Here is a 72,089-nt window from a genome sequence, read left to right as displayed (position 1 = left end):
AATACCATGAAGGCCTGGAGTTCCAATCATGGATGGGAATCAGACAAAGATATCCCTGAGTTACTAGAAAGCATGCTATGCCTCACTGCACCAGACTCACAATACAGAATACAACATGAAGAACTTCTGGCCAAATCAGATACTCCAACAGAAGAACCTAGCAAAGAAGTTGTTAACTGTTCTTCATCACTAGAAGAAGAAGAAGTTGAGAAGTCCTGGTCATCAGAAACAGAGGCTGCAGGAGGAGAAGGAGTTCTGGAGATAACCAACTCACCAGAAAATAAGACAGAACATGCTGAGAGTCAACAGATTCATGAAGGAGGAATTCATCATGAATTTGATATTCATCAAGAGAAAGAACATGAACACTATGCAGAATCTCATATTGCTGGAGGAACTCATGAAGATGCTGAAGAACAACATTATGAAGAAACTCAGTTTGCTGGGACTGCAAATGAAGCCACTGAAGTTATACATCATGATGAATCTCGGGTTGTTGGTACATCTCTTTTAAACACTGTTTTAGTTGATACTCATTCAAAAGAAGCAAAATTAGATAATTCATTTAATGTTTCTTATAAGTCAGAATATAGAAAAACTGATGTTGATGAAGAGGTTACTAGTTCCATTAATCTCAACTCTGAATCAGAAAATGAGGAAGAGGATGAGATCCCAACAGATAGAGATCAGGAAACTGATCAAGGAAATCTGGCACAAGGTAATCTGTTTACCTCAAAAACTTATGGAGAATCATATATTGATATGATTCAAGGACATAAGGAAATCCAGGATGAAAATGTGTTTTTCACCACTGGTGGAGATGATTCTGATACACTTAAGGTTGCACCAAAATCTGGTAAAGCCAAAAGTGACCCTATCATTTCCAGAACAGCAGCAAATGTGTTTGCAGCTGGAATGTTAGAAGGAACATCTGTTGTTCCAAATATCCTTGAAACACCCATGAACCAAGAAAATTTGGAAACTGTGCTGGAAAATGTTTACAAAGCCTGCAAAAGAAATCCAGTAGAAGAAAAACTTGATATGTTGTTGTCAGAAATACAAGGTCAAAGGGCTAATATAAAGACTTTGTCAGAATCAGTGGAGATAATAAAGACACAAACTGAAAGAAACACTGAAGCACTAAAGTCTCTTCAAAAGATGAAAGAAAAAGCACCAGAATCCAACATCTCTGCATTAGAAATCCAGATGATTCTCACAAAAATAGAAAAGATCAAGACACAAGTTGCAAATGTTGTAGAATCAAGACAATCAAGCAGTGCAAACAGAATTTTGGAGGAAGTCACCATATTAAGGGCAGGCAACAACAGTATCACAGATGCCCTTGAGAAGCTGTCAAAAGAATGGGCTGCAATACAGATGAAAGCTCAAACTGAATTTACCAAAGTTCAGAAAAGCATAGCAACTCACATCAGGTATAGGTGCAATAACTGGTGAAGAAAATGCAATTCTACATTGCAAGATTGGCAAAAGTGGATCCCAAGGAAATCATGAAAGAAATTCCTGCTGAAAGTTCACACCAAGAAGCTCCAAAGTCAACCACACAGCAATCATCAGCTACACCAATCACCAAAGCTGGAACCACTATGATGGGTCCACCTCCAAATGTCTCAAAAGATGAAATGCTGAAAAGGTTAGCAACTTCAAAACCTCAGGTTGTTAAAAAATTGAAAACCATGAGTAAATTGATGAATCTGCAAACAATGAATGAATGGGAACAGGAAGCTGATTCAAGAAAGCCAAATATTGTTAAAAGAAAAATCTCTGAAAATCAGTCAGTCATGGTTCAAGAGATTGACAGGGATATAATGATATTCCCTGAGTACAATCTGGTGAAATACTATTTGACAAAAGAAGATGAACCACCAAGACCACTGACTCCTGTCAGACTGGCTTTAAGGGAAGAGAGGATAAAGAGAGGTTCGAGTAGCATTCACTACAAGAATGAGAATCTAGTAAAGAGAATTTTAAAAGTGGATGAAGTAAAAGTTGCAACTGATGATGTTAGAGGAACTTATGTGTAGAACAGATATACCCTTCTGAGAGAAGATGGGGAAGAACAAAAGGTGACTGATGAAGAAATTGCTGACAAGTTACATCCTTTAGACATTCTGTTTATGAAGGATGTGTATGAAAAGGAAAAGAAAAACACCCAAGAAGTCAGAAGAGCATTAAAGGGCATATCAAAGGCAGGCATATAGCTGTTTGAAAGAATGGCCTTTTCAGACTTTGATTTATGCATCAACTATGAGCATGTTCACAACAAAAAGGTGTATGTCGGATCACCCAAGACAAAAGTCCCCGCAGATATATTGGAAGATGCAAGATCTGGAGACATCATTGAACTACCAAGTAAAACTGACATACATAACTATGGTGTCATCTTCAGAGATTTTGAAAGAAACAGCTATGTTCAGAAGTGTTGATATCTGCAAGTACTCAAATCAGGCTCTGAAGTTTATCATGAAAGGCATGAACAAAAGACAAGAGCAACTTCAGAAGATAGGAAAGAACTTGGAAGGTCATAGAAAAGAAATTGAACAAATGATTGAAGAATGGATTCAAGCAAGAACCTGGTACAAGGACATGTATGACATCTGCAACAAGTATATCTCCTACAAGAAGCAGTTAAAGAAAGGAGATGTGCACAAGAAATTGAAGCTAACTTGAAGAACTTGTTTTTTGAATTTCCATCTTTTATGTAATTTGTTTTTCAGAACTTTAGTAACTAGTTTAAATTTGCAAAATGTTTAAGTTTCCACTGTTTGGAAATTTTTTGTTCATGAGATAGTTCATTTTCTTACAATACTTAAGGGGAAACTGTTAGGAAACTTTATTTGTAAGTATTGAAGAAAATTAGATTCAACTGGATCTATGAAGAAGATAACAGTCCTGAAGATCACAACAAGAAGAAGAAGATCGGATAGGACAAATGAAATGAACAGCATCCACTTCAAAGTATCACAAGTTGATCAAGAGTTGAAGAAGATTATCAGAGAAGGTCATTTCTGGTGGATCTGAAGTTTCTCACGATTCTGATCATCAGATTTTCTGATGATTTATTCACCAGAATTTCTGATGAAGTGGTTTATCAGAAATTCTGATGAATACCCCACTTGTCTAAAAATCAGCTCTATTCTGCCACAATAACCGAAACTACTTGACATTATTGGATATCATGATTACAAAGGCAACTTAACTGTTGGATTCAATTGTGACACTCGAGGTTTTTCCGAACGATCACCTTGTAATATTTTGTGTATATAAATATTATTAAATGAAAACGTGACCTTTGTGCATGATATGTGATGTATGTATGTATTATATATATATATATATAAGAGCCGAAACCACGACCCGAGACCATGACTCGCAACCGGGCGGTTGCGAGTGGGCCACTCGGTCTCGAGTGGGCCGTTGAGCCGTAACCGGCTTGGGCCGAAACCCCAAGCCCAACCCGAAAACCACCCCTTGTATATATCCAACCTTTCCCTCATTCCTTTCATTTGTTACAACACACAAACACATACACTTCTTATTCTCTCTCAACTAAGAAAACCCTCAAACAACAAACCATTCTCTCCTTCTCTTCTCGGTTCAAGCAAAGATCCCGGACAAGAAACTCGGTCAAGACTATCACTCGGACATACCATCTTCTCGGTTCTCTTTTCTTTATTTTCGGCTCCTCCTTTCATAACCGGTTAGTACTACCTTTTGTGTTATCTTTTGTGTATAAGATTTATGTGGGTTGAATGAACTAGAAATGCTTGATTAGTAGTATTTTGCATGATTTTTAGGAGGATTTGTGAAGTTTGGTCATATGTGAAAACCCTCATATAACATGTTTAAAGATGGCTAAAGTATAGTGATTTAGGAATGATTATGCCAACCAAAACTATGTTCAAGATCATAAAATGTATGTTTTCTTGTTGTGCATCATGATCTTGTTGTAAATATGTGATTTCGATTCATTAATGTGTGGTTATGTTGAACATGAAAACCCTAGAAATGTATGAAGATAGGATGAACTTGTTGAATGTGGGTTGAATATTTCAAAAATGGCAAAGTTTGATCTAAGATTTCTAATATTCAGATTAGGCAAAGTGTTAGTGAAATATTATTGGTTGTTTCCTATTATGGGCCTGAATTCTTGGTACAATTTGGACTGTCATATCTGCATCATCACGTGTACATGAAAGTGACAGATTACGACTCGCAACCACAGCGTGACAAGCCGAAACCACCTGGTTGCGACTCGAGACCAGCTGGTTGCGAGTGGGCTGTTCATTTTGGTTACTGGGCCCATACGTGTTTAACTTGGACTATCTGTTGACTGGATTATGTGTTGCTGTTGACTGCTTAATTACTTAGGCCGGCCCAGTAACCCACTGTTTACTTATATGCTTGATACGTGTTAGTTACGTGCCTATATGTGTTTTACGTGAATACTTGTACACCGAACCTGACCTATACCGGTAACCATGTTAGGACGTGGTGACCAACGTGATTGACAAGTAACCTAAACCTACCGAGCAACCCAAGGTGAGTTCACAACTTAAAAGCATGCGTCCCGGTGGTTTGGGACACGAGACTGAAACAACCCTATCCCCTGGTAAAAGGGGATACCATTTACATACCTTCCCTAGTTATTGGGAACAAAACTTACTTTTCCTTCCCGGGTATTGGGAAACCTTTTGGTTAATTACTGTTTATACGGATTGCAACTAACGGCACTAAACGAAACTCTATCACTCAAGTCCCTACTACAAATACCGATTAGTCGCCGGGTTAGGCGAGCGGGTTATTAGTTGATAGCGCTATTTAGGTGTTTACCAGCCTCACACCGTGCCCTGGTTTGGGACGGTCGTGAACTAATGTACTCAGAAATCCGTCAATGATGATAGAACATTGACATCGGGGCATCCTGCGGATACGCAACGGTTACCTAGTGTTCGGTATTGGAAAAACAGTTTAGTCGCTAACTTTTGGGGTAGCTCCCCAGGGCATGTATAAACGGATAAATTAACCGGTGAAACAAGTTTTTGGTAATTAAAACTGGCCAACTAGTGAACTCGCTCAGCATTATTGTTGACCCCCTTACTGCATGCTTTGCAGGTAACCAGTGACGAAGGAGCTTGCAGCTTGGGAACGTGTAGTGTCTGTTCACCCTTGTGTTGGGTGTTACCTCATTTTGAATCATGAACTTGTTTTAAACTACCTTACTTATGCTTCCGCTACTTATTACTGATTTGAACTTAAAACTTTAAACCCTGAACTTAATATTTGCTAAGCTTATGAATAGTAAGTATTACTTTTGTTATCAACTTAAGTATTCGGTATAATTGGTGGCTGGATCCTGGTCAGTCACGCCCCCGAAGCGGGTGTTATCCGCAGGTGGATTTTGGGGGTGTGACAGATTGGTATCAGAGCCATTGGTTATAGTGAACTTGGTTTTAAAAAAAGGGGGAAAATCTTTTTGGAGAAAACCAGACTATAACCCGTGACTCGCGACGACACTACACTCCAAGTGCAAGGCTCGACACATTTGACCTCATAGCTCGGACCAGTGTTTACTTGTTTGCTTTATGTTTCCTGATTTACTATACGTACTAGTATGCCTAAAACGGATAGACACACCTCTCTCTTCTATCTCATTCTCGCTACACTACGACATCACACTCATACTGTGTTTTCTGGTTATGAAGACAATGAGTGGACGCGGAAGAGGAAACATCAACATGACGCAGGCTCAGTTCACTAACCTGCTCAACACAGTGGCTGCAGCTTTCGCAGCTCACCCTATAGGTAAGCTCGTTGTTTTAGGATGTTTAGATCCTACCGCCACATCGACTATTCGCCTCTAAACCTATACGTTTCGCTTCTCACCCTATAGGTCAGCATGCACCCGCGCAACCACCAGTGTGTACTTTCAAAACTTTCATGGATTGCAAGCCTCTCCCTTTCAACGGCACTGAGGGCGCCATAGGTCTTCTGCACTGGATTGGGAAAATCGAAGCTGTTTTTGCTGTTTGCGAGTGTCCCCCTGCGAACTGGGTGAAGTTTGCTACTGCTACGCTTGAAGGAAGCGCGCTTTCTTGGTGGAAGGCGCAGATTCAGATGTTTGGGTTGGAAACTGCAAATGCTACTGCGTGGGAGGATTTCAAGGACATGATAAAGGAGGAATACTGTCACCGGGATGACATCCACAAACTTGAGAATGAGTACTATGAACTCAAGATGGTTGGGTCGGAAATTGAAACTTACACCAAGCTGTCCAATGATTATGCTGCTCTTTGCCCAAACATGTCTCGACCAATGTACCGAAGGATCGAACTGTACATCAAAGGTTTGGCTCCAGAGATTCGAAGCCATGTCACTTCAGCCAACCACACTACCATTCAGCCGATCGTTCGACTTGCTCACAAACTCACTGATCAGGCCGTAGAGGAGGGCAGGTTGCCCAAAAGGATCGGTGCTACTGTCGGAACTTCTAATGACAGCAAGCGTAAGTGGGAAGGAAGTCAAAGCAAGGATGCTAACCCCACTCAGGCCCCAGCACAACAAAGGAAAACCGAAAACAACAAGGGCGCTCAACAACAGGGTGGCTATCGTGGAAACCACCCCAAGTGCAACAAGTGCAATCGACATCACAGCGGGCAGTGTGTGAAGGGCCAGTGTCAGCGATGTAACAAAATGGGGCATGAGGCCAAGGATTGTAGAAGTCAGTTCCCAGCTAGACAGAACCAGCAGCAACCCCAACAGCAACAGCAGCAGGGAAACAACCGGGCATGTTTTAAGTGTGGAGCTGAGGGGCACTTTAAGAAGGATTGCCCTGAACTGAATCAGAATCGCAACAATAATCAGGGAGCTGGGAACAACAATCAGAACAACAATGCTGGGAATGGTGCTAGAGGAAGAGCTTTCGTGATTGGAGCTGGTGAAGCAAGGAATGACCCCAATGTTGTGACGGGTAAGTTCCTACTCGATGATCGTTATGTTTCTGTGTTATTTGATTCCGGTGCCGATGCTAGTTATGTATCCCTACGTATTAGTAAGAAGCTTAAGCATCCGCTTTCGTTACTAAGTTCTCCTCATACCGTCGAGTTAGCTAATGGTAGAAACATCGAGGCCTCACACGTTGTCAAGGGTTGCAAACTAGAGTTGTCTGGTCAGACATTTAGTATCGATCTTTTCCCTGTTACTCTTGGAAGCTTCGACGTCGTTATTGGTATGGATTGGTTATCCAAGCATCGCGCTGAGATCCTCTGTCAGGAGAAGGCAGTTCGTATTCCTCGCCGTTCTGGCAAACCCCTCATTGTACTAGGTGGCAAAAGTGGAGAAATCTCCGGCATTATCTCGTTCTTGAAGGCCCAGAAGTGTTTACGAAAAGGGCACACCGCTATCCTAGCACTTGTTACCAACACGCAGGAAAAGGAAAAGAGGATTGAAGACTTTCCAGTAGTGCGTGACTACCCCGAGGTATTTCCTGAGGAATTACCTGGACTCCCTCCCCATCGTCAGGTCGAATTCCAAATCGAGCTAGCTCCCGGAGCAGCGCCTATAGCTCGTGCACCTTATCGACTAGCCCCCGCAGAATTGAAGGAACTCTCGACGCAACTACAAGAACTTTTGGATAAAGGATTTATCCGTCCTAGTTCATCACCCTGGGGAGCACCGGTACTCTTTGTTAAGAAGAAAGATGGCACGTTCCGAATGTGCATAGACTATCGTGAGTTGAACAAGGTTACCATCAAGAATCGTTACCCTCTCCCGCGAATCGACGATTTGTTTGATCAACTACAAGGATCGAGCTACTATTCTAAGATTGATCTGCGATCAGGCTACCATCAGTTAAGGGTCCGTAATGAAGATATTTCCAAGACTGCATTCAGAACTCGATATGGTCATTATGAATTCCTCGTTATGCCCTTTGGAATGACCAACGCCCCTGCAGTGTTCATGGATCTCATGAACCGAGTATGCAAACCCTACCTCGACAAGTTCGTGATTGTGTTTATAGACGACATCCTGATCTACTCGAAAAGTCAGGAAGAGCATGAACAGCACCTACGACTTATCCTCGAACTCCTTCGCAACGAGCAACTGTATGCCAAGTTCTCGAAATGCGACTTCTGGCTTCGAGAAGTCCATTTCCTTGGGCACGTGGTTAACAAGGATGGAATCCACGTCGACCCAGCTAAGATCGACTCTATAAAGAATTGGCCTACCCCTAAGACTCCGACTGAAGTCCGCCAATTCTTGGGACTAGCGGGATACTATCGAAGATTTATCATGGGATTTTCAAAGATTGCACAACCCCTCACTACGCTCACTCAGAAGGGCGTCACCTACAAGTGGAATGAAGCACAGGAATCTGCTTTTCAGAGGCTTAAGGATAACCTCTGTAGTGCTCCTATTCTCTCGTTACCTGAAGGAACGGACGACTTTGTGGTTTACTGCGATGCGTCTATTCATGGGCTCGGTTGCGTGTTGATGCAACGCGAGAAAGTTATTGCTTACGCCTCTCGACAACTTAAGACACACGAGAGGAACTACACAACGCATGATTTGGAACTGGGAGCAGTGATATTTGCGCTTAAGATATGGAGACATTACCTGTACGGTACCAAGTGCACCATTTACACCGATCACAGGAGTCTCGAGCATATCTTCAAGCAAAAGGAATTAAACATGCGACAACGTCGATGGGTTGAACTTCTGAATGATTACGAATGCGCCATCAAGTATCATCCGGGCAAGGCCAATGTTGTGGCAGACGCCCTCAGCCGGAAAGACACTATACCAAAGCGCGTGCGAGCATTACAACTTACCATCCAGTCTAGTCTCCCTACCCAGATCCGAAATGCTCAGATTGAAGCTTTGAAACCGGAAAACATCAGGGCTGAGCCCCTGCGAGGATCGAGACAGCAACTAGAACAGAAAGAGGATGGCGCCTACTATGTGGCAGGGCGCATTTGGGTCCCACTTTACGGAGATCTACGAGAGCTTGTGATGGACGAAGCCCATAAGTCCCGTTATTCAGTACATCCTGGTGCAGATAAGATGTACCACGACTTAAAAACCACATACTGGTGGCCTGGCATGAAAGCCCACATAGCAGCCTACGTTGGCAAATGTTTGACCTGCGCAAGAGTCAAGATCGAGTATCAGAAACCAGCAGGCCTACTACAGCAACCGGAAATCCCGAAGTGGAAATGGGAGCAGATTTCCATGGATTTTGTTACAGGGCTACCTAGATCCCAACGCGGGAATGACACTATTTGGGTGATAGTAGATCGATTGACTAAGTCTGCACACTTTCTGGCCATTAAGGAAACAGACAAGTTCTCAACCTTGGCAGAAATCTATTTAAAGGAAGTAGTCTCCAGGCACGGGGTGCCAACTTCTATTATTTCCGACCGAGACGCTCGTTTTACTTCCGAATTGTGGCAAGCTATGCACAAATCCTTTGGCTCACGTTTGGACATGAGCACCGCTTATCACCCGCAAACGGATGGGCAGTCTGAACGCACCATCCAAACCCTGGAAGACATGCTTAGAGCATGTGTGATCGATTTTGGCAAGAACTGGGAGAAACATCTACCGCTGGTGGAATTCTCCTACAACAACAGCTACCACACTAGCATTCAGGCGGCACCTTTTGAGGCACTGTACGGTCGTAAATGCCGATCACCTCTCTGCTGGGCGGAAGTAGGTGACAGTCAACTCACAGGCCCAGAACTAGTGGTAGATACAACGGAAAAGATTTCACAGATCAGGCAACGCATGGCGGCAGCTCGTGACCGTCAGAAAAGCTACGCTGACAAGCGTAGGAAACCGTTAGAATTCCAGGTCGGGGACCGGGTTCTACTTAAAGTCTCACCCTGGAAGGGTGTGGCCCGTTTTGGTAAACGGGGCAAGCTGAATCCACGGTATGTTGGACCATTCGAAATTACCGAGAAAATCGGTAAGGTTGCTTATAGATTAAACCTGCCTGCAGAGCTGAGTGCAGTGCACAACGTTTTTCACGTATCTAACCTGAAGAAGTGTTTGTCGGATGAAACACTTGTAATTCCTTTTAAGGAACTGACGATTGATGAACAGCTACACTTTACTGAGGAACCGATTGAGATCACGGATCGAGAGATCAAAACCCTCAAACGTAGCCAGATACCCCTTGTACGAGTTCGTTGGAACTCACGGCGCGGCCCAGAGTTTACCTGGGAGCGGGAGGACCAGATGAAGTCCAAGTATCCCCAGTTATTCCCAAACGAAAACCCCAGCACTGAAGCTACAACCGAATTTCGGGACGAAATTCCAAACTAACGGGGGGATGATGTGACACCCCGTTGAAACACGCTAGCTTGGCAGTGGCTGCTTCAACTTTCGGGACGAAAGTTCTTAAAACTTGGGGATAATGTGACACTCGAGGTTTTTCCGAACGATCACCTTGTAATATTTTGTGTATATAAATATTATTAAATGAAAACGTGACCTTTGTGCATGATATGTGATGTATGTATGTATTATATATATATATATATAAGAGCCGAAACCACGACCCGAGACCATGACTCGCAACCGGGCGGTTGCGAGTGGGCCACTCGGTCTCGAGTGGGCCGTTGAGCCGTAACCGGCTTGGGCCGAAACCCCAAGCCCAACCCGAAAACCACCCCTTGTATATATCCAACCTTTCCCTCATTCCTTTCATTTGTTACAACACACAAACACATACACTTCTTATTCTCTCTCAACTAAGAAAACCCTCAAACAACAAACCATTCTCTCCTTCTCTTCTCGGTTCAAGCAAAGATCCCGGACAAGAAACTCGGTCAAGACTATCACTCGGACATACCATCTTCTCGGTTCTCTTTTCTTTGTTTTCGGCTCCTCCTTTCATAACCGGTTAGTACTACCTTTTGTGTTATCTTTTGTGTATAAGATTTATGTGGGTTGAATGAACTAGAAATGCTTGATTAGTAGTATTTTGCATGATTTTTAGGAGGATTTGTGAAGTTTGGTCATATGTGAAAACCCTCATATAACATGTTTAAAGATGGCTAAAGTATAGTGATTTAGGAATGATTATGCCAACCAAAACTATGTTCAAGATCATAAAATGTATGTTTTCTTGTTGTGCATCATGATCTTGTTGTAAATATGTGATTTCGATTCATTAATGTGTGGTTATGTTGAACATGAAAACCCTAGAAATGTATGAAGATAGGATGAACTTGTTGAATGTGGGTTGAATATTTCAAAAATGGCAAAGTTTGATCTAAGATTTCTAATATTCAGATTAGGCAAAGTGTTAGTGAAATATTATTGGTTGTTTCCTATTATGGGCCTGAATTCTTGGTACAATTTGGACTGTCATATCTGCATCATCACGTGTACATGAAAGTGACAGATTACGACTCGCAACCACAGCGTGACAAGCCGAAACCACCTGGTTGCGACTCGAGACCAGCTGGTTGCGAGTGGGCTGTTCATTTTGGTTACTGGGCCCATATGTGTTTAACTTGGACTATCTGTTGACTGGATTATGTGTTGCTGTTGACTGCTTAATTACTTAGGCCGGCCCAGTAACCCACTGTTTACTTATATGCTTGATACGTGTTAGTTACGTGCCTATATGTGTTTTACGTGAATACTTGTACACCGAACCTGACCTATACCGGTAACCATGTTAGGACGTGGTGACCAACGTGATTGACAAGTAACCTAAACCTACCGAGCAACCCAAGGTGAGTTCACAACTTAAAAGCATGCGTCCCGGTGGTTTGGGACACGAGACTGAAACAACCCTATCCCCTGGTAAAAGGGGATACCATTTACATACCTTCCCTAGTTATTGGGAACAAAACTTACTTTTCCTTCCCGGGTATTGGGAAACCTTTTGGTTAATTACTGTTTATACGGATTGCAACTAACGGCACTAAACGAAACTCTATCACTCAAGTCCCTACTACAAATACCGATTAGTCGCCGGGTTAGGCGAGCGGGTTATTAGTTGATAGCGCTATTTAGGTGTTTACCAGCCTCACACCGTGCCCTGGTTTGGGACGGTCGTGAACTAATGTACTCAGAAATCCGTCAATGATGATAGAACATTGACATCGGGGCATCCTGCGGATACGCAACGGTTACCTAGTGTTCGGTATTGGAAAAACAGTTTAGTCGCTAACTTTTGGGGTAGCTCCCCAGGGCATGTATAAACGGATAAATTAACCGGTGAAACAAGTTTTTGGTAATTAAAACTGGCCAACTAGTGAACTCGCTCAGCATTATTGTTGACCCCCTTACTGCATGCTTTGCAGGTAACCAGTGACGAAGGAGCTTGCAGCTTGGGAACGTGTAGTGTCTGTTCACCCTTGTGTTGGGTGTTACCTCATTTTGAATCATGAACTTGTTTTAAACTACCTTACTTATGCTTCCGCTACTTATTACTGATTTGAACTTAAAACTTTAAACCCTGAACTTAATATTTGCTAAGCTTATGAATAGTAAGTATTACTTTTGTTATCAACTTAAGTATTCGGTATAATTGGTGGCTGGATCCTGGTCAGTCACGCCCCCGAAGCGGGTGTTATCCGCAGGTGGATTTTGGGGGTGTGACATCAATGAATATGTCAAATGGCTACTTTATGCAGGACTTATTGCATGAATAAACAATTGTTTATTCATGTATCCAGCCTTCTATAAATAGAAGGCTCACCCATTAGAAGACAATGAGTTAAGCTTAGCATTCAATACATACTACAAAACTCAATTGCCCTCTCACCCACAGAATTCAAGATTCATTTGTATTAGATAATAATCTTACAATCACCTTGTAAACTATTTTGTTTCAAAGTGATAATAAACTTGATAACTCTGTGAATCTTGTTTCTTGAAAGTCTGATTTCCATTTCCGCACAACTTTTTCACATATACTGAAATCACTTGCTATATTACGTGAAAAGAAGTTTTTAAGTACAAATTGGGACCAACAGCACATAACGGCGAAAAGAGGAATGGGTCAAGAAGAACTTGTAACTAAAACGATTAAAGCGTAAAATACAAACTTTTATCACTTTAATAAAATAAAAACAAATGTTCGTTACCTAAAGAATACAATATAACAAATTCATACAAAAACGTGTCAAAACGATTATTTCTATTTATGTTAAATATAAAAAAAAATATTTGTAACTAACATAAGATAAAAAAAATGTATTAAAATGATCTAAAATGTATTCAAATTCTTTAAAAGTTTCAACATCTTACATTGTTTTATTAAGTTATTGTTTCAATAAGATGTTTTTTTCTAAATATATGTAAATTTTATAAAGACAAAAATATGTTTTATGAATATCTAAGTGTAGAAGGTGTCCAAGGGGAGAGGGCTTTGAAGGTCCATACGCCCACCCATGACATCTTTTTAAGGGGCATATATTTGTTCTTGGAATATTGACACAAAAGGGTGGAATTATTGAGAGAATGTGACCCCACTTGTCACCACTCTTATTTCTTTGAATGGTTGTAATTATTATTATTTTTTTTTTCTACTTTTAAAAGTTTGTAGGGTTTGATTTCGTAACGTAGAATATTTTAATCAATCATTTAATCATTAAACCGCAAAATCAAATTGGTTTTTAAATGATAAGTTTTGATTTACACTTTAATATGAAAAATACAAAAATTAAAGCTCCTATCTATTGTTTTTTCTATGTTTTTGGAGGACAACTCACACACTTTCACCCACCACTTGAAAAGTCAAAGGCCAAAGGCACTTTGTTTATAAATATTGTTTGATTCATCTTCTCATATGTTCGATCAATGGATGCAAAAGATAAAATTTATTTTATCAAAATAGTCAAATTTCAAGATTAAATTTGAATAATGAAAATATCAGTAGTTTTGTTCGACCTAAAAAAGGACTCGGTATCTGGTTAAAATCTGGAGTTGTGAAAAAAAAATCTGTTTTTGTTATAGAAAACGAAGCAGTCCATTTTTCTTATTTTCATTAAATAATGTATTTTTCATCAATTATATTATATTTATATATTTTGATGTATGACCCACCGTTAGTTTGTCAGCAGGGATGTGAATGGAAGACATGATATTTATGTGAATGTGAATGAGTGGATGTAAGCATATCTAGGGTGGATAGAGGGTGGTAGGAGGATTTGAGTTCTTCTTTTAAATACTTAAGTTCAATTCTCATTTTGTGTAAAAAATGAGTGAGGTACTGGTAGGCAGTGATAGGAGACCCATAGAAATCTGGGTAACGGGTTTACTGGTAATTTACCGTCGTACCTACGGGCGGGTTAGTTACCGGGTTTTCCCCGAAATTGGTGGTGGACCACTCGGGTTACTCTCGAAGTACTCCGTTTGTCTAGTGGGTGCCCCAAGAGTGCTCAGTATTGATTTGTTGGCCGTTAAGAAAACATATCTAGGGTGGTTGGTTCTTCAACCTCACCAATATAATATTTTTCTTTAAGCAAATTACATAAATTGTTCTTTATGTTAACACTATATTGCAAAGTGTGTCTTTTGTCTTCAAAAAGTACAAAAAACGTACTCGATGTTTGCAAGCCCTTACAAGTTATGTCCTTTAACCTCAACTCAATTAATTTTTGTGATTAAATCTGACCAAATGAACACCACCTGAGGATATTTTAGTCAATTTACTCTAAATACAAAAATAAATAATCATTAACATAATAAATAATAAAAAAATTGTTTTAAATTATCATATGTATTTATAATTCTATACATACACACATATAAACACCTCTCTTTAACTACCACTGCCTATTCTCTCCACCACTGCATGTTCCCATCACCACCACCACCCACCTGTCACCACCTCCATACACCCCACTGAACCACTGTCACCACCTCCATACACCCAATTAGACAACCACCACCTCCACACACCCCACATCGCCTGTCACCACCACTCAAACCCGCCACCAACATCCGCCCCACCACCACCCGACCACAACTCACCTAACACTACATCTCACATTCAAATTGTAGAAAGAGAGATAGTTGAGGCAGAGAGACATTGAATTTTGAGATGGAGAGAGAGACTAAGTTTTGAGATGGAGAGAAAGGGGATTTATCTTTATTATTTTGGTTTTATGGTAAAATGACCAAAATACCCTCATGTGAGGTCCATTTGGTCAGATTTAATCACAAAAATTTAACTAAGTTAGGGTTAAAGGACATAACTTGCAAGGGTTTGCAAACATTTAGTATGTTTTTTTTTTTGTACTATTTGAAGACAAAATGACACACTTTGCAATGTAGTGTTAACATAAAGGACGATTTTTGTAATTTACTCTTTTTCTTCAAATTATACAATGGCACGTATAGATGAGTAAATTTTAGAGGGTGTTTGGAATTGGTTATTCTTTAAACTACTTTTTATCAAAAGTGCTTATTGATTTGTTATTTAAAATAAACTTTTTAAAAATTTTTGAATTAATTTTTGTGATGGGAAAAATAAAATGATAAAAAAGGACGGGGTAAGTTTTTATGTTTGATTACTATTTTAAAGGATGTGAGTTAGATTGGAAATCTTATGTTCAAAAGGTCAAAAACCATTCTAAAAGTCAGGTTTTATGGTTTTTGAAAAACAACTTTTTACTTATTTTCACAAAGTCAAAATAAAAAGAATTTTTATCAATGTTAGATACTTTTTTAACTTATTGGCTTAAAAAAAACAAATAAGTTAATAAGTCATTTCCAACTTACACTTTATGTAGAGGTGTCTGATATAACCATTTAGTATATTTATCAGTTGTTATACACAAATGTTATATACTATTATATAAATATTGTTGACAAAGTACGATGAATAGTAATTTTATTTTTATAATAATATATAGTTTTTTGTTTATCTTTTATTTAATATATTATAATAGTTTATTATTATATTTACTTTTAATCTCATATTTTTATTTTTTTCCTTTTTTAAAACCATAAATATCCTATACCATTTTTTAGTAATTCTTTTTTTCTTTTTTTAGAACATATATTAATTTATCAATAAATTTGGTATTTCTTTAATAATTTACGTTTATAACGTTTTTCTAAAAACTTAAGTATGTAGTTGTCCTTAATTTTTCTCCGATATTCTATTATAAGTTTTGTTAAAAACGAAGTTGTACTATAAGTAAAGTATTTATTTGGTATCTGACGAAGGACGATGAATAGTAACTTTATTTTTATAACAATATATAGTTTTTGTTTTTCTTTTATTTAATATATTATAATAGTTTATTATTGTATTTACTTTTAGTAACATATTTTTAAGTTTTTCCCTTTTTTAAAACCCATGTATTTCCTATACCATTTTTTTAATAATTCTTTCTTTTCTTTTTTTAGAACATATATTAGTTTATCGATTAATTTGATACTTCTTTAATAATTTAGGTTTATAACTTTTTTTCTAAAAACTTAAATACATAGTTGTGCTTGATTTTTTTCCCCGACATTCTGTTATAAGTTTTGTTAAAAACGAAGTTGTACTCTAATAATATATTTATTTGATATCATAAAACGATGATGATAAACTGAACCGTTCTAATGGTTTAGCTTTTTAAACGACGTGCTTTATTTTACAAATCATGTTTATTTTACATTATCATTTGCTCGGTTTCACCGCAACGCGCGACTTTAAAAAAAACTAGTTCACGTAGTTCTTTATTTACAAATGCCTTGATGTATGCCATATATGAAAGAGAATAATTACAGTATATTTAGTTACGTAATTATCTATTTAAAACTGATTTTGTATCTAACGACTCGTATATATAACTTGGAAATTAGATGCATAAACTTTGTTATGAACGATTGAACGTTTATGTTTCTTCAATTAAGACCGTTTAAGTTTGTTTATATATGTTCATTTACGTTTGTGAATTGTTCGTTTAGGTTTTAAACGAACGAATTGAACATGAACAAACACAAACATTCTTGTTTTCTTAATGAACGAATATGAACAAAAATATTTGTTCAATTACATGTTCGTGTTTGTATTCGGTAAAAGTTAAATTAACAAACACGAACATGCCTTCGCTCGTGTTCTTTTGGTTCATTTACAAGCCTAACACCATGGAGGTGGCGCGAGCGTGGCATGGGGACGCTAGAGAGAGGCAGAGAACTCCAATTGACCATTTCTTTTTTCAATTTTTTTTTATCGCTCACGCCACCACATTACACTTTCCCACAACACACCTTAGTGAAAGTGAAACCATCTATACACACGTTACGTCTATGTAACAACATTTTATTTTTTTCACATTTCATCCTACCCCCTTTTCTTATTTATTTGTTCTCCGTGTTTTTCGATTAATTACACAAATATTATTATCTTTTGAGTTTTGAATAACTGATTAAGTGATCTAGTTATTGAGATATGTTTCTCTCGTCTCGAACTAACATATAGAGGGGGTCCCCTCCTAATTCCATTAACAACTCAAGCAACACAACACTATCAATCTATCATACAACTAATTAGGTGAGGCTTTTAACTCTTTTAATAATGCAACGATATTATTGATATGGCATACTATTTTCGAAATAACTTTGTTTAGGAATTATACATGGAAGAATTAAGAGAAATAGAACGTAGCTGGTGTTAGGGATGAGCTCAGTATTGGTACTGAAATTCACTAAATATGGGTACCGGTACGGGACCAGTATTTGAAGGTAAAATACCGATACCAAATGTATCGATACCGAAAACACTAAAAAATGAGTACCAATTCGGTACTGAAAATACTTTGATATGGAAAATTTGATACCAATATCCGGTACCAAATAATCGTCCGTACCTGATGTAACATTCTTAATTTTAGAACTAAATTATTCCATATATAAATAACCAAACTTTTTGTGCATAACAACTTGTAACTTTTGCTTTAAGAGTTTTTCAAAAAAAAAAAAAAACTTGATTTTTTAATTTTAACCCAAAGGTTTTTACCTTTTGTAATTTTAACCCTACATAATTTGTTTTTTTAACTTTAACCCAAACTTTTCATTACTTTTAACCCAAAGGTTTTTACCAATTGCAATTTTAACCCTACATAATTTGTTTTTTTACTTTAACCCAAATATTTTCATTATTTGCAATTTAACTTCACAACTTTTATCAATTATACTTTTCATCTTTGGCAAATTTTCGGTTTACGTATAGTTCTTAATTTTTCGAGTTAATACGACGCAACGCACAAGTGTGGTTCAACTTTTTTATGTTTTGTTTCAAATTTTGTAAGTTAATACGACACAACGTACATGTGTGGTTCAACGTTTTTACCTCTATTTTTTCATGTTTGATAGGTTCGTCGCAACACGCAGATCCCAAGTGGAGTCAGTGTTGGTGGTCAGTAACGGTTGTGTGACATTAGTACTATTTGACACCGTTTTACGCCCCGCCGCAACGCGGCGTGTGCTTTGGAGGTTTTCCAAAGAAAAAATGGTTATGCATATGGTTGTCCTAACCTTGGCTCTGGGGGTTTCCAAAAAAATTGATTTTTTTTTACTTTTCACCCAAAATTATTTTATAAATTACTTTTAACCCAAAACTATTTGTTTTTTTACTTTTAACCCAAAATTTTTTATCTTTTGCAATCTATTCTCACAATTTTTTTTACTTTCAAACTTTGGTCCTTTATAGTTTTCATTTTCCGCAAATTTTTCACTTTATGCTTGGTTCTAAATTTTGTGACTTAACACATCGCAAGGTGCGTCTTTGGTTTAACTTTTTTACGTTTCGTTCTAAATTTTGCGAGTTAACATGACGCAACGTGCGTGTGTGGGTGAACATTTTTACATCATCTATTTTTTCCTGTTTAACAGGTTTAACATAACGTGCGGGTCCTAGATCGACTTAGTCATGACTAAAGAATCCCCGCCGCATTGCGACGGGTCTCAATTCTAGTTTTATTTAAATAATTCCATTTATGTGGGTGTTTTAAGTGGATCCCACTTTAGTACCGCATCCACTTTCTAGGGTTTACTTGATTTCACATGAAGTTGGCCACCTGTTCCAACAGTTAAGAGTACACATAACCAAAAACAAAACTTATATTAGATTATTCTTTTCGAGTACACGAAGATATACATAATTCATAAGGTAGATAGCAGTCATCGATTCATGTGTGGTAACCACATATTCGTAGAGAGTTTGAAAAGTCATTTTTGGAATATCTTCTTGCTTCACCTTCAACTGGTTGTATCTCGATCCTAAATCACTTTTTAACACCAAACAAGCACCTTTTAGTCGATAGGGTTCTAGGTATTATGTACTTGTATTTTATAGTCATCTTATGCGATTATTAACTAATACACGTTATTATACTATACTTTTGGTTTACCTTTTCTATAAAGAGTATTGACACAACATGATAAGACAAGATGACCTGTGATGTTAGACACGAACATGAAACGATAACTTATTGTGTTATTTTTTTCAAAACATGAACACGACTTGTTTAGAAACAGGTCAACACGAAATGAACAGTTTAGGAACATGATAAATATCACATATTTTGGAACATGTGTAGTGAAACAAAAATTATCGAAAGTTCATAAAAGTCTTAACTAATACATAGATACATAATTTTTAACATAATTATCCTTAACAATTTTTTTTTGAAAAAATCATAAAAGTCAAATCATAACATTATAAGAAGTTTCAAGTTAACAGGTCATTAATAGGTCCCTAAATGGATAATGGCTAACATGTGTTTAACCTGTTTAGACACGAAAATTATGTCGACCTATTTAAGACAAGAAACATGTTAAAGTCAAACACGAAACTTGTTAAGGTCGTGTCGTTTCATGTCGTGTCGTGTTCATATGTCCGTATCCGAAATTGGGTCAGCTCTAATCCAAGAAAGGCATCAAGGGGGTGTTTGGTCGCGTAATAATTTAAAATTGAAATTGCGTAGGAGTTAGAATTTCAATTGGAGTTTAATGGATTCCTTTGAAAATTCATAATGGTTTTGGTTGATCCAATTGTTAATGGAAATGGAATTAAAAAACAAAATTACCCGAATTGTAAATAAACACCGGAGATAGATGATAAAGAAGAAGATATAAACATTTTAACTTCTTTGAATTTCCTTTCATATGATGTGAGATTCTGAATTCCATTATATGTAGGATTGGAAGTTTCGAATTTCAATTCTAATTCCTTTTTCTCACACAAACAAACATGGTAAAAAATGATATTTTAAATTCTAGTTCCACTCAAATCCCACGAAATCCACTAAGGTTTATGAATCCCCTATTAAATTTTTTTTCAAAATCGGGATCTTTAGAATTTTGTCAAGAAGTTCATTAACCACAAACATATTTTCATTTGTTTCTTTATATTCATAACATGGTTTATTAAGGTTGTGCATTAGCGGGTAATTTTAACCACCTAAGATAAAAGAACAATGATTTTCAAACCTCACTAAAAACAATCAAAATTTACTATTAATGCGTAATCAACTACCCAGTGCCAGTAGGAGAAAGTTGGGTAAAAGATACAATTTTACAATCTGGTATGAGAATGGGTTGCAACACTCGTACCAAACCGTTGCATTGTTCTGGTTCAAGGTTTCGGTATGTTACTAAAAGGTGGTTCATGGACAATAATACTTTTGTCATTTTATAACCACACAAAAAGCTAAAGAAAAAGTTATAAAAATGTACACGCTTTAAAACTTTATTGAATAATTATTATTAGAAAAATACAAATATGACTTCGATGTTAAGTAATATGGTGTTACAATTGTAAAGAAAATAATTTATTAGCAGCAAGTTTATAACTTTTATAACTTAATACAAATGTTGTATTTCTAGAAGTAAGAATTAAAGTTAATATAATTTTTATTTTAAAACACTATAAAACTGCATGTTTTAAGACCTTGTTACGTATCATAGAACTAAATTTTATTGGGTCGAAACTTTGGAAATATTTAAAATAATGTACAGTGTGCACGTTTATTTGAATATTATTTTCTAATAAATAATATATATTTGAAAGCAACACATGGTCAAGATTTTGCCGACATTCTATACCCAATCTTTCAACGACTTTCTTTACATTAATTAATATTAACTACCAATAAAACCCGCGTGCGTTGCGACATGGGTACATTGTAAACATCGAATGGATTAGTCTAAACGTTATGTGGTGCGTTAACCATATGAAAACGCGTGTTTCGACGTATCTGATTGAAGTCAATGTAACCAGCATAAGCAATGTGACTGGATCAAAACACAAAGTAAATCGAATTATACTATACAATCATATCATACGTGACCTGACTTATACATAGAAAACGTGATGGGTATATTGGAAAAGCTGTCACGTTTAATCATAAGGGATTAATTGGAGCTTTTGCGAAAAATGGAAAAAAAAAACACAATTTGACTCCACTCGATTCGAAACAAAATTTACGAAATATTCATAAAATAAACACGAAAACATATTATGTTTGACTTAACTCGTTCCGGAAATAAGTTTTTGTCGAAACATACATCAACTCAAATTTATAGCGAAATGTACATAAAATATGCACATAAAATGTTTTTTTTAAACAAAGACCTATTGTATTTGACATGACTCGTTTTCTAGAAAAAGTTTACATCGAAACGTAGAGCAAATCTGATTCATACCGACACGTACATATAAATATAAATATGTACGTGAAATTAGTTTTTAAGTAAAGGAAGTACAATGGTAAACTCGTAACAAATTATTAGTAAAAAAACTTAATAAGTTAAAAACGTTCGCAAAACCGTGCCATGTAGCATTAATGCAACACCACTGCCAGCGACCACCAACATCGTAAAATTTCGTAAAAATAAAATAAATAAAAAAAGGAAAAATCAACACCGAATGAAAAGCTTACATAAAATCGTTGAGCCACGCACACCCGTTGTAGCGTGTTAATGTGAAGAAAATTAGACCGAAACATAAAACGTAGAAAATAATAACTAAGATGATCTAGGACCCGTGGGTTGCGACGAACCGGTCAAATGGAGAAAAATACACGCGTTGCGACGGGTCTATCAAATTGGAAAAATAAGACGAAAAACGTCGAACTACACACGTACGTTGCGAAAGATTAAACGTACGAGGGACCAAAGTTGAAAATAAAAAAAAATGTGTTGTGATTAAATTGTAAAAGATCAAAAAGTTTGTGTTAAAAGTAAAAAAAAATCATAAGAGTTAAAATTGAAAAATCATTTTTTTTTAAATACTCCCTATGCATGTTATACAACAACATATAGCAACAAAATGTTGCTAATTTATATTATGGAAATAATAATATCAACGACAATTATTATTATTACAATAAAAATAATAACAATAAGATTGGAGATATTAATAATAATAATAATAATAATAATAATAGTTTTGTTATGAATAATAATAAACTAACGATTAAAAGGCTTTTAATTTTTAAAGATATTCTTATTAAATATAGACGTACTAAAAATATATATTAATAACCCGTTATCATATGTCGTGGACGCAAAGATATACTTGATCTCTAATATGTAAAACTAGGCTAAATCACCATGGACACTCAAATGCCTAAGTCCAAAATCTAAACAAACATGTGGATTCTTGGTAAAGTAATAAAATACATCATCATCATACGAAGATTATCAACATATGTTATTTTACCATTTAGATACTCCCATCCTGGATAATCCAAAACTCACCTCCATGATAAACCTTAAGTGTACAGAACTTTGATTGATTAACTGTGAAAATTTACAAATAACTAATCAGTGATTTTGAAGGACAATTTGCGTCAAAAAATTGTTTTATACAAGAAAGAATTTACGGTATAAATCATCAGGATCAATGTGATCAACATCAGCTTGAATTCTCCAATACATATCCATTACGTGAATCGATAATCAACCACGACTGAAAACGACCGAAAACAGGGCTTCGTACAGGGTTTGGATTTAAGAATGAGAAATGGTTTGGGGTTGCAATAAGAAAATCCATATATTGGGGATTATTGAGGTGAAAATTACTTATTTACCCTTGTTACAAACGGCCAATCTCGGTTAAACTTACAGAAATTAGGCTCAGGGACGCAACATGTGACGCTTCTACAAGACAGGGGACTCAGCAGGCAAAATTTAAAAAATGAGGATGCAATGTCACACCCCGATATTTTCACGTATTACCGGTGGGCCCGGTGGGGAGTATCGTTAAGTAGTTGATATCATCATAGTCAAACAACACAATTTAAATGCACAGCAGAAGCAAAAGATGAATCACATTACAAACCGAATAAATAGTAATATCAAAGTATCACAACGGAGTGTTATGGATCCACAGGCGGATCGAAGGATAAAAGGAAATTGTTCAACAGACTTTAACATCTAGAGCTTGCAAAACTTGATTAATGATGCCAGGAGTAGCCGGCCTATTTCGTCTACTACCTGCACTTAGCCTTTTTGGGAAAATACGTCAGTTTACACTGGTAAATACAATTTAACTGACTCATTTTGAAAAGAGTTTAAGAAAATTAGTTTGGATGCACAAGGCACAAAATCTTTTATAACTTGGGACAATTATTTAAAAATAATCTTGTATACAGTTTTACTTATTTGTCATCCCTTAGAACCGGTTAGAAGAGCCGGCTTAGATTAACTGACACACCACAGGTACAATGCCCGCAAGGTTTTTCCTTTAAGTGGATTACCAGTTTTTACTTATGCAACTGTCAGGTGTATGCCTACACCCCGTGCTTAGGACGTGGCCATTTCTTTGAATGATGCCAAGGATATCCGGGACATGGTCATTTAACCCCCAAAGGCCATACACCAAATAATACAGATTAAAACAGGTTATGTAAATACATTAATCACAATACGATTTAAATGACTACATACCCGACCAAGCGGTATTATTATAATACCGTATCCCAAGCCCGTATAGGGAAAATAAGTTAAAAGTATTTACCTGAGCAAGTAATAATCACAAACAGCAAGTGCACGTAGCTTTTACCGGGCTCCTAATCTGGAACGAAGGTTTTTAATAACCTATTAGATTCCTAACGGGTCTTTAACTAAGCCTAAACTTAGATCGGTTAGTTTTAAAAGAGATTACGGTCCAAAAACACATGATTAAGCGAAGACCGGATTAGAATGTGGTTTAGACCCGACAAGCTTGGATACTTGTTTAATATGGGTAAACTAAACACATTCTGGATTTTGAGATAAAAATGATACGGTTTGACCCGTTTTGGCTAATTTATGCAAACTAGTTACATAAACCGATCCGAACACGAAAAGTGCGTAACGGGTAACCTAATGAGTTAAGGACAGGTTTCCTAAGTTCATATGCCTTAAATATGTTGTGATATCAGTAGGATATCTTTCATTATGCCCAAAATGAATTTAAACTCAAATTATGCCCCGTAGGGATATTTTGGTCATTTTAAAGCTCATAAAAGAGATTATTTATAAATATGAGTTTCAGGTCTGATATAATCAGTAAAAAAATATTCATTTTTATAAATCATAACAGTAGGGTATTACATATATGTGAAATTTATCTTTAATAACCAAACTATGCACCGTAGGGGCATTTTGGTAATTTCACATAAGCTTAAAAGGTCAAAATTAAAGTTCTGAGTTTAAAAATTTTGCCTATTGTTTAATTATAAAAATTTACTTAAAATATCAGTAGGTATCAAACCTTATATGTTAAAAATAGTTTTAACTTATACTATGCGTTAAAAACGCTTAAAAAGGCGATTTTAAGCGATTTCCGGGTTTTATATGAAAAGCTGATATTTTTATCATTCCAGAAAGCTTAAAATGTTTTATTTATCATATAAAATCAGTAGCAAAAGGTTTGGTGTCAAAATGTTTTGTAAAACTCATTTTATAGGCCAAAAGGGCAAAACCGACAATTACCGAGTAAAGCTTAGAACCTTATGTTATGCTCAGCCTAAAAATAAATAAAAATCTTCAAAAATTCCAAAATACTATTTTATATCATTAGGTAAAAAGTTTGGTATAAAAATTTAGGTTTAAATAGGCTATATGCTAATTATGTCGTTTAATTAATAAAAAGCTTTCTAGTTACGCTATTGAGCATAACTCCTAATCTAGACCTCAAACTGATGTGAAAATTTAGGGACATGTTTATATTTCAGTAATCAAGGTCTCTATTCTTTCAAATTTTCAAAAATTTAATTTTAAGGTCAAAAGGGCATAATGGTCAACAATTAAGCATATAACGGAAACATGCAATGAATCGGATAACTAATGAACCAAGTTGTATAATCACAGAGGGTTATAGTAACATAAAACATGGTCCTAATAAAGCTCTAAGGCATTTCTAAACTATGCTCTAATGGGTCAGAACTGAAAGTCAAAGTAATAGTAAACTTTTGCGACTTTCGGTTCCAAACCGAGCCTAAACCTGAAATTGTCGGGTTAAACATGTTTAGACATGTTCTTACATTAATTACCAAGTTATACAAGTGATAAAACAAGTTTCATAGCTTCTACATTGTTAATTATGTGATTATTTGAAAATTAGCTTTCTGTTGACTTTTTAAGATTAACTTTGACCCGACAATTAACCTAGTTAGAGTGGGAATCAGGGGGTACCCTTTTAAGGGTTTATTACCCACATAATTACCAACTCAAAGATACTCTTAATTCGAGTATTAACTGGACCATTAGTGATTAATCACTAAGTCAAACCTTAATTACGATGGGTTTGACTTTAGGCCATTAAACTAATACAACTGAATTAAGAGAGGTTAAGGACACTTACCAAGGTCCTAAGCACGATTATGGATCCTAAGAAAGCTTGTTTGCTGACCAGAGAGCTCCAGAAATCCTTAGAATGAAGTTTCAAATGTTGTGCTCAAATGTTTGCAAGTGAACCTCTATATATATGGACTTTGATCTCATAGGATCATGCCAAACAACTCTACAATTGTCATGAGATGTTCCCAGGTGTCCCTATAATCCTAAAAACCAGTTGCAAGATCCTTGATTTTCGAAAACCACTCATATAAGGTGGTGTAACTTGATAACAGGCATCTGTCCAAAATTCTGCCCAGTTACATGTCTTACGGACCGTAAGCCTTAGGCTTTGCGGTCTATAACCGCTTTTCAAAAACCATCGCCCAGGTCCGCTCCCTTACGGACCGTAAGGGTCTACCTTTGCGGTCCGTAAGCCTTCATCAGAAGACAAAATTTGTAAACTTTAAAGTTTTGACCATGCAACTTTGTAATTCCGAATCTCATGCTTTCTTTTCAGTGTAGGGACCATGAAATCAGACTTTGCATGTCTCTGCATGTGTTGCCATGCACAATAGCCATCTTGGATTCTTGTGGAAGAGTCTTGAACATGATTTTGTAATAAACGCTCATAACATTCATTTCCTTGAGGTTTTAATTAATTACTACTAAGGATAACCGGATCTGCAATTCGTATAAATCAGATGTTTATATATTAAGGTTTGAGATTTATAATCAGGCCGCTCAGAGGTATTAATTAACATGTCGACACTTTTAAACCCTACCATACACCTTTTGATTGATCCGGTTTCCTGACATGTTTATCTTACATGACACGTGTCTTTATTTTATTGGGTATGATTTTACGAAGTGTTACATGCAACATGACACCGGGCCCTTTCTTCAAAAACGCATATTGCAGTTTATTCTAACGATAATAATAGCAATAACAATCACAACATGAATAATAATATAAGATGCCATGTACTTTTTATCGAAAGTTTTCATAACTACCGATCACTATGCCTTACTGGTTTATTAATCGGGTTGGACTCAAGAAACGTCATAGTTAATTTTGTAGAAATATTGCAAAATGATATATACTTTATTGAATTGAAAGTTTAATATAAGTATGTTGTTACATATAGTTATAGGGTTAGGATATAATAGTAAGTTTTTTTGGCTAGGAAGGCCAGAAAGTAATCTTGACCATCAATTGATTTAATCAAGGACTAAGATTAAATGAGTGAAATTGAAGAGAAAAAAAGAGACGCGTGGGTTTGTGTAAGGGTATTCTAGTCAACCCAGGACAATAGTTTCTCTCTCCTCCAAGTCCCCCCCCCCCAATTTTTTAAACGTTAATAACTTTTTTCATACGACATTATTTTTTTTTATAAAAATTGCACCAAAAAAACGAGCGTTTTTTATATTTAAAACGAGTATAGTATTGCTATATTTTCGAAAGTTTTTTTCGAAAACCCAGTTGCGTAAAACGCAATGAAAAAAAAACGTAAAAAATGACCTTTTTTTTAAACGCAATGCATCAAAAACACTGTAACACCCCAAATTTCGTATGTTATAAAATAATATTATATTCGTGATGCTAAATAACAGAAAACGGTAACTATTAAACGACACCGTAAGAAAATGATAGTAAGTTTAAAATATATGTATGTAACTAAGTTAACCAAAGGAAAGGTAACCTAGTTAATAAGAAAAGAAAGAATATGGCATGTTTTAAAAGAAAAGGGGCTGAATGTGAAAATTATGAAATAAACACTTCAAAAAAAAAAAAAAAGGAATCAGGAGGTGGGGGTATGGTGCGATCGAGAGACAGAGGGGAAGAAAAACCCTTTTACCCTAATTCCTGTAATCCATAAAATTGAAGAAGATAATCAAGAATTTACTTGTGCATGAACCTGAATTGAGATCATCTAAGCTTTCCTTTCATGTGGTAAGTCGAAATTTCTGATATGGTGATTTGTAGGAAGTGGGTTTTGACCCAATCATGAGTTCATATGAAGATTGTGGTAATTTTGAGTTAGGACCTTACCATAGAACGTGATTTATGCTTGAAATTTGGATGAATTGATGATTAAAAGTGGAAACCTACTTAAGCTAGAGCCATTGTGTAGTGTAGAGATGAATTATGTGCAAATTGGTGTCATAATCATGTATAAAGTTACTTACTATGAGTATTTGTTGGATGAAATTTGATTATGAATGAATGATTGTATGAAAATTTGATGAATTAGATAATCTTGATATGAACTAGTGAAGATGTGCATATGATACTTGTACATTATGCTTTATTTAATGTTATGCACGCCATGTGTTTGATGAAATGCTTGAGTATTGTCTATTATGTAATTTCATATGCATATGATGAAAAATGAATGGGATTGGTGAAATGATGAGTTAGTAACTCACTAGGTAAATGTAAATATGAAATAAAAAGCGTGAGATTAAAAGAATGTTGAATATGTAACTTGTAGGAGTGAAGGAAGAAGGTACGAGCCAATCCGGATCGCAAGTGTCGCAAAGTAAAGGTAAGTTCATATGAACTTGTTTACTTTACATGTAGATGTATGAATGGTAAATTTTGGTATTTAAATTTTAGGGTAAATTCGCATTATTGATCACGAATGAAATCGACATGTAAAATCGTGAGAAATGTTTAAGTAATGATGTAGTGACGGATGTGAATGCTTCGTTTTAAACGGGTCAGAAATGTTGAATTGTATGATATCAAGTTAGTTAAAGTAAGGACTCGTCGATAACGGGTCAAAATGAGAAATGTAAGTTAGTAATGTATGGTAAGAATCAACCCATTTCGGATGGGTTGAAAGGTCTATGCATTGAATGATTTTGATACGTAACTACTAAGGATGAATGGATGTAAAGAAAATATGCGCTTGCAAGGAAAGGATGATTACAACGTTAATGTTAACAAGTGATGGAATTGATTAACGGGTAAAACCATGATAAGAAAATAAAAGCCTAAATTGTTTTTTTAGCAAATTAAACTAATGAATGTTTGGTGTTATGCATGTTAGGTAAATCCCATATTTGACGACGGCAAGCTCGGATCGAACACACACTAAATCGCCTTTTGCGCTTCCGGTTCAAGTTATCTTTTGTAATAGGTCAAAATAATTTTTGTAATGTAAATGTAAAACTTATGTTTTAGGATGTTCGTAAGTAATTTGTATTTTTTTTTAAAACCTTTTGGGTAGTTCGGACATAACCCTTGTGTTAAGTTTTGTATGATCATAACTTTTATTTCTTTTGAAAAAGTGTCGTAGAAGTTCATTTGATTGATTTTTGTTAAAAGCAGGGAAATTGTTTATAGTACGAACGGGTCATGCCCAATTTTTGTAAAAATTAGCATGTCATTTTTATTATTTTCGAATGTGAAAAAGTGGGCGTTACAAACACAAAGAAATGTATTATTTGTAAAACGCAATGGCTAGAAAACACAAAGAAATGCCTTATTTCTAAAACGCAATAGCCTAAAAACACAAAAGAAAGTGTACTTTCTAAAACGCAATGGACTGAAAATACGTAAAAAAATGTGTTTTACCTAAATCGCAATGCACAAAAAACATAAAGAAATGTCTTATTTCTAAAACGCAATAGCCAGAAAACACTTAAAAATACCTTTCCTCTTTATTTTAAATTTTGTCACATATCATAATCTTATTGTTTTCTATCATTACTAACCAAAATAAACTTTTTATTTCATAGTCACTCATCTCACTAGTGATATTATTTATAAAATATGTGGAGACATAAAGGTGGCACCGCTACACGCCGACACGGGCTTAACGCGACCTCACCGCTGATCGGAGGCTAAACGGAGTGGCTCTCTCCCAATCGCGCGTGATGTTCACCTCCTCATATTTTATTTTTTAATATTTTAGAAAGCATATAATACTGATGAAATTCTGCCACTTGCTATACTCCATGACATAACACATGTGCATATCCGATATGACGTGACATACACGCGATATTTTAGGTGGTGACATTGAGGTTGGTTGACTGTATCGAGTAGCCGTTGAGACACATGGTCGGTCAGTGAGATAAAAACGTTAAAGTATTTATGTTGAATTTGCATTTTGAGGCTTGTAGTTACACTAATTTTCTATATCAACCCTTCTAGTATTTGGTTCATAGGATGTGTGTACTGGGGCGTGGAGAAGTCACGTCGGCCGGTGGGGAGCGGAACATCGCCACACACTGGCCGCTAGGGTGCCGACGAGGGGCTCCTAGCAGGCTTCGGGGTGGTGGTTTTATTTGCTTTCTTAATATTAAATAAAATAAAACCCAATTATACAGAGTTATCTTAATCTAACATCACATTTCATATTTCACCTCTTCATATCACGTGTTTTTTGTGTAACACGTTTGAAGAGTCATGATATAGGTCCGCCCACCCACCCCATAATATAGGTCCGCCCATGGTTTTCATTTGAACATTTTGGGGCTGTTTAAATAACCTTGTGCTGAGTTATTAAGAGTCCTGACCGATTAAGAGGTAGCATCTATTTTTTTTTTCATGTTCTATAAATAACTGTTTCATTCCAATCACCAAGACAAATTACATAAGGATGGCACGTAGACGAGCAACAAACTGCGCCGCCATCCCCTTCTGAATAGAAAACCCTAATCTACTAAAAACAAAGCCTCGCCCCTGAGGGTCGAAAAGTTGCTGTGGACCACACGCTGAACTCTAGCCAAGAACCGAACCGCCTTTAGCGCGAAGGAGTCGAACGTGTCAAATGCCAGGGGGACAAAGGCATGTTCAGTGGCGGAGCTTGACCAAAAGTTCCGAGGGGGCGTAAAATCATGTGACCCGATTTATATATTGTATAAATATTTAGGAAAAATAATTGGGGGGATAATCCTATATAATTTTAAAATATCCGGACGAAAAATAGAAAATTTTAACCGAAGCATTCGGGGGGGGGGGGGGGGGGGCGGGTGCACCCCCCACTTTACACTATCCTCCGCTAGTGGGCATGTTGATTATCTTCACAAGCTTTCTCGTGCTTTTCCAACTTCTTTGACTCTGCTTTCAGTACCGCTTGCCTCGCCACAAACCCATTTTCCCGGAACTCGGCTGGGGATACACCTGTGAGATCGACACAAGCATGTTTCCCGCCCTCCCAACCAAAAACTAGCAGATTAGCCGGGCGTAGGGTGGACCTCCCTTACGCCAGGTCTGTAAGAAAATTAACCGGTGTCTCTTTCTAAATCGATTAGCGTGTTTCTAAAACTTACCCATTAAAAGATTCTTTAAACCATTAAGATGTGTCTTTCAAGTGAACCAAACACACTCGACATCTGACCAATTCAGAGCTAGCGTCTTGATGGAAATGCTTGAGGTACTATCTCTAAAATTGGGAAATGTGAATCTCTACATAAAAAGAGAGATTCACTATAGTAAAATATTTGTGTTTTGGAGATGAAGATGGAGGAGGAAAAAAAGATAACGAAATCTCTAAAAGTTAAATAATCTAAAAAAACATTAGTATGTGTTGATACAAGGTTATAAAGTCCAACAATTTCTTTACATTCACTGACCGAAACGTTTAGTTCATTTAATTGACCTTTATAGATAATCTCAAAAAACACAAATTATTGTAGAATTTATCATTTTACATCAAGGGCCTTTGGTCTATAGTGGTATCAAGGCATGTATAATTGTGTCCCTTCCCATGAGGTTGAAGTTTCGAGTCCTAAATGCAGAGGCGTCTCTAATAATTCACGTACCCTATTCGAGATTGAAAAAATGTGTCCTTCTGTTATGTTTTGTTATTATTTAAAAAAGATCAAATCAGTATTGGGCTTAATAAACATAATTCCAAGTGGGCTAAATTCTAAACCATAAAAAATTATTTGTAAATGGGCCTATATTGAAAGTGTTATGTGTTTACTATTTAAAAAAAAATAACATATACGTATCGGATTTTTTTTTTTAAATCGCATGCTCCTCGAAATCGTGGGCCTTGTGCGGAGGTCCTCCCCATACACCATCAAAGCCTCCCATGCCTACATGAACGAATGGTGTAAAATTAAGGGCATGATTAAATTGTTTAAAAATCATTTTTTGAATGGAATAAATGGATTTCAATCAAAGTAAACTTCTTTGCTTGAAGAGTAATACTAAATAAACTCCCACAATATATTTATCGAGAAGAAATATGGACATCTCATCAAAGTCTTGTGTTTTACATGACAAGTTTCGAGAAGAGTTAGATCATCTTTTTTGATAACTATGAAGTAACTCGTGACATTTGAAGACAAATTGCCTTATGGTGCAAAATCCCACAAAGGGGGGCAACTTTAGTAACGAGGTTATTGGAGAACATAACCACCGTATATTCAAAGAAATCACATAAGTCATAAGGCAATTGTTTTTAGTAACGAGGTTATTGGAGAACATAACCACCGTATATTCAAAGAAATCACATAAGTCATAAAGCAATTGTTTTAACAACTTTGCGGTTTATTTGGAGACCAAGAAATGACAAAGTACTTAATACTATGAAAATATGCTCAAAGATAAATACGGAATTGATCAAAGTCAGATACTCACATCAATCTCCTCGATTAAGCATACGACGAGCCAAAATAGGTTGAAACAACACGTGGGAAAAATTTGATGCAATTTGATAACTATAATATATAACCATGTACAGGGGCGGACCTAGGTAGAGAGGTCTGAGTGGACGGGCGCACCCCTTGAAGAAAATAATTTTAGTGTATTTTATAGGGTAAAATTCCGATCGCGCCATTTAAAAATTTGGTTAAACCCCCGTTCGCACCCCTTGAAAATATTTCCTGGGCCCGCCACTAACCATGTACTTTATATCGCCGTCTAGTTTCTTACTAGTCCATGATTATCAATAACACGACACCTTTCGCCACTCAGAAATACAAAAACAAAAGTAAAAATCATTTTACAAGGATGTTAAATAACACTACACCAAACACCAAGGGTGTATATAACAAAACTCTTCACACCGATAACGTTTTGATTGTCTTTTTTAATACGGATACAATATAATATCAACAAAGAGACAACTCCCATCACCCCTCTGTATTTATTTCTGTAGATAGATGAACAAAACGTAAGCATCATTATTCACACACCTTCATCTACTGTCCATTCCTTATTTCATCTTCCTTTTCGTCTCTTTCAGTTCATCCAAAATATCTCTCACTCATAGCAAACGCACTGTCACAAATAATCAACTTTTTTTTGTTATTTTGTTTACCTATTAAGCATGTGTTTATGCAGATTTTCTGCTCACAAATATCAGGAAGGAATGTTCTTCTTGCCTTTGATTCAAGTTTATTAAACCAATTCTGTTATTTTCAAGAGTATTCTGGGATTTTGCTTAAAAGGGTAAAGTTGTTTCTTGATTTGGTGTTTATATTTTTTTTATTAAAGTAATTTACTTTTTGTTGAAATTTGTTTGAATAAGTCTATTATAGGTAATATTAGGTGACCCCTTTGAATATCTTTGCTTGATTTATTATTATTTCTTAAGAATTTAATCTTTCTTTAAATCTTGAAACAAAAAGGTGGGATTTTTTTTTTTTATTATTTCTCTACTGTACATTGATTTGCAGCAAAGCTTCAAGATTTAGGTTCTTTCTTTATAAATCAACAAACTTTATTGAAAAAAGATCTGTAATTATGAATATATTATCAAGAATTATAAGTTTCTTGATATACCCAGAAGTGATTTGATGATTTTATAGTGTGTTGTTGAACAGGAAGATCTGAAGGGATATGGCTACACTAGGGGATATTGGGCTTGCAGCAGCTATTAATATAATAACTGCTTTTATTTTCTTGATAGCTTTTGCTATTTTGAGGCTGCAACCTTTTAATGATAGAGTTTATTTTCCAAAATGGTATCTTAAGGGGTTAAGAACAAGCCCTACAACATCTGGGGCATTTGCAAGCAAGTTTGTGAATTTGGATTATCGATCGTATTTACGGTTCCTTAATTGGATGCCGGATGCGCTAAAGATGCCGGAACTGGAGCTCATTGATCATGCTGGATTGGATTCTGCAGTCTATTTGAGGATTTACTTGCTAGGGTATGCTACTTTGCTCCTGTTTATTTGTTTAGCTAATTTAGTAATATTATTATTATTTTTGGTATTATGATTGGTTTTGTATATTTTAAGATTAGTGGCTTGATGGAGCCTTATTTTTTTTAGCATCCCACAAGAAGAACACCTATTTTGTTTTATTGTTGATTAATAATTAATAATTTATGTTTTTTTTTTTTTTTTTTTTTTTTTTTTTTTTTTTTTTGTGTGTGTGGTGATATTCTGGAATAAGAATTAGAATGTGTAAAAGGAATTAGAATTTGATGCTATAAGAATATGTCAAAAGGAATTGTAATCATGTTTGGCTTGTTATCCCTTAAATTTCATATCCCAGTTTAAACAAATCCTGTAAAACAAACACCCCCTAAAATTTGGGGTCTTTTAGTTGACTAATTGTTATAAATTGACCACCAAATGGCACTTTGTGTTCATACAATGTGACTGCATTCTGCTTTGATGGCTGATACCATCTTTTGTCAATGTTTATGAATTGTTAGGAATTCACGTATTTATATATTAAAATGGTTTCCACAAACATAGCTTTAAGTGCTATGGTTAACAACCAATTTACATAACAATATTTTAATAAAAAATGGTAAAAAATTGACCTGTTTTTTTTATCTATTTTTTTTTTTTATTTTGACCCTTTTGACCAACTTGAGAAATATATAACACAAATGTATCAAATTAAATAAACGGGACTAATGCTTCATTTTTGCTTTATGAAACCGGAGTCCATTCTTTTTCGGCTATTTGAATGTGATTAAAGGCGATTGTGTGCTAAATGAAAGCTTATCTTGTTATTATATCATATTATTCAATATTCTATTATTTAATGTATGCAGGTTAAAAATATTTATACCCATACTCTTCCTCACGTGGGCCATTTTGGTCCCGGTTAACTGGACGAACAATTGGCTCGAGCTCTCAAAAGCAACTTACAGTGATATCGATAAGCTTTCCATATCAAACATTCCACAAGGCTCTCACAGGCATGTGAATTAATGTGTATATATATCATAGTGAGTTAATAGCCAAAATGGTCCCTGAGGTTTGCTCACTTTTGCCACTTTAGTCCAAAATCCAAAATTTTTAAATCTGGGTCCATGAGGTTTGCATTTTGTTGCCATTTTAGTCCAAATTTCAAAAACCCTCTTTTTTGACTGTTGCAACCAGCCTATTTTGTCCTTTTGCACAGGGGTATTCTGGGTGTGATCTGAGTTTGTTATAATAACTCATAAAAATGACCAAAATACCCCTGCACAAAAGGACAAAATAGGCTGGTTGCAACAGTCAAAAAATGGAGTTTTTGAAATTTGGACTAAAATGGCAACAAAATGCAAACCTCAGGGACCCAGATTTAAAAATTTTGGATTTTGGACTAAAGTGGCAAAAGTGAGCAAACCTCAGGGACCATTTTGGCTATTAACTCTATCATAGTCTTTTATCTTCTATGGTTTCCGAATGCAATTTTGAGTTCCTTATTGTATGATTGCAGGTTTTATGCACATGTAGTAATGGCATATGCTGTTACATTTTGGACATGTTTTGCTTTGAAGAGGGAATATGAGACGGTTGCAAAGATGCGGTTACATTTTCTTCAATCAGAAAAACGTCGCCCTGATCAATTTACAGTAAGTTGAATCATTGCATCAAAGCCACATAGGGATGCAAACGAACTGAACGTTCAGCGAACAGTCCGTGAACCATTCGGCGGGAAGTTCGTTTGTGTTCGTTCGTTTAATAAATGAACATGCACGAAGAAATTTCGTTCGTTTAGTTAAATGAACGAACATGAACAGAGGCCGCGTTCTTTCATTTATGTTCGTGAACGTTCGGTAACGTATTCGCTTATGTTCGTTTGTGTTCGATAGTTCATTAGTGTTTTAACTTTTTTTATTGTTTTTAAATGCTTCAAACTTCCAACAAATAAAATATTTAATAAGTATCAGTGTATTAACTATTATGTTCATGAACGCTTGTTTGTGTTCGTTTGTTTTCATTTGTGTTCATGAAGATTCGTTTGCGTTCGTTGCCTAAGATGAACAAATGAGCATGAACACGAACACGTTCATTTCCTTAACAAATGAACACGAACAAAAAATGTCATTCGGTAAGTGTTCATGAACAATTCGTGAACACATAGATTTCCTTAACAAACGAACACGAACATGGTCTTGTTCGTGTTCGTATGGTTTGTTTGCAGCTTAGCCACATACACACAAGCAACAACATTCTTATTTCTGTTTTTGTTATTATTTTTATTGTTTATTATTATTATTAATATTATCATCTTTCATTGTTTTATTTTAAATCTTTATATAAGTTGAATCATCTCATCAAAGCCACATACACACAAGCAACAACATTCTTATTTTGCATTCTTATTTTTGTTATTATTATTACTATTAATTTTATATCGTTTTATTTTAAATCTTTGTATACTAGTTTTTCAAAACTAAAACCATTATATTTAAAATTGTTTTGTTCACAGGTTCTTGTGAAGAATGTGCCACCAGATGCCGATGAATCCGTTAGTGAGGCCGTTGAGCATTTCTTTCTAGTTAACCATCCCGATCACTATCTAACTCATCAGGTAAAAATAATATAAATTATAAATAAATATAATGTTTGTGACTTTTAGCCAACTATCTAAATCTCTTCTAAATAATGATAATCATATTAATGTGGTTTTTTATAATCATATTATTTATTTGCAGGTTGTACTAAATGCAAACAAGCTTGCAAAATTGGTTGAAGAGAAGAAAAGTAAGCAAAACTGGCTAGTTTATTACCAGAATAAATATGAAAGAAATCAATCAAAACGACCCATGATGAAGGTACACTTGTTTAGTTGTTTAGACGATATATTATATTTATATATTTGTTTATTTGTTATATATATTTTCTTTTTCCGGCTTCTACAGACTGGTTTTCTTGGACTTTGGGGAGAGAAAGTGGATGCTATCGAACATCACATAGCGGAAATCGAGAAACTCTCAAATGAAGTAATTAACGATCTCATCTTTGCAAACTTCGATTAATTAAAGTTGATTATTTCACTACATGTTAAGACATTTTTTGGTTAATTTGTAATACAGATAGCTGAAGAAAAGGATAACGTTAGAAACAACCCGAAAGCTATAATGCCTGCAGCATTTGTATCGTTTAAGACACGTTGGGGAGCTGCGGTTTGCGCACAAACACAACAGGCGAGAAACCCGACCCTCTGGTTGACCGAGTGGGCCCCAGAACCACGAGACGTTTACTGGCCAAATTTAGCGATTCCTTATGTTTCATTGACTGTTAGAAGGCTTTTAATGTCGGTTGCGTTTTTCTTTCTCACTTTTTTCTTCATCATTCCCGTCGCGTTTGTGCAATCGCTTGCGAACATCGAAGGTTTGGAGAAGACTGCATCTTTTCTTAAGCCTATAATTGAAATGTAAGTTTTTCTTATTATCTTTTTTTTTTTTTTTTTTTTTTTTTTTTTTTTTTGTTCTATACCAAAGATCTAATGTATAATAAAAATGCTATGCAGAAAACCTATCAAAGCATTTATACAAGGTTTTCTACCCGGGATTGCGTTAAAGATCTTTCTAATCCTTCTACCGACAATCTTAATGATCATGTCGAAATTTGAGGGTTTTTTGAGTATTTCGAGGCTTGAACGAAGATCTGCATCAAGATATTATCTTTTCAACTTCTTCAACGTGTTTTTAGCGAGTGTGATTACCGGAACCGTGTTAGAACAGCTACAAACATTCCTAAAGAAATCCGTAAACGAGTATGTTTCTAATTTTTCATTAACAAAACTAGGGGTGTGCGCAGTTCGGTTTTCGGTTATTGAAAATCGTTCAGTTTCGGGTGTTTTCGGTTTTAGCAATGTTTCGGTTCGGTTTTTGAAACAAAATTACATAAGATTCAAAAATAAAAAGTATAATCCCAGATTTAATAATCTTTCTTAGATGTTTACATTTAAGTTATTATGTTTAACATTTTAAATTAATCTTTTTAATTAATATTGTTCAAATAAACCAACGTGACCTCTAATCTATTTTTATGTTTCTCCAAAGTTTTTATTAAGACATTTTTATCATAATACTATGAAAATCATTTAATTTTTATGTTAAATTTTGTTATTTCTTGTAGGCAAAGGATAAATCATTTCAAAGATAAATAAACATTTTTATGTTTTTATTATAAATACTTAAACATTCAAGAATAAAACTAATAATTTCTAAATCAATATATATAACAAACATTAAAAATGTGATCTTTTAGGTTATTCGGTTTTCATAAAATGCAATATCATAACCGAACCGTAAATTTTGGTTTTTTTTTTGGTTTTTTGTGCAGTTCGGTTTTTTTTCGGTTTCGTAATATGCAAAATCATAACCGAACCATAAATTTCGGTTCAGTTTTTTTGGTTCGGTTTTTTGTGCCGATTCGGTTAAATTGGTTTTTTTGGTTTCGGTTCGGTTTTCTCCTCCCCCCCCCTGATTAACATCAGATTCTTAATATTTTTTTTGTTTTTATCTTAGTCTCCCCGCGACAATTGGAGTGGCTATCCCAATGAAAGCAACATTTTTTATAACGTATATTATGGTTGATGGTTGGAGTGGTACGGCTGGAGAGATTTTGAGATTAAAACCTTTGATAATCTATCATTTGAAGAACTTTTTCTTGGTTAAAACTGAAAAAGATAGAGAAGAAGCCATGGATCCTGGAAGCATTGGTTTTGATACAGGCGAACCGCAAATACAATTGTATTTTTTAATCGGGCTTATATATGCTGTGGTCACCCCACTTTTAACCCCCTTTATTCTGGTCTTCTTCGCCCTTGCATATGTTGTTTATCGTCATCAGGTAAAACTCAAACCTCTTTCAAATTCAAATTCGACTTTTAAGCAATTAAATTTAGAAATGGTTTCTCTTGTTAGTCAAATGAAACGGTCGTTGTTAATCTTGAAGTTGGAAGATTAACCTTTTTGACTTTTTTAAAATAAAAATGTTTGACTTTGCGTTGAATGCGGGTTATTGTGTTACAGTACCTCACACATAACAAAACCAGAAATGGTTTCTTTGTGTTGAATGCAAGTTATAAATTTTCGAGTAAAATGCCATTTTCGGCCCAAAGGTTTGTTTTTCCACATCTGGATCCAAAAGGTTTGAATCTTGCCATTTTCATCCGCGGCTCGTTAACTCCATCTATTTTTCTCCGTTAAGTCAGGTGTATTTCCGTCTTTTTTGCTAACTTGAAAGGCAATTCGGTCTTTTTCACTTTTTATGTAGAAAGACCGAATACCCCTGAAAAGGACTGAATTGTCCTTTAAGTTAACAAAAAGACAGAAATACCCCTGACTTAACGGCGAAAAACGGATGGAGTTAACGAGCCGGATGAAAATACCTTTTGGATCCAGAAGCGGAAAAACAAACCTGCGGACGAATGTCGTAAAACTGGCCAAACCTCAGGGATGAAAATGGCATTTTACTAAATTTTCTTTCGTGTACTTCTCAAGTAACTAAATGTAGAAATGCTCTTTTTCCTCTACAAATGAAATGATTCTTGTCGGTATGAAGCTTTAATATGAACTTGTTTGACTTTTGAAATACAAAATGTTGACTTTTTATTTAAATGCATATTAGAATGTACCTGTTAATCGTCTCAATATTTTAAAGCAATTAGCTGTAAAACGTCCTTTCTTGCTCAAACGGAACAATCTTGAATTTGAAAAAATAATCTGTTTTTCGACTTTTGAAACGCGATGTTGACTTATTGTTGAATGCAGATTATAAACGTTTATAATCAAGAATACGAAAGCAGCGCAGCATTTTGGCCAGATGTTCATGGACGTATAATCGGGGCACTTGTAATATCACAGTTACTTTTAATGGGATTGTTAGGCACAAAAGAAGCCGCATCTTCAACTCCATTTCTTCTCGCACTTCCAGTTATGACCATCGGTTTCCACAAGTACTGTAAAGGTCGGTTCGAGCCTGCATTTATCCGAAACCCGTTACAGGTACCTGTTTTTTCTTTACCTATAAAATGACTCTTACCTTTCATAACCATCATTCTATTCTATATATACTTTTGTCAACATCAACCAACTTTGACCCCTCAACTTTGGTAATTACATACTTAGCCCCTCAACTTTGGTAATTACATATTTAACCCCTCAACTTTAATAATAATATGTTTAGCCTCTTAACTTTTGTCAATGTCAACCAACTTGGTCCCTCAACTAGGGCCGTAAACGAACCGAACGTTCAGCGAACAGTTTGTGAACCGTTCGGCGGGAAGTTCGTTTATGTCCGTTCGTTTAATAAACGAACGAACATGAACAAGAAATTTCGTTCGATTAGTTAAATGAACGAACATGAACAGAGGTCTCGTTCGTTCGATTGTGTTCGTGAACGTTCGGTAAGGTGTTCGTGAACGTGTTCATGAACGTTCGGTAAGGTGTTCGTTCATTTGCGTTTGTTTATGTTCATATGTTTGTGTTTTAATTGAATATTTTTGTACTTTCATATTTCATCTATAATTTTTATATTATTAAACTTTTATTTAATTTATTACCCTAACAATTAAAATAGTAAACCCTCTGTTCATGTTCGGTTCGTTTACAGCCCTACCCTCAACTTTCGTAATGATGTGTTTGGCCCCTCAACTTTGGTAATGATACACTTTGCCCCTAAACTTTAATAATGACATGTTTAGCATCACAATTTTTGTTAACATCAACCAACTTTATCCCTGCAACTTTGGTAATGACACACTTAGCCCCTCAACTTTCATAAGGTTTCCTTTTTTTTTAATTTTCATTATTTACCTCTACACTTTATTATAGTTACAATTTAGACCTTTGATATTTTTATCTACGTTTCAAACCCGCTGCGGAGCGCAGGTGGTAACCCACTAGTTAATATTAATAGTCGTCGTATGATCTGAAAATTTACAGGAGGCCATGATGAAAGACACGCTTGAAAGAGCACGAGAGCCTAATCTAAACCTAAAAGGGTACCTTGACAAAGCATACCTTCCTCCGATTTTCAAGGAAGCCGAATCCGACTCGGAAGACGACGATGATGATGATGACGGTGATAAAAAGTGGGCGAAGGATAACGTGTTGGTCCCGACCAAGAGACAGTCGCGTAGGAACACGCCTGTCCCTAGCAAAATGAGCAACGGTTCATCACCGAACCTACTGGAGATCCAAGAGAAGGATAGACCATAAGTGAACAGAGTTTGGATGTGGAGGGTAATTCTGTAAATTTAAGCAGATATTATATAAGCTCTTGGTTTTTAGGTGTCAAAAGCATGGATTTGTAGATGTTTTTGAGTTGCATGTAATTATATAAAGAGTTTTATTTTGAAATGCTTGTAAATCGACTGAAATAACCTTACGTTGTGTCTTGCATGCATGCAAGCTTCAAAAAGTTTTATTTTGATTGTCCCACCTTTTTTATTTCTCGTTAAATTTGTTGTTTCTGTTTTAACTGAAAGTAGACATTTTTTCATGCTGGGTTTAGACGTTTAGTATTTGTTACCTATTTGTTGCTTCAAATAGAGGATTTTTTTTTTTTACGGTTTTTGACTTTTAGTTATTTTTCTTTAATTCAAACTTGTAGGGAAAACCTATTATTTTTTATTTTCTTTTCACCCCTAATAATTTCGATGCACCCTTTAAAATTCTAACTTTTTACTAATTCGGTTTATCTATGATAATTTTCGTTCCTTAGTTTTTTTTTTATAATACTTGATTATTTGGTTTAACTCGATCATCCGGCATAATTTTTCTTGAAAATGGAGATATTTATCAGAGATTATTTCATTGGTATTAGGCTGCACGGTATGGACTAAAAGGACGGGCCGTCCTCCACCGGCGCCGGCGTCCACCCCATCCCGCCCCCCTCGTCCTCCAACCCGTCCCGTCTTCAACGTCGAAGTTCCGACAGTGGCGATGTCTCCAATGGTGGGCCCCTTTGTTGTTTGTTTGTTTGTTTGTGTTAGGGACTTGTACATTAGGCTTTAATACTTGTACATAGGGCATAGAAATTAAAAAAAAATAAAAAAAATGGTAGGGTAGGATCATCCTCCCATACCCTCTAGTGACCATCCTTGTGAGGACTTTGACGTGGCGCCTACGTGGCGGATGGTCCTCCAAGGATGGGATGTCACCGTACCCTCTAGCCTTATAGCACTACACTAAAGAATCGAAACAATTTTAAATGAACTTCGGTATGGGATCGAAGCTGGAACCAACATTTGTTATATACGCTTTTGGCCTATTTAATTTGATTTTTTTTTTCTAATAACTTATGTTTGTTAACTTTTAAGAAATAAATATGCAATTGTGTTTACCCTTTTTCCCCTAGCATTTTGGTATAAATTTATATTAGAAATATACTTTTTTCTTTGTATCGTAAGCTGTACAAGTCTTAGTACCATGACGAACTGAACCAATTTGGAAAAAACATCAATATCGATATCGGTATTATCAGAACCGGTACCGGTATTCAACTTATGTTTGGCTTCATAACCCCATGGTTACGCACACGCCTTCGCAAACGGGCACAAAGGAAGGACGGATGGAAAGAGGTCAAATTAGGTGAATTCTACTGCAACGGTGAAAATGAAGGTGAAGTCGAGATGGCATTTGAGGAGCACGAAGCTTTATAAGTGGAATATTTGATAGCAATAATCCCAAAGATATAATACATTTCGTACCATATGATCATCTACATTTGAAGTTTTACGATAAATGTTTTATCGTAAAACATTTTGTAAGGATCGAAGCCCCCTAACGCTCATGTTGTATTCTGTAAGGATCTAAGCCAACCAGTTCAAGAGGGTTCTAGTGAATCACTACAGTTCTAGCCAAGTAGAGTTATTGAAACATTAGGTCATATCAAAGACTGCATACATGAAACCATCAGGGACAACACCGTGAACACAATCCCCCACTGCACAAATTATGTAGGCTCGATCATGGGCATTTTTATCGCACAAAATGCTCATTTCTCTACACAAACAATATTTGATATTTGACAGAGATATTTACGACGTTACAACCAACAAGTCTTTTACACATAACAAAATTTGATTATAATAAAAATAATCCCTAGTTGTTGAGAGAATACGCCCATACAAGCCGCAACATGTAAAAGAGAATTTATGTTGAATTCTCAAATGTCCTGCACTAACATAATAACCAATATCAACAGGTCAAGATAATCTCATCAATATACGAAACTTTAGCCGCTGGTCCATTAACCCAGTCAAAGAAAGGTTTGACCATCAATATGTTCATCTTGCTTCCCCAATCCTTAGTAATGAGGTCAACTGATTAAAGATCCTTGAACTTGAGCCTGGAGAAAGAAAAGAAAGACGTTGGTTCTGACCCGTTAAGGCTGCAAGTTCCAGCCACGTTCGGCTAGTGCTCGAATCACATGCTCCGCTGCTTCCCTCGTGTCTTGTAAGGGAGGATAGGTCCATGTTTTGGCTATCTGTATGTAATAAATCCTTAGATATGGTTATTTGCTACCACTTAATAGTGTTCATAAACAGTTGAGACCGATCAAACATCCCGGTTCGGTAGGCTTGAGACTTATACGGCTCGGTTTCGGTGGTTTGGAACTTGGACCCCTCGTTTAATTTTAACAGAAATCTTAAATTTTAACAATGAAGGGATTTGATTGTGCGTTTCGTATGAAATCCATATTTTTAAGATAAGCACAGGGACTAAAAGTGTAATTTATTCTTTTTCAAGGGTTAACGTATTTTGCTTTGCTAGTAAAGTGCTATTAAATTCTGTTTCATTGTATGCAAATAGAAAAAAAACTTACATTCTCTTCGCCAGTGAAAGGTCGCACCATCCCTCTTTCTTGTAGACATTTATGAAAGTACGCAAACTTCCATGTGCACCTCTCAGCTCCAATTACATAAACAGGCTTTCTGGAATGTTAAAAAGTATATGATAATTATAATTGATTATATTCCAAGATTTTGAACGAACGGAAGATGCATACCCGGTACTGCAAGCCTCACTTAACATGCTCACTGAATCAGCAGTAATCACAAAAGCATCGGCCCATGCTAGATGCCCCATGTGTGGATTCGGATCTACACAGTATCATGTATTCACCATGTCAGTATCTTCTATTCCTGTTTGGTAGAGCTGACAAAATGGGTGGGTTGGTCAACGGGTCAATACGAGTAATTATGGTGTAGGTCGGGTCGTTGTGACGCCAAATAATTTTTGTCCAAAACTTTTTTTTGTTTTAAAAACTAGTATCTAGCACTTGTGCTTTGCGGTAGGACCGTTAAGCCGAACAAAAAGTAAACGTAAAAATGATGAATCACGCACGCACGTTACGGCGTGTAACGTGTTAACTATTAACTTGCAAAAATTAGATCGAATAAGTAAAACATAGAAAAGAATACCCAAGTCGGCTTAGGGCCCTCAAGTTTTAACAGAGGCGGCTAAACCGTAAAAAATAGACGAAAAAACGTTGAACCACATGCGCGCGTTGCAACGTGTTAACTTGCAAAATTTAGAATAAATCATAAGTCGACCAATTTGTAAAAGATGTAATACAGGGGACCAAAGTTGAAAGTGGAAAAGGGTTGGGTTTAAAATAGAAAATGTTTATGACAAGTATGTAAAAGATGAAAACTATGGGGTTAAAAGTGTAGAAGATGAAATTATGAAAAGTATGGGGGTTATGTAAAAGATGAAAACTATGGGGTTAAAAATGTAGAAGATGAAAAGTATGGGGGTTATGTAAAAGATGAAAACTATTAGGGTTAAAAGTGTAAAAGATAAAAAGTAAAAGAAAATTGAAGAGTAAAAAAAAGTCATAAAGTCAAAGAAAAATGAATAGTGAATATATGAGGAGGAAAATATTTGGTAATTAATATATAGGTAACTAGTGCTTTGAGAGCGGTCACAAAATAAATGATTTCGCAAATTTTAGGCCTTAAAAATCCAGGTAAGACGACTTTGATTATTTGAATCGTATCCTTTATCGCTATTTTTTATATTACGACCTGATAAAAATAAACACACGACCCTTCCCTTGTAAATGGTTCAAAATCACAACGTCTATATAGTTAGGGAACTAACCTTGGCCATCCCAAATATAAACCTTAGGATGGTTATGAAATTCCCCTACCAAGATCTCAGATACCTGTTGGTTTAAACATCAGAATAATATTTTTGGTTTTATATTTGATCGTGATTTAATTAATTAATAGTGGAAACAATCCATACCTGCTTGGGGGTTCGTCTGGAAAACGAAATCCTAACACTCCCACATGTTGATATAACATTCATCAATGACGCTGTTAATTGCTTGGCCAGGTCAGCACCATATCTGCAGTGACCTATTATACAAATTATTTAGGTAACTAAAGGGAATTTGTGATTCTATATTAGTAATTTGTAACTTTAAAATGACACTTATTTTCTATCAATTATGGTCAAATTATTATATAAATCAGTTTCATATCACACATCGGAACAACTTTATAAATCTGGAAATAAACTCACGAATAGGTCCTCCTATGTTGACCACAAGCAAGGGTTTACACAGTGATGCCAGCTCATCATGCCAGGCTGAGGCTGCACATCGTAATGCATCTGAATCAACTTGATGAAGGGCTCCGAGTGTTAAGACCTAGGATTGTATATATAAGTACATTAGAAGTGCACAAATGGGCTTAAGCCTTGGGCCTGGCCCGAAAATAATCATCCCAGAAAAACCAACAAAGGATGTTACCCACCACATTTTTTCGAGGAGGTTGACGAGGAGTAATCCAGCCACGAAGAAACCAAGGAATTTGTTTCTTTCCTTCGGGAGTCAGCGGATAATAATCATGATGAGGACTAATCACCAAATCAAACCTACTCAAATGTGACCGCGGATGTTGTATCTACAACCATCATAGAACAATAAAAGTTATTTGTGATTATATTGTGTTGAATGTTCAAACTATAGCATGATAAGCAAATGAACTTAACTGCATAATAGGAAAAAGAAGATCGATAACATAATACTTGAGCAGTTACAATTACATGTCTCCAGTAATCATTAGAAGATATCAGTGACATTGATTTTGGTCCACAATTAATTAAATCTCATTATACTGCGGGTCAGGTCAAACCTTGTACAAAATAAATATTACGAAGAATCAAAGTAACATAATAACCAACAATTCCCTCTCAAACCTGAATAGTAAAAACATGGTCCGGAGCTAACCGTTTAACTGAACTTGCAACAGATATAGTATCCCGGCCAGATGCAACCACCAATAACGGACCATCTCTAGGATTAAAAAAAAACAAATATTAACAACTTGGATCCATATGTAATTTTAATGATAAATTTTAGTAGGACTTTAAAGAGAGATAAAAACAAAGCATACTTCCCAAAAGTCTCACTAGCTTTGGATGCAATTAGCTCAGGATCAGCTTCTAAGATATCAGATTGATCTGTGCCACCATAAACAGAAGAGATCAGTTTGGTTCCCCTGCAATTAGAGGTGTACCGAGCCTAGTCAAGCCCGAGCTCGGCACGTTTAAGTTACAAGAGGTTGAGCTCCAGTTCGGCTCATTTATTATTTTATGAACTGATTTCAAGGTTTAAAAGAACGGAAACGAGCTTCGAGACTTTTTCCCTTTGCCTCACGAGGCGTAAGGCCGAGGCGATATTAATAAATATAAAAATTAGATATATTATAAAATAATAATACTAACTAATTTCATCATTGGATTCATCAAAAACACACATAAAAAAGACATGAAATGCATGAAATTGACTCAAAAAGTCAAAAATATCAAAAACAACTATCAAAATCCCCTGAGGCGCAGCCTTTCTTGGCGCCTCAGCCCCTCTGAGGCGCACATACAATAAAAACCCCATGAGTCGCGCCTCAGACTCGTTTTTTGGCCGTTCGCCTCGAGGCGCGCCTTGAGCGTTTTTTAAAACCATGACTAATTTATAATTACTTTTTGTATGTATTTATATAATTCAAATATCTAATATAACTCACATTATTTAGTTATTTTTATTGTAATTTTATATATAATAATAACAATTATTAAACAAACAATTAATATATAAAAATAAAAATTATATAAATAACAAACTCATTTAGGCTCAAGCTCAGTATTATATGAAACTAATATAAATAAATAATTTATGAAATTAAAATTATACAAAGAACAGACTAGTTTAGGCTCGCAAGCCAACTCAAGGTCGATAAGTGAGGCTTGAGGTAGGACGCTTTTATTAAACAGACTTATTTCTAGGCCGGATGTAATTTACCAGAAACTATGGAGTGTGGATCAAACAGTTGGCTTTTTATTCGATGTAATCTTGTGTGTGTGGAAAGAGGGACCCAATTAAGCCACTTATTGATCCCCTCTTTGGGTCTACGAACACGCTGTTCAAACAATAACAACACACACCATATAATTATAGCAACAATAATGTAGATGCTCGTAAGCAGGCAGAAGAGATGATGATAAACACTTACATACAAAGAATGACGATGAGATAGGCCTAAAGCTCGGATTAATCCATAACATTGATTCTCGGCTCCGGCGAACCCATTTCCGATTATTATAGCTCGTCTTACAGTTCTGTGCATTTCAGTGTGTATGTGTGTGTGTGTGTGAGATCGGGCGGAGGTTTTACTAGGGTTTAAGTTGCAGTATGTTCGTTTGACTGGGTGGAGTTCGGAACCGGGTCGCCCGCCCGTATATGCGTTTCAACATTAAAGTATAGGACTTTCCAAACCGCTCGCTGCTCGCTCGAATATTACTCGTTTGATTTGAGAGCGATTTTTTCGTCTATGTCTGGTAAGGCGTAGCAGTCGCGCGGACATGCCTTGTTTAGATCTTTGTAGTCGACACACATTCTCCAGCTGCCATTTGGTTTCTTTACCATCACTGGGCTTGCCACCCATGTTTGGTATCTGACTTCTCTGATGATGCCCGCATTCAGCAACTCCAGTACTTGCTCTTTCATGGTGTCGTGCTTTATATCGCCCAGGTGGCATTTGGCGTGTACCACTGGCTTTGCTTCGTCTGAGACGTTTAAACGGTGTTCTGCTATGTGCCATGGAACACCTACCATATCAGCTGGTGTCCAGGCAAACACGTCCATGTTCTCGTGTAACAACTTCTTGAGCGCCGCGCGCGTTAAATCGGACATCGCAGGTCCTAGGGTAACTGTTTGCTCTGGGTATGCGTTGTTCAATACCCATTTTTCTGCCTCTGCGCGTGGCGCTGGTTTACTTGCTTTTGTAGGCCTGACCTCATTTGTTGCTAAAACTTCTTTGCTTGCGTATATTAATGCTATGCCTGTTTCCGTTGGGAATCCAACGGCTGAATGTGGTGCAGAGCATATCATACTGAAGTCTCCTTGGGATTCTCTTCCTAGGAGGATGTCATGTCTTGAGTGTGCTGGTAACACCATGAATGTGACCTCTTCTGTTCTTGAATTTCTTCCATCTGAGAGTAACACCGGGAATGATATTTGTCCCAGGGGAAAGACGGCTTTGTTTCAGAAACCAGTTAGCGGGTAATCAACTGGTTCCAAGCGCGCCTTGTCCTCCTGGTCAAATTGATTGAAGCATTGTTCGTATATGATATCCGCGGTTGTTTTGGTCAAAAATCACACAAGGATAATGCAACCAAACTCTTTGTAAACGGGGAATGATGCTTGGTATGATGAACAAAGATAAGGATCACTTAAATGAAAACTGCACAAGTGACACAAAGATTTATACGAGGAAAAAGCCCTTGATCAATGAATGACCTCCGGCATAAAAAACCTCGGGTGATGGAAACTACCGATCACCAAACTTCAATATAACAAACAATGTTTACAACTGCGGATGGTAACGAGCTAGGTACAAGGATCACTATGGTGTAGTATGCTAGTACATGTAAGAAATGTGTTGTGTTTTCCAAATGCTCAAGAGTGCAATTTATATAAGCGTGTGTGGTCGAATTTTAGGCAAGTCACCTAACTACTAGCTCGTTACCCCTTTAAAAATAGAAGTAAATTTAGCCTAACTAATTGCCCGTAAATTGTGCTAAGTTTCCATATTCTCCACAATGTCTATTTCCGGTTATACGTGTGCGAGATTAGCGTGGAAGATTCCTTAATTACGTTGCCAAGACCAGGTCCAATTCGTAATTCCTGCAAAACAACATAAGAAACAAAAGAGAACAATCGTTAGTATGAGGATCCTTAGGATGATCCATGATCCTGATCCTGAAGCTCTTCTGAGGATCACTATCTGCCACAGAAACAAGGATCACTGTTAGGATATTATGTAAGGATCACAGGTCATTAAAAATCCTGCCCTAACAATTGCCCCCAAAATATAAGGAGTAATTATATAATATTAACGAGTTATATTTTGCCGATCTTATCTGTAACTAACTCAACGGATATATAGCCGTTGTAAACGAACTATCCGTTGTACTCCTGACGTCACGGAGATGACAGCCCTGCACAAATCATGATTATAAATAGAGATAGGGATAGGATCGTTTGCATTTAAAATCAAGAACTTCTCCCTTTATAACCGCAACCAGAGGATTGAACAGGTATTTCCCTTCATCTTCTCTCTTGTTTTCTCTGTTTTTCTTTTCGTATCTATTTCGTTCAAAAAATGTTGCTCCGGAATTCTCCTGCCAAGGATCAGCAGAAAGAAAGCCCCTTCAAGAGCCAAGGGATCATCACGAACTCTGCTAAAGAACACTGCATCTTCGTTGATCCTCAGATTGACAGGATTCGGTGCTGTTTTCCTGCAAATACTGTGTTCAAAGCCTATGATCCTAGTGCCCTGAGCGATCACACTTCCGATTCATGGGTTGCCTTTCCTGTGACCCCGTTTGCCATAGGTTACACGTATCCCTTTCCAGCCTTCACCCAGGCCTTCTTCTCTTTGACCGGCATATCTTATATCCAGGCTATGCCGATGATCTGGAGGGTTTTGTATACCCTTGAGAGGATCATTGAGCAAGAGGGGATAGACTTAGGTATGGCCGAGTTAGGTGAGCTGTACGATCTGGCCACCTTTGGTTCCCATCGTTATCTGTTCAAACGTAGACCTGGGGAGGAGCATCCGATCTTCAAGGCTACCAAGAATGATACTAACTGGAAGTGGCGGTTCTTTTTTGTGAGGAGAGATACCATCCCTGATGGGAAGGATTTACCCAAGAAGTGGGCTACCCATGGTAGGATAGAGGATCCTGGAATGATCACCGTAGAGCTTATCCTTTAGTATAAGGATCACTGATATTCTTTTGTTTCCTTATTGTGCAGCTATATCCGTTTCTCATCTTAGGTTGACTCCTGCTGCAAAAGAGAGACTCTTGGCCTTCAAGAAGCTTGATCCTGAAATAAGAACTTTCCAGATTACCACCCAGGATTCTCAGGAAGTATCCTCTGCTTCTGTCACAATGTCAAGTAAGTATCCTTATTTAAAGCGTGATTATTTAAGGAGAGTTAAATGAAATTAAGATACTTATCTTGTTTTGGTTGTGTAGGTGCTGGAAAATCCTCTAAGTCTGCTTCGAAGTTCGGCATCGATGATCTTACTAATGTCAAATATTCAAGGAGAAAGACTCCTGCTAGCCCAAGTGCTTCCGTCCCCAAGGCGCCTGTCAGAGGAAAAGGAGGCAAGAAGAGAAAGGCCTCTGAAGCCGAGGATCTGCAAGGTCTGCCCTTGCTCCGCCAATAGTTCCTGGACTACTTCAACGAGGTAAGGATCACTGTCCCTGTTTGTGTATCCTGCTAGTTTTGAGGGTTACTTGTTTCTGATGTTGTTCCTTGTCTTCCTTGCAGAAATTTGCCGAGATAGAGACATATGTTGGCCACGTTGAGGATCAGGATCGCCAGATTGCTGACCTTCAACAGGTTGCTGTGTTGAAGGATCTCAAGATAGCTGATCTTGAGAAGGAGCTCCAGGCCACCAAGGGGGAAGCCGCCAAGATGCTGATCAACTTCGACTATGAGAGGCACGAGATCACCCAGGATGCCAAGGTCTCTGCCGCAACAGCTATGTACAAGATCCAGCTGCAAATGGCTATGGAGGCTCAGGATCCTGCTTTTGACAAGAGCACCTGGGATGTCGAAGGCTGGAAGGCTAGGCTGGCTGAACTGGAGGATGATGAGGAGGCTGAGGAGATCCCGATGCTTGAGGGTGGAGGCACTGGCAAGGATCAAGGTGGAGATGCAAGTGGAGCCGGTGGTGATGGTGCAGCGAAGGTCTAAGCTGCAGGATTGGGCAATGATGGAAACTTCGAGACTTAGCCGGAGCCCAATTTTTTTGTGGTTGTTTGTTTGAATAGTTTGATGGTTGGTATGTACTTCGAACAATAGTTTTTAGGGTAAGGATCAAGGATCCTTTAGACAATAGGTAGGATAATAGGTGGTGGAGGGATCCTCTTTTTGGGGGATGAAGCCACTTGTTATCCTGCCGACCTTTATTTCCTGCACTGCTATGACCGCATGAACAATGGACACCCTTTGCCAACCCATGTGGACGGGCCACGTTTTGCTGGTAGAAACGTGGGTTGGTAATTTTGACAACTTTAAAGGGGTTAAATATTTTGTGAATAAAACTTTAACTTTTGGCTTATCTTGTGATGTTATCCTTATATATCCTTTAAACTTTCAATTGTTTTGATTTATATTTGTCTGAGTAAGAAAAGTTAAGCGGATTATGTTTAAGAATTTTAGGATATGATCCAGGATCAAATATCCTATAGTCGAAATCTTCCAAAAAAGTGGTATATTTTAAGGATCATAGGTTCAGTTGTCAAAGTACAGGGGTTATTCAAATAAATAATGAATAAAACCAAATCAGTTAAGGATCATACCTGAGGATCCAAGTTAGGATCCTAACCTTTAACACTATAATCAGGATAACCACAAGAAAAACCTTAGTAGATAATAAGGATTGAGGATCCTTAGTTGTTTAACTTCGAAAACCTGAAAATAGGATATAACTTGGGACTAAGCCAATATAAAGGACAAGTTAGTAATTGGGGATAAGCCCAAAGGATAACTGGGGACAAGCCCAAAAGGATAACTGGGGACAAGCCCAAAAGGATAACTGGGGACGAGCCCAAAGATCATAGGTGAACTGGAGTATGGCCCTTACTGGCGACTATCCAAACTTAGTGACATGATAATGCCAAAACCTTAGCTAACGTGAAAACGTTAGAAACCTTAGGAACGGATGTATGGTACGTCTACCATTATACGTAGGATCCTAGGTATAGCCAGTACAATGGAATTATCAGCCCCTAAAGCGAGTACTGGTCCCAAAGACGTGAACTATACCAGGATCATCGTGCGCTACAGGCGAAAACTGGGGACAAGCCCAAGGATAACTGGGGACAAGCCCAAAGATCTGGATTGCTTTTGAAGATTATCAACAATATGCTAAGGATACCTGGACTATCAGAACTCAAATTCTTGTGAGAGAAGGATAAAGGATACATGATCCTTATCCTTAAATAAGAATATAAGAAAGTGAAATAGTTCGAGATTTGGACATTACCAGAGTAAGGATTATTGACACCTTTGGGATCCTTCAAGGATACTTCTAATGTGAGGATCATATATGCCAGAAGGATTCACATGAAATATTTCTTCAAGTGGACAGCATTCCAGGCTGTTGGTAACAAATTTCCTTCCATGGTTAGCAATCTATATGCCCCCTTTCCTGCTTCAGCTTCAATTAAATAAGGGCCTTCCCATTTTGGTGCCAATTTTCCATCAGCAGGATTGGTGGTATTCTGGAATGCTTTTCTCAATACCATATCCCCAACTTGGAATTTCCTTAACCTGACATTTTTGTTGTAAGCACCAGCCATTCTTTGTTGGTATCTAGTCATCCTTATCCTAGCCAGATCCCTGATTTCCTCAATAGTATCCAAGTCTTGAGCCAGGTTCTCGTCATTTTTCTCAAGATCACGGGTACTTGTTCTAGCAGTTGGAACCACCATTTCTGTTGGGATCACTGATTCTGCCCCAAATACCAAAGAGAATAGTGTTTGGCCGGTAGCATTCTTGGGGGTTGTTCTATCAGCCCAAAGCACATAAGGTAATTCTTCTGCCCATTTACCCTTCTTTGATCCAAGTTTCTTCTTCAAATTGTTGATGATGATCTTGTTGGATGATTCTGCTTGACCGTTAGCTTGTGGGTGGACTGGTGTTGATGTTATCATCTTAATCCCCCAGCTGTCACAAAAGTTAGTAGTTCTGCTCCCAATAAATTGGGAACCATTATCACATACAATTTCAGAAGGAATGCCAAATCTAGTTATAATATTTCTCTTAATAAATGATATAACTTCCTTTTCTCTGACTTGGGCAAAGGCTTCAGCCTCTATCCACTTGGAGAAGTAATCAGTCATAGCAAGCATGAACACTTTTCCACCAGGTGCCTTAGGGAGCTTGCCAACTATATCCATCCCCCATCTCATAAATGGCCAAAAGGAAGGTATAGGATGTAGAAATTCAGCCGGTTGATGAAGGATATTGCTGTGTCTTTGACAAGGATCACACTTCTTAGCATACTCCACAGCATCCCTTTTCATAGTTGGCCAGTAGTATCCTGTCCTTAAGATCCTTGAGAACAATGCCCTGCCCCCAGTATGGTTTCCGCAATCTCCTTCATGGAAGTCTTTTAAAACTTCTTGAACTTCAGGATCCTCGATACATCTCAAATATGGTCCTGCAAGAGATCGCTTGTACAACATATTATTTAATATTGTGAACTGAGATACCTTAATTCTGAAAGCTCTAGGGTTTTCTCCCATAGGAATCTCTCCGTGTTGTAAGTATCTCATGATTGGTGAGATCCATGATCCTGAACAGGATTGAGTATCCTCACTAGGGATCATCACAGAATCCTCTCCTATTTCCATGGTTACTCGATTTTCAATAGCAGGGGCCAGGATATGGATGATGGGGATACTTATATCCTCTGGGATCTTCAAGGATGATCCTAGATTAGCCAATGCATCAACTTCTGTATTTTCTTCCCTTGGTACCTGTGTCAAACTAAAGAAAACAAAGGAGAGTGCCAATTCTTTGACTATCTCTAAATATTTGGTTAGTTTTTCACCTTTAACAGCATAGGATCCATTAAAGTGATTAGTGATTAACAATGAATCCACGTATACTTCAAGATACCTGACTCCCATATGCTTAGCAATTTGCAAACCAGCAATCAAGGCTTCATATTCAGCCTCATTATTAGTGGCTTGGAACTCACAAGCTATGGAGTGGGGTATTATGTCCCCCTGTGGCGATTTTAGTAGTATACCAAGCCCCGTGCCTTTAACATTTAAGGATCCATCAGTATGCAGTATCCAATGATCCTTGGTCTCATCCAGCTGCTAGACTTCCAATTCGGCTTCCTTTTGTAAATCACTACTGAAATCAGCCACAAAGTCTGCTAACGCTTGAGATTTGATGGCTGTTCTAGGCTCATATCTTATATCATGGGCACTAAGCTTTACTGCCCACTTAGCCATTCTTCCGGACATCTCTGGTTTCCTGAGGACATTCTTAATTGGAAAATTAGTTCTAACAACAATAACATGAGTTTCAAAATAATGTCTTAATTTAGTAGATGCCATAATTAATGCAAGAATAAGTTTTTCAAGGTGTGAATACCTGGATTCAGCATCAAGTAAACTCTTACTTACATAATAGACAGGATATTGTGTACCTTCATGATCCTTAACAAGGACTGCACTTACTGCTTTTGAGGATACCGCAAGATATAAGGATAACACATCTCCTTTTTCTGGTTTCATCAATGCTGGAGCTGAGGACATGTATTCTTTGAGGGCTTGTAAAGCATTCTCATGCTTTTCAGTCCATTCGAATTTCTTGTTCTTTCTTAGGATATCATAGAATTCTTTACACTTTTCTGAGGATTTGGATATAAATCTGTTTAAAGCTGCTATCCTGCCTGTTAGTCTTTGCACATCCTTAGCGTTGGTAGGGGATTTGATATTCACCAATGCTTTGATTTGTTCCGGGCTTGCTTCAATGCCCCTCTGGGTTACCATATATCCTAAGAATTTGCCTGCTTTAACACCAAAGTGACATTTTGAAGGATTAAGCTTCATGTTATAACTATCAAGGATATCAAATGCTTCCTCCAAGTCCCTTAGGTGATCCTCAGCTTTCTTGGATTTTACTACCATATCGTCTATGTATACTTCCATAGTTTGTCCAATCTGATCTTTGAACATCATGTTCACCAGCCTTTGATATGTTGCACCTGCATTCCTTAATCCAAACGGCATAGCAATATAACAATATAAACCGGTTGGGGTCATAAAAGCCGTATCCTCTTGGTCAGATGGTTCCATCTGAATTTGTTGGAATCCAGATGATGCATCCATAAAGGTTAACAGTTCATGACCCGCCGTTGCATCCACCATGGAGTCAATGTGGGGTAATGGGAAAGGATCCTTGGGACATGCCTTATTTAAATCAGTGAAATCGACACATACCCTCCACTTTCCATTTTTCTTTTGAACAACAACCACATTGGCCAGCCATTTTGGATACTTTACTTCTCTGATCATACCTGCTCGTAGCAACCTCTCTACCTCTTCCTGGATAATGGCATTTCTTTCTGGTGCAAACTTCCTCCTTTTTTGATGGATTGGTTTGAATGACCTGTCAATGCCAAGTTTATGAGTGATAATATCCTTAGATATACCTGTCATATCCTCATGTTTCCATGCAAAGGTAGATTTTCTTCTTTTGAGGAAGGATACGAGATCTTCTCTCATCTTGCCAAGGATCCCTGATCCGATATAGATTTTGGATTCAGGATCATCAGGATCCATGAGGATTTCGTCCACATCCTGCTCTCTTGCCTCTAAGACATCCCTTGGAGGATACTTTAATTGCTATTGCTCCCTTGATTTCGAGGCTGGCTTCATTGATGAGATGTAACAATCCTTAGCCTCCTGCTGATCACTATCGATCTTGATTATTCCCCAAGGGCTAGGGAGCTTCACACACTGATGGTAGGTGGATGGGACTGCTTTCATATCGTGTATCCAGGGCCTGCCAAGGATAACATTACAACAAGATAAACAGTCAATAACACAAAATTTTTGGAATTTATGTAATCCTTCCACATAAACTGGGAGCTTGATGTCCCCCTGGGTTTTCTTAGTTTCGCCACTAAATCCCACAAGCACGGAGGATCTTGGTGTGATGTCTGATTCAGGAATACCCATTTTCTTCAGAACATCAAGCTGGATAATGTTTACCGAACTTCCTCCGTCAATAAGGATCCTGCGGACAAAATGGTTAGAAATAAAGAGAGTAATAACTAGACTATCATGATGAGGATCCTGGATGTCAATTCTATCATCCTCATCAAAGGTTATGATTTTTCCTTTCGAGACACTTGATGTTCGAATAGGTCTTTCTCCGTTATCCATTTTAGCTTCCTTTGCATGCCTTTTAGCTGCTGAGAAGGATGTACCACAGATGTCTGATCCTCCAGAAATAAAGTTTATCACTTGTGCATCTGCCGGAGGAGCCGGAGCTTTTTCAGGATCCTGAGTCCTTGGCTTTTTTCTTCCCAACAACTCTTTTAAATGCCCCTTGCTTAGCAGATATCCAATTTCCTTTCTCAATGCGATGCATTCCTCTGTCAAATGCCCAAAATCCTCATGGTATGCACACCACTTTGATTTATCTTTAGCTGCGGCTGGTTTGTCATTTTTTCTGGGCCATCTGGCTTTTTCTCCTAGATTCTGCATTGCAAGGATTAGTTCATGGTTATCAACGGAAAAACAGTATTCAGAAATCGGAGGATAATCCTCATCATCCTCTTCTTGGTCAACAGCATGCACGTTCTGGTTGTCAGTTCTGTTGTAGGATTTGAATTTGTTGTTTTTGAAAGAGGATCCTTGCTTTTCTTGTTTTGAGGATCCTACTTGTCTCTCCTGGATCCTCTTGTCATCCTCTAGCCGGATGAACCTGAGTGCCCGAGTCCTTACTTCGTCTAGGTTCCTGCATGGTGTCATAACAAGATCATATAGAACAATGAATCCCTAAGCAACCCCATTTTGAAGGCCTCGACAGCTGTGGCTACATCCAAGTTGGGAATGTCCAAGGATTCTTTACTAAATTTGGTTATATAATCCCTTAATGATTCATTATGACCCTGAGTTATCCTATATAAATCACTAGTCAATCGTTCAAATTTTCTGCTACAAGAAAGTTGATTATTGAATAAGTTAACTAAATTAGCAAACGAAGTAATAGAGTAAGGGGGAAGACTTAGCAGCCATTTAAGAGCTGATCCAGTAAGAGTGGATCCAAATCCCTTGCATAGGCATGCTTCCTTTAACCTTTCTGGAATCGGATTGATCTACATCCTCTCCCTGTATTGTGCTATGTGTTCCTCAGGATCCGTTGTACCATCATACAGCTTCATAGTTGGAATATGGAATCTTTTTGGGTATCTCAGCATCACAAATTGGTGGTGCAAAACGAGATACCTTATGGCTTCCATCTGCAATCTCCGGGATAGGTTTGACTACCCCTGGAACACTTGATATCATATCCTTCAGTTTCTGCAGTTCTCTGGCCATAGCATGGTTGATACCTGTATCCTGCATGAATCCATGGTTAGTGGTAAGAGAATTATTAAAAGTGTTACCTCCCATCGGGTTCAAGTTAGGAACATTGGATGTGAATCCATATTGCTGGGATTCTGGGATGATGGAGGGACCAATGGAAGCAATGGTCTGCATTGGAATAAAATCTCCTTGATGAACATCTGAATTTCCGGTTTGCAAACTCTTCAAGGATCCTGGCATCTGGATGGACCCTTGAAACTGGGATGATCCTGGAACAAAAGAGGATCCTTGAACCTGGGATGGTCCTGGAACAAAGGAGGATCCTTGAACCTGGAATGATCCTGGAACGAAGGAGGATCCTTGAACCTAGGATGATCCTGGGACGAAGGAGGATCCTTGAACCTGGGATGATCCTGGAACGAAGGAGGATCCTTGAAATTGCTGTGCTCCTAAGTAGGCTCCTGAGTTCACGAAGGATCCCATATGCTGAGGATAGGATCCTGCTGGCTGGAAATATGAACCTGATGCCTGAGTCACTACTGCTGAGCCGAAGTGCACTCCTCTTGATCCACCCACATGTTGAATGTCTGGGACCTCTGACGGCTGAGAAGTAATCATTGGAGTATCAAAATTCAGAGATTTGGGCACCAGTGGGGAATGATCCTCTGCCGTTCTCTTTTATCTCTTGAGATCTCCGATTTCCTTGAGGATCCTGTCATTAGTTTCATCCTGCCGCTGCATACGATCCCTCATCTGCAAAATCAAAGTAAACATATCACTAGTACTGGGAGCAGAAGAAGTTGGAGCAGGAGAAGATGAAGGTTTAGAGAAAATGGGAGTTGGTCTCTTCTCAGCATTTTTCTGAGATCCAGCAGTTGGTGGAGGTAAAGGTGGAATGCCCTGAGATGAACTGACTGCAGACATCGCTGTGGAGGTATTCTTCAACGATGAAGCCATGCAACGCTCCGGAATGATCACCAACAGAAAAATTTTCTTATGAATGAAGCACCAATTGCCCCACGGTGGGCGCCAAATTGTTTTGGTCAAAAATCACACAAGGATAATGCAACCAAACTCTTTGTAAACGGGGAATGATGCTTGGTATGATGAAGAAAGATAAGGATCATTTAAATGAAAACTGCACAAGTGACACAAAGATTTATACGAGGAAAAAGCCCTTGATCAATGAATGACCTCCGGCATAAAAAACCTCGGGTGATGGAAACTACCGATCACCAAACTTCAATATAACAAACAATGTTTACAACTTCGGATGGTAACGAGCTAGGTACAAGGATCACTATGGTGTAGTATGCTAGTACATGTAAGAAATGTGTTGTGTCTTCCAAATGCTCAAGAGTGCAATTTATATAAGCGTGTGTGGTTGAATTTTAGGCAAGTCACCTAACTACTAGCTCGTTACCCCTTTAGAAATAGAAGTAAATTTAGCCTAACTAATTGCCCGTAAATTGTGCTAAGTTTCCATATTCTCCACAACGTCTATTTCCGGTTATACGTGTGCGAGATTAGCGTGGAAGATTCCTTAATTACGTTGCCAAGACCAGGTCCAATTCGTAAATCCTGCAAAACAACATAAGAAACAAAAGAGAACAATCGTTAGTATGAGGATCCTTAGGATGATCCATGATCCTGATCCTGAAGCTCTTCTGAGGATCACTATCTGCCACAGAAACAAGGATCACTGTTAGTATATTATGTAAGGATCACAGGTCATTAAAAATCCTGCCCTAACAGCGATGCTCCCTAGATCGATGAAAATGTAGTCTGCCTGGTAGTGACCAATCACACCTGGAATGACTATTGGTCGCTTTCCCCTCGGGCCCCCTCTAACAACTGGAAAAATAACTTGCCTCTCGTGCCATGAATCGTCTTGTGTGCGCTTGTTGTAGTTTTTCCTTGGCCTTCGTGGACCTCCCTGAACCATGTAGGTTTCTAACTTTCTGAGTTTTTTGTTATCTGGCCCTTCTTCTCGTCTTTGAATTTGGCGGTAGTCGCGCTTTCCGCCTTTTACCAAGTGAGTGAGCTTTCCATCTCTTAGGGCCCTTTCAATTTCTTGCTTTAGACTGAAACAATCACCGGTGAGGTGACCCGTGTCTTTGTGGAATTCGCAGAAGAGATTGGGATCTTGACCTCTTTTGTTGCGCATCTGTAGGGGTGGTTTGAATTGGTGATTTTCAGTGGCCAAGACCTCAGAAGGGGTCTTTGTTAATGGTGTCCACTGTTTCTCTCTGTTTTCTCTTTTTACTTCTTTTCGGTGGGCTATCTGATTGATTGTGTGTCGCGCGTCTTCTCTTGGTGGGTTTCTTTCTCTGTGACTGGTATTCTTCCATGGCTGGCCTCTGCCTTTTCTGCCGTGTCGGTCATTAGAGTTATGCGCACGTTGACGGTGGTCATCACCGGTCAACTGTTTATCTGTCTGTGCTATTGTTTTGGATGCCTTAATGAAGGTTTCCCAGTCTTTGGGTCCTCCGTCTCTTCCCTTCACGCGCTTGATTAGATCATCACACTTGACTGCCCTCATGAAGTGCGCGCGCATCATCTTTTCACCTACATCTCCGATCTCCAGACATTCCTTGTTATATCTTGTGATAAAATCTTCCACGCTTTCGTGGTCTCGACGCCATATATTCAGACAATCGGCCGGGTCTCTGGTGTGTCTTCGCTGTTGAGAGAAGTGTGCAAGGAACTTCTCTCTGAAGTCGACCCATGATTTAATTTTTCCTACTGGTAAGCTGTCGAACCAGACGCGCGCTGCACCCACAAATGTTTGTGCGAAAAGATGACACCAAGTTGGTAGGTTCTAGCCACCTGTTGCTCCCGCGCCTTTGAAAACTTGGAGGTGGTCATCTGGGTCTATCAGGCCATTGTATTTGCCCACGTTGTGCGAAAACTTGGTCTTGTCTATAGCAGCTGTGGCGATCTCCCTGATGAATTTTGAATCTTCAGCCATATCGTCTGGACGATAGCTTAAGGTATAATCATGCTCTGCCTTTGGGTTGTACCCTGCGCGCTTAGCAGGCTTGTACGACGCGTGTTCCGGATGTAGTCTGCTGAACACTGTGCTTTCCTTGTACGTTGGGTCTTCCTCTTCGTCTTCCCACCCATTGTTCATATTGCGCGCGCCCAGGCGGCTTTGAATCGGCCTTCGTTGTAAGTTGGAGTGCTGCACATAATTGCTTTCTGTTTCGCCGTAGGTGTCGCGCGTGTCGTGCGCGCTGGGCTTTATAATGTTTGTTGCAGGTCCTTTTTCTGGGCGTAAAGTCCATGCATTGACCTGCTGAGTCGTGTGTGTGCTCAGAAATCGTTGCGGTGGGGTAGCGAACGCCGATTGGTTAGCCTGTGCTTGGAGCAGGGCTTGTTGCGCGCTCAGTTGTGTGTAAACGAGGTTTATAGATGCCATCTGCTCGGCGTACCAGGAAGCCAGAGTTTTTCCTTCGGGTAGCCCTAATAGTGCAGAGAAATTTAGTTGTGCCTGTTCCGATGGAGCTGGGGGGCCAGCTCCATGGCTTGATGTGTGCACCGGTGGAGGTGTTTGAACCGACCCGGGTGGGGGTATTTGTTGGACTACCCCTGGTGGAGGTTAGAAAGTGGCTCCGTTTGTGATCTGGGTGATTATCCTGGTGGGGGTTTGGAAAATGGGTCCGGTTGTGGTTTGGCTAGCGACCCTGGACGCACTTCCGAAAATGCTAGGGAAATCGTTGTTTGTTTGCCCTTCCTGGATGATTTCGTTCCTTTGACCCCTTTGGACGTGTGCTGTGTCCGAAACGAGTTCAAAGGAAGAAACTTCTCCATCTACATGGTGTGAAGGGTTTTGTTCAGCCATTTTTACGAGTGTTTCTTGAAAAGAAAAGAGATGAGATTGGTTTTGCAAAAAAAAAAAACGGATGGCGCCAATGATGAAACACAGGTCAACACTGAGGTTAATCTGTGGGGTTATTTCTTCTGTGGGTTCAACCTCTTTCCTGACTCGTGACAATAACTTAAATCCTGCAAAACAGTAACACCGTTAGTCTCGTTAAGAGGGGGAGATGGGGGTTTTCCCTCTTAACCAGGCTCCGGCGTGAGAATAAGTCCTGTTCTGAGAGAATAAAACAGTGTGTGTATAGAGTGAGTGAGGAGAGTAAAGATCCCGAACCTGAATGACGAAGGGTCCTATTTATAGCCGGAGGGTGAAGGAGGGAGGAGCAGCTGTGCCAGCTGTGGATGCGCGCCAGCTGTCCGACCAAGGGGAATATCCTCTTGGTCTGCTCTGTGACGGTTGGTGTAGTGATACACGTGGCGCTCTTGCATTTGTCCATGCTGGAAACCTTGTACTAGTGTTGTCAGCTTTGCCCCCTGATTTATCGCAGGCCTACGTGGCGTTCTGCGAGTGGTGACGCGTGTTGTCCTTTTTGTCGGGTAGAGCATCTTTGGTGCCACCTGCAGATCTTCCAGAAGTTTCTAGAGGCTTCTGGATTGCTTTGCTGATGTGGCCGCCGTGTATGCTCAAAAAGTGGTATGGTCCCTGCCATGTAGGCAGGGAATTGGGACCATACCTCTTCAGAGCGAGCTCGAAAATTACTCGTTTGATTTGAGAGCTGCTCTGTTCGGTTTGGTTTGCGAATGAGTCGAGCATGAGCAAAGGTAGGCTCGGCTCGATTCAGTTAGATTATTATATTGAATTAGTATATACGTGTACACATACATACATAAACATGTATATACACAAATCTATATATCTATATATGAGTAGGAGTTGGGTGGAAAGTCTATTTTTCCTAGAAAGTCTAGGAAGGAATAAGAATTGGACATGTGTCATTGAGGGATTTTTAAGTAGAAGGGCTATCATGTAATTTCACATTTTTATTTTATTTTTGGAATGTATCTTCATTAACTAAAATTCCATGATTTTCGGATTTTTTTTTGTTTTCAAATTCTAATCTGGAAGTCAATGTGTTTATCTGAAAACTATCAGCATGTTCTTGGTGATGTGTTTTACCAGTCATAGAGGTTGAAGTCAATGTGTTTTAACACTCTGAAGTCAATATATAATCAGGTTGTGTTTTAACAGTTCTTTTGCATTTTAACACTCTGAATGTGTTTTATATTATTGTCTATGTCACATTACATCACATTGTGTTTTAACAGCAAGCAGATTCTTGACGCTGTGTTTTAACAACAAGCAGATTTCTTGACGTTGTGTTTTAACAGCAAGCAGATTTCTTGACGCTGTGTTTTAACAGCAAGCAGATTCTTGACGCTGTGTTTTAACAGCATGCAGATTGTTGGAGGATTCTGGGCATTGTGTTTTAACAGCAAGCAGATTTACTGACGCTGTGTTTTAACAGCAAGCAGATTGCTGGAGGATTCTTGACATTGTGTTTTAACAGAAGCAGATTTCTTGACGCTGTGTTTTAACAGCAAGCAGATTTCTTGACGCGGTGTTTTACCATCCATGCTGGTAATCCTTCCATTTATCAAGAACGACTCAGAAACAGCGGTACAAGCCTCTCTACAATCATCAATTAAAACAGAAAAACGCAGCCAAGTTACAAGCAGATTAAGACCGAAAACGTATATGCACTTCAAGAACTTTAATCACAACAAAAGATATGAATACCTAATGAAGAAAAGGGGTATGAACAAGCCTTGGAACCGAAATATGAATGCTCGTGGGGTCCTGTGTTTGCGTCGCCCACAGCAAGTGGAAAGAGATCGGTTTAGAGAGGGAGAGAGAGAACGAGAGAGAGAGAAAGAAGGGAAATTGCATGAATTTAGGGATTGGTTATTGATATGGTAGTTTCTTGACTTATTTAAAACACTTCCAATTACCAAAATACCCTCACTATATTAAAAGTCTCTAATTATATAACTCAAATATTACAAGATTGCCATTGTTTTAATCTCAACCCTTAAACACACCAATCGGATGGACCAGATCGCTTCCTAGACTTTCTAGGAAAAACACACTTTCCGTGCGAACCCTACTCATCTATTTATAACTATAACTATATAAAGTAAATGTGATGGACAAAGATGTAATTTTATATCGCATTCAGCTTTCGAAGCAATTTGTACAACTAATAAATGCTTATTTTACGAGGGTAAAATCGTAAGGAAGTCGACATTTTAAGACACTATGAGGGTAAATTCGGTTCTCTCTGCCGCCCGCCTAAATACGAAATCCCCGACAGGCGCGCAACAACCGGAATGCACGACGGAGGTCACCCACAGTGGCGGAGTGTGTCTGACAGGTGATGTACTTGCGCGACAGAGGTTACCCGCGTCGGTGGAGTATGCTCGCGCAACGGATGTACCCGCAATGGCGAAGTATGTCCGACAGGCGATGTACCCGCGCGACGCACCGTGTCTGGCAGGCGGTGACTCGTGCGGTAGAGTTTACCCGCGATGGTGAAGGATGTCCGGCAGATGGTGTACTCGCGCGGTGGAGTGTGTCTGACAGGTGGTGTACTCGCGCGACAGAGTTTACCCGCGACGGTGAAGTATGTCCAGCAGGCCGTGTATCTGCGCGTCATAGTACACCGCTCATGCTGAGCCGAATTATCCACGATGGTGGGGTGTTCGTCCAACGAGCATGAGACTTCCTAACCACGCGCTTGTGAGTTATGAATTTGAAAATGCGCCTAAGGTGGCAGGTTGGATAAAACACTCCGTCGGAGTTGGCGAGGTATAGGAGACCCAAGGGTCGGGTCGTGATGGCCATACGCGGGGGAACCATGGTCGTTGGATCTTTTGAGGGAAAAAAAATCTAAGAATCCTTTTTACTTAAAAAGGGACCTAGGAGTGATATCCTCATTTTTAAGAGATCCAAGTTGTGTCTGACAGGGGCGGACATAGAGTGATAGAAGGGATAACCTCTGTTATCCATTGACGCCCCGACGATGGTGTAAATTTTGGACAAATTTAACGTTTCTTTGATTTCGTTACCCTTTTTTTTATTAAAACCTTATCTCTATGTGGATTTTCTAAATCCTCTACTGTCTGACACCTTATTAGGTGTTTATACATCTGTAAAGGCTATGAAAAAAGGTAATTGCATATTTTTATTATTAATAATAATTTAATAATAAAACTAAAAGTGGTTAACGTCTTGATTCTTCGTTTTATCAAGACAAAAATTAGAGATACTATTAACAAAATATTCCATACTCTTAAATATCAATAATAAAATATTCATGAGCCTTTAGGACCTTTGAAGTGACGTAAGAGAGAATTTTACAATATGTTTTCTTTTGCAAAAAATCCCTTTGCCGGCCAACAAAACTGTTTCTCATGACTTATGTCATCCCTTTTTTTTATTTTTTTTTATTTGTTCATTTATTTATTTATTTTGACAAGAGCTTACATCAATGGAGGGGAACAAGTTACATGATTTCATGAATAAATGAAGGCTAACCTTGTTAACGGAGGCATATAACCCCTCAAAACATGGATCTCAAAATTATAGCTTAAGAAAACTTTGTATAGCAACATGAAAGATGGAGTGGAGAAGAAAACTAGTTGTGATTCTTGGATCCAGATTTTGATGCGTTGGGTGTTAATGAAGAAACACAAAATCACCGCTAGAGTGATTTGAACCGCTTTGTATACGAGACCGAGAATCACACCTTATTCTTGTAATCCGAGACTTGAATCATAACGAAAACTCAACTTTTTATACACTTGTTTTTCATAATACGTAAATACTTGTTAAATATTCGTGATATATGCATACTTGATACAAATTATACGCAAATTCATACTTGTTTATACATGCAAAATTCACTTATACATTCATTTATTTATGCATTACAATTACACATTGCACTTACACGTTTAAAACGCTTAAAACCGATAAAATACACAAATTCGAATTTCGAACATAAGGGACCGGTCCCTCTCGCACGAGAGGACCCAGTCGTCCCAAACTCCCCACTCATCCATAATTCACTCGTCCCAAATCTCACCCTCAGTTTATAAATAGACTTCCTTCATTTCCAACCTTCACAACTCCAAAATTCTCTCTCAAAAATCTGACTTCGAGCATTCTTTTGAGCTTGTTTTAGCAGCTTCCAAGGTGAGTTTGACACTCGCTAACACTCTCATTTCTTCTACTTTCTTCCATTTTTCTAAGTTTTTACAAGATTCTTCACAAGTTTCACTTGGTTAAACAGATCTGCCATGGCAATCTGAGTAGAACTCTCCATAGTGAGGACCAACCTGATTAAGTGAAGTAATCTTCCAACTTTTTACAAAAACAAACTTTCTGACTTTAAACTTGGCCGAATCAGAGACTCTCTGAACTCACAAGCTAATTTCATAGATGTGGATTCAGGTTAAAGGCAATTCCAGCCAAGAAGGTGATCAGTTCAACTAAAACTGAGCTGATTTCACCTTGAAATAGTACCAGTCGCCCGAAATGATGGCCCCCTCGCCCGAAAGGTTAACCCTTTCGCGCGAGAGGGAACTCCTGTCGTTCGAATGGGATTGTTTCACTACGTTCCGACGTTTCTAAGTGTTGAATGACTATCCAAATCCATATTTTCAATATAGACTGTAAGACCCGTCTCAATTTAATACGATTATATTAATAAAATACGCACTTTATACTAAAATGCGTCTTTACAAAAAAAAAACTTTTCTAAGTTAACATTCATACTAGGTTATATCATTCAAAATATAGCACCAAATGTTTACATGGTTCATATTTAACCAAAACAAAATATATTAACGCGGAAGCTTTGTTCGGACGTGTGTTCAGTTCTTGTTCGTTGCTTGATCGCCATCCGGAAACTTGCTATTACCACCTAATGTCAAAACCAACATAAAAGTTAGTTTTGCATGCTTAAAAACATGTTAAAACAAGTTCCATTGTCAAAACAAACAAAATAAAAATAATTTTCTGGTTTTATGTCTCTCGCGCCCCGCGAGAGACTTCGCTTGTAACACCCCGTGTTACCGAATGTCAAAGTCAAAGTCAAAGTCAAAGTCAAGTTTGACTTCTTTGACTGTAATTAGCCTATTTTATGTTTTATTTGTATTATGTGGAGTAAGTGTTGTTAATCAAAGTAATCGAACGAATCGAATGTTTAATTGACGTGAAACGCTTTTACGACTGTCTATAGTAGGAAGTAACAATGCGATAAAGTTAATCAATCAATAATCAAGCTAATCGAATCATCAATCGAACTCAAAACTCAAGCTATGCGAATTTGGTGTTATATTACGTGTGTATGTGCCTTACGTGTTACCTGTGCGTGTTTACTTTATGTTATGTGTGGTGATCAATCGAATCGAAACTCGAAACTCAATCGAAGTCAATCGAAATCGAATTATGATGAATGGTAGCGAAAGGAGAGTGTGAAATATAGATGCTTGTATGTAGATATAGTGGTTGGGACTAAAAGTAATTTGAATAGAAAACTCTATCGTATTCGTATCGTCTTCAATCGAAATCGAAATATCAGAAATCATCGCACCGAACGCTCAAAGCAGGCTGTGGATCGATCAGGCTCCAAGCCGATCGAACAGCCCGGCCGATTGGACGGACTGTCCGATCGAGCAGGCTGTCCGATCGGGATGCCTGGCTGATCGGCCAGCTCTTTCCTCTTTTGGAAGCCTATAAATAGGCCTGTCATTGTCATTCTTTCCACTTTTGGAAACCTTCTGACTGACCAGCTCGTGTTCTTCACTATTTCTCAGATTTCTATCGATCCCGGTAAGACTTCATCCTAAATCTTGTACGTTTTTTATCTATGCACACTCCTCCACCTTTCTATCTTTCAAATCTAGAATTCTAACCGTGAAATCATCAAGATCTAAGTGTTCTAGGATGATGTCATCATGGTGTTCTTCAAGAACTTCATGTTTTGGCCTCAATCCACCAAGAATCACTTGGATCTAGCCGATTTCCACATAAACAAACTAAGATCTATCACAGATCTGAACATTTACGTGGTGTGAAGGATTGAAAAGAAGGATTTCCAAACTTTCTTTCAACTCTTTTACACTCAATACCTTCAAACTGGTAGAAACGGAACTTGAACCAACTCCCTAAACATTCTAATGGTTGGGTGGTTCAAGATTCGGATTGTATCTACGAGGTTCACCGACTTCGGGTTAAATGTTAAACTACCATTCCAAAACATTCACCGGCCAGACTTGGGTGATTCCTGTCTGAGTAGGGGAAACAAGCGAGAACGAAGGTGCCATGGTTCAGATCGTTGTCAAAATACCTCGATATAACATCAAACACTCAGAACAGCCAAGTGTTAGACGAACAGGCCGACCAGGTCAGGATGCTGACCGATCGAACAGGCTGTTCGAACGAACCGCCCAACCGATCGGACATGACAGCCGATCGGCTAGCACATGGCCCCACACTTCAACAATTTCATGAAGCCTAGTATTGAACGAAGTGCTGTTCGATCGAACTACGGTTTGGGTTGAATTACTCTTCGGATCATGAGATACTATGCTTCAACACTTAATCGATTTTCAACTCGTTCGATATATTGGAGTGCCACCCGATCGAGCATGCTGTTCGATCAGGTGACATCCTGCTGAGGACCTACTACTGAAGTGTCTAACTGATCGGATAAGCCGGCCGATCGAACAGGTTGTTCGATCGATCGATCTGAAAGGTAAGGACACTTCAATGTCCTCAAATACTACAACGAAAACTTCAAAAGGGCAAGCCATCATACACAAACACATCCTACTCAAAGGAAGAAACAATCCACTCGAATAATCCAACCGATCGAGCCTACTGGCCGATCGAACAGGCTGCCCGAACGGATTGTCCAACCGAACGAACAACCCGTTCGATCGAACCTACAGTTCGATCGACCAGGCTGTTCGACCCATCATCACCTGTTCCCATTTAACGTGTTACTCATTGTTATGCTATCGAACTATTTAGGCTAACCTTATGCTCAAGCGCTCCCTTCAATCAATCAATCAATCGTTGTGAGTATACTCGAACCCTTTTTGCTTTAGCACTTTTGGGTGTTACATACGTTACTTATCTAAATCACAATCGAACACACTACTCAATTATTTAAACGCTAACCGTTCTGCATGCATTACGTGACTAAATGAATGCTTGTTGTTATGTTTACACGTGGAATGCTGTCTACCTGCCTTAACGACGTAGTACTATAGTTTGGACTCAGCACCCGTTCACACGGGGGTTGTTAAGGACAATTACTTGCATGGATTACGGTGGTAATCATGTATTGCGAACTGTCTCGGACAGTCAACCCGCAGTCATTGGTATCGATAGATCCATGTCGATAATTAACATGCTTCGTTTTCCTCTGTGTACGTGCTGGTTATGCGTAAACTATTTCGAACTCTATATGCTATTATCAAACTTGTATGCTCACCTTTACATTTTATGTATTGACATTATTTTAACGTATGTGGCAGGCAATTAGAATGCTTATCTGCTAGGAAGGCGAGCTTAGAATATCACACCCCGATTTCCACGTGTCTCACCGGTGGGCCTGGTGGGAGATTATCGTGACGTAGTTGGCAACAATATAGTCAAACCACACAATATATGAATGCACAGCGGAAGCATAAAGATAAATATATTTCAACTTTATTTGTAATATCAAAGTATCACCATTGTTGAAATAAAATCCACAGGGGATCAGTAATAATAATAAAAGTATTGTTCAACAGACGAAGGCATCCTTAAGCTTGCGAGACTCTTTAAGATGCTAAGGAGACATAGCCAGCCAATTACGTTTAGTACCTGCATTTAATCTTTTTGAGAAAATACGTTAGTTTACACTGGTAAATACATTCAACCGACACTTTTGAAAAATGTTTATTAAAACTTGATTTGAATGCACAAGGCACAAACTCTTTTATAACTTGGGAGAATTATTTATATATATAATCTTGTGAACGAATTACATGTTCCTTATGCGTTCAGTAGCCCGGATCAAGTCCGGGTTAAAGATCAATAGACACACCATATCGACTATTTATGCACTGACGAGTGTACGCCTACACTCCGCGCTAAGGTCATGGCCATTTCGTAAAATGATGCCAGGGATATCTGAGACATGGTCATTAACCCCCCAAAGGCTTTTAAGTAACAAGACTGTTTAAACGAGCCGATCAAATTTATTCAATTACCCACTCAACGGTGGAGAATTTGATGCCCGATCAAGCGGTATGCTATATACCGTAACCCAAGCCCGTATAACGGAAAATAAGTTAAAAGTATTTACCTTTGCAAGTATAAATCCTTAATAGAAATAAATTGCAGATAGCTTTTACTGGTCTCCTAATCTGGAACGAAGGTTTAAATTAACCTATTAGAATCCTAACGGGTCTTTAATTAAGCTTAAGCTTAGACCGGCTAGTTTCAAAGATACGGTTCGTACGCACGATTAAGCGAAGACCGAATAGAATGTGATTTAGACCCGACAACTTTGAAGACTTGTTCAATATGGGTTTATTATTCACATTCTGGATTTTGAGATAAAACCGTTAAGGTTTGACCCGTCTCGGCTAATTTGTGTAAACTTGTTACATAACCCGAATCGTACGCGTAATAAGCGTGACGGGTATTCATGAGAGCTATAGACAGGTCTCCTAAGCGCTTAACAGAGGCAAAAAAATTAACCTTTCAAGCATTGAATGGTCAACTTGCAATAAATAATTTTTGTGCTTGGAACAAGTCAGTATGAGGCTCTTCTTAACCCATGCTTGGTCAGTATCATAATGCATCATGGGTTTGCACAAGGATGGACTTATAAATAATTATTTACATTGCATTATTTTCTTAGGATTTAGATTAGTAACTTGGACATCCTTGGTTAATAGTAATTACCGGATTAAGACATATTAGACGCTTATTAATCATGCTTAGGGTCTCGGGATTTATAATGAAGAAGTCGCTCAGAGGTAAAAATTAACATGTCGACATATTCAAGAATCCTACCGTACATTTTAATTACATCCGGGTTTACAATTCTTTTGTCGTATGCGACACGTGTCATTTATTTATTGGACACAAAATTCCGAGGTGTTACATCCTCACCCCCTTAAAATAAATCTCGACCCGAGATTTACTGAAATAAATAAGGGTATTTTTCTTTCATTGTGGATTCAACCTCCCACGTGAATTCGGGACCTCTAAGGGCATCCCACTTGACTTTTACTATAGGTACATGCTTCCTTCGAAGCTTCTTTACCTGTCGATCTTCAATCGACAAAGGTTTTTCCACAAATTTTAAGCTCTCATCTATGTGCACATCTGTATGTGGTATCACCAGTGATTCATCAGCGAAGCACTTCTTTAGATTGCAGATGTGGAACACATTGTGAATTCCATTGAGCTCTTCAGGTAATTTTAACTTATAGGCAACTGACCCGACACGTTCGATAACCTCGAAAGGTCCTATGTATCTCGGGCTTAGTTTGCCTTTCTTACCGAAACGCATCACCCCCTTCCAGGGTGATACTTTAAGTAACACTTTTTCACCTACTTCGAAGTGAAAATCTTTAAGCTTTGGATTTGCGTAACTCTTCTGCCTATCTCGGGCAGCTTTGAGACGGTCTCGAATCTGGACAATCTTGTCCGTCGTCTCGAAGACTATCTCTGGTCCTGATAATTGGACATCTCCAACTTCCGCCCAACAAACAGGCGATCTACACTTTCTACCGTATAATGCCTCAAAAGGCGCAGCCTTAATGCTGGTATGGTAGCTATTGTTGTAGGAGAATTCGATTAATGGTAGGTTCTTATCCCAACTCCCACCCAAATCGATAGCACATGCACGTAGCATGTCTTCCAACGTTTGAATAGTATGCTCACTTTGACCGTCTGTCTGAGGATGGTAAGCCGTACGAAAATTCAAACATGTGCCCAAAGATTGCTGGAAGCTTTTCCAGAAATGAGACGTGTATCTAGTATCTCTATCGGAGATAATAGACACAGGTATGCCATGTAAGGCTACAATCTTATCAACGTATAACTGGGCTAACATGTCGGAGCTATAAGTCTCCTTGATGGGTAAGAAATGAGCTGACTTAGTCAGTCTGTCGACTATAACCCATATCGTGTCATTTCCTTTCCTCGTCTTGGGTAACTTGGTAATAAAATCCATACTTACACATTCCCACTTCCATTCTGGAAGTTCAGGCTGTTGTAGCAAGCCTGACGGCTTTTGATGCTCAGCTTTGACTTGCGCACAAGTCAAGCATTTGGCTACATAAGCGGCTACAGACTTTTTCAAGCCTATCCACCAATAATTTGCCTTTAGATCCTGATACATTTCATCTGCTCCAGGATGGACAGAATATTTGGAACTATGAGCTTCCTGGAGGATAACATCTCGTAGTCCTCCATAAATTGGAACCCATATTCGTCCATTTAATCGTAAAATTCCGTCCTTGCTAAGAGTTAACTGCTCCTCAGTTACTCCCAGCTTCTCTTTAGGATAGTTAGCTTCCAAC

The 72,089-nt window shown here is 37.9% G+C and overlaps 2 protein-coding genes and 1 long non-coding RNA gene across 9 annotated transcripts; 2 read left to right on the top strand and 1 right to left on the bottom strand.

Moving 5' to 3' along the window:
- The first annotated feature begins 27,631 nt into the window (after positions 1 to 27,631).
- LOC110918202 lies at positions 27,632 to 29,043 on the top strand. Its single transcript, XR_002581139.2, has 3 exons — positions 27,632 to 27,760; positions 28,302 to 28,355; positions 28,863 to 29,043. It is a non-coding gene; the product is annotated as an uncharacterized LOC110918202 (long non-coding RNA).
- A 3,737-nt stretch (positions 29,044 to 32,780) lies between these two features.
- Positions 32,781 to 41,404, top strand: LOC110914978 (calcium permeable stress-gated cation channel 1). 4 transcript variants are annotated; one of them, XM_022159594.2, is made up of 13 exons: positions 32,781 to 32,945; positions 33,116 to 33,223; positions 33,598 to 33,927; positions 34,788 to 34,934; positions 35,441 to 35,576; positions 36,437 to 36,538; positions 36,663 to 36,782; positions 36,870 to 36,950; positions 37,044 to 37,384; positions 37,481 to 37,726; positions 38,484 to 38,808; positions 39,732 to 39,965; positions 40,905 to 41,404. In XM_022159594.2, the coding sequence occupies exons 3-13, from the start codon at positions 33,614 to 33,616 to the stop codon at positions 41,178 to 41,180; spliced, it is 2,322 nt and encodes a 773-aa protein (XP_022015286.1). In that variant the 5' UTR covers positions 32,781 to 32,945; positions 33,116 to 33,223; positions 33,598 to 33,613; the 3' UTR covers positions 41,181 to 41,404. The 4 variants fall into 4 exon arrangements, with proteins under 4 accessions (XP_022015286.1, XP_035841076.1, XP_022015285.1 ...); XM_035985183.1 differs by having other exon boundaries at positions 32,834 to 32,945; positions 33,583 to 33,927; XM_022159593.2 differs by having other exon boundaries at positions 32,927 to 33,223.
- Positions 41,405 to 43,027: 1,623 nt separating this feature from the next.
- LOC110917106 (mitochondrial fission protein ELM1) lies at positions 43,028 to 47,692 on the bottom strand. 4 transcript variants are annotated; one of them, XR_004883611.1, is made up of 11 exons: positions 47,486 to 47,625; positions 47,275 to 47,392; positions 46,373 to 46,439; positions 46,207 to 46,272; positions 45,731 to 45,880; positions 45,498 to 45,624; positions 45,219 to 45,331; positions 45,072 to 45,135; positions 43,975 to 44,068; positions 43,792 to 43,900; positions 43,028 to 43,452 (listed from the first exon to the last, which is right to left on the bottom strand). XR_004883611.1 is itself a non-coding variant. In XM_022161725.2 (11 exons), exons 1-11 carry the CDS (start codon positions 47,597 to 47,599, stop codon positions 43,351 to 43,353), a joined length of 1,155 nt encoding a protein of 384 aa, XP_022017417.1. In that variant the 5' UTR covers positions 47,600 to 47,692; the 3' UTR covers positions 43,028 to 43,350. The 4 variants fall into 4 exon arrangements, 3 of the variants coding, with proteins under 3 accessions (XP_022017417.1, XP_022017418.1, XP_022017419.1); XM_022161725.2 differs by having other exon boundaries at positions 46,176 to 46,272; positions 47,486 to 47,692; XM_022161726.2 differs by having other exon boundaries at positions 46,176 to 46,272; positions 47,490 to 47,678.
- Between the last annotated feature and the right edge of the window lie 24,397 nt (positions 47,693 to 72,089).

Source organism: Helianthus annuus, chromosome 16 (genome assembly GCF_002127325.2).
Source record: "Helianthus annuus cultivar XRQ/B chromosome 16, HanXRQr2.0-SUNRISE, whole genome shotgun sequence".
Classification (NCBI taxonomy): Eukaryota; Viridiplantae; Streptophyta; class Magnoliopsida; order Asterales; family Asteraceae; genus Helianthus; species Helianthus annuus.
Note: the sequence above shows the minus strand (reverse complement) of the source record. Positions and strands in the feature narration are given on the sequence as shown.

Coding starts and splice junctions, on each gene's coding strand:
- LOC110914978 (XM_022159594.2), top strand. CDS start 33,614: ATGGCTACACTAGGGGATATTGGGCTTGCAGCAGCTATTAATATAATA. Junction 34,935..35,440: donor ATTCCACAAGGCTCTCACAG/GCATGTGAATTA, acceptor GTATGATTGCAG/GTTTTATGCACATGTAGTAA. Junction 37,385..37,480: donor CTTAAGCCTATAATTGAAAT/GTAAGTTTTTCT, acceptor AATGCTATGCAG/AAAACCTATCAAAGCATTTA.
- LOC110917106 (XM_022161725.2), bottom strand. CDS start 47,599: ATGCACAGAACTGTAAGACGAGCTATAATAATCGGAAATGGGTTCGCC. Junction 45,625..45,730: donor AACCTCCTCGAAAAAATGTG/GTGGGTAACATC, acceptor ATACAATCCTAG/GTCTTAACACTCGGAGCCCT. Junction 43,901..43,974: donor AGTGAGGCTTGCAGTACCGG/GTATGCATCTTC, acceptor TTAACATTCCAG/AAAGCCTGTTTATGTAATTG.